This window comes from Setaria italica, chromosome II (genome assembly GCF_000263155.2).
Source record: "Setaria italica strain Yugu1 chromosome II, Setaria_italica_v2.0, whole genome shotgun sequence".
NCBI lineage: Eukaryota > Viridiplantae > Streptophyta > Magnoliopsida > Poales > Poaceae > Setaria > Setaria italica.
Window position 1 is genome coordinate 36,961,087 of NC_028451.1, and position 71,391 is coordinate 37,032,477.

The 71,391-nt window shown below is 46.1% G+C and overlaps 6 protein-coding genes and 1 pseudogene across 7 annotated transcripts; all 7 read left to right on the plus strand.

The window, feature by feature from the left end:
- Positions 1 to 1,259: 1,259 nt before the first annotated feature.
- On the plus strand, positions 1,260 to 2,721 carry LOC101781817 (ethylene-responsive transcription factor 4). Its single transcript, XM_004957258.2, has 2 exons — positions 1,260 to 1,767; positions 1,946 to 2,721. The coding sequence occupies exons 1-2, from the start codon at positions 1,437 to 1,439 to the stop codon at positions 2,419 to 2,421; spliced, it is 807 nt and encodes a 268-aa protein (XP_004957315.1). The 5' UTR covers positions 1,260 to 1,436; the 3' UTR covers positions 2,422 to 2,721.
- A 453-nt stretch (positions 2,722 to 3,174) lies between these two features.
- On the plus strand, positions 3,175 to 8,234 carry LOC101782219 (lysM domain receptor-like kinase 10). 2 transcript variants are annotated; one of them, XM_012843338.3, is made up of 11 exons: positions 3,283 to 4,050; positions 4,693 to 4,726; positions 4,959 to 5,110; positions 5,434 to 5,585; positions 5,770 to 5,859; positions 6,087 to 6,180; positions 6,272 to 6,423; positions 6,493 to 6,590; positions 6,744 to 6,879; positions 7,522 to 7,620; positions 7,739 to 8,234. In XM_012843338.3, the coding sequence occupies exons 1-11, from the start codon at positions 3,414 to 3,416 to the stop codon at positions 7,889 to 7,891; spliced, it is 1,797 nt and encodes a 598-aa protein (XP_012698792.1). In that variant the 5' UTR covers positions 3,283 to 3,413; the 3' UTR covers positions 7,892 to 8,234. The 2 variants fall into 2 exon arrangements, with proteins under 2 accessions (XP_012698791.1, XP_012698792.1); XM_012843337.3 differs by having other exon boundaries at positions 3,175 to 4,050; positions 6,272 to 6,590.
- Positions 8,235 to 8,439: 205 nt separating this feature from the next.
- On the plus strand, positions 8,440 to 8,919 carry LOC101757914 (probable WRKY transcription factor 14). Its single transcript, XM_004959543.2, has one exon. It carries the CDS (start codon positions 8,440 to 8,442, stop codon positions 8,839 to 8,841), a length of 402 nt encoding a protein of 133 aa, XP_004959600.1. The 3' UTR covers positions 8,842 to 8,919.
- Positions 8,920 to 17,576: 8,657 nt separating this feature from the next.
- LOC105913802 lies at positions 17,577 to 18,212 on the plus strand. The gene has a single exon (XM_012843712.1). It carries the CDS (start codon positions 17,577 to 17,579, stop codon positions 18,210 to 18,212), a length of 636 nt encoding a protein of 211 aa, XP_012699166.1.
- Positions 18,213 to 40,734: 22,522 nt separating this feature from the next.
- Positions 40,735 to 41,310, plus strand: LOC101783302. Its single transcript, XM_004957262.2, has one exon. It carries the CDS (start codon positions 40,735 to 40,737, stop codon positions 41,308 to 41,310), a length of 576 nt encoding a protein of 191 aa, XP_004957319.1.
- Positions 41,311 to 46,286: 4,976 nt separating this feature from the next.
- LOC101783709 lies at positions 46,287 to 46,832 on the plus strand. Its single transcript, XM_004957263.2, has one exon. The coding sequence runs from the start codon at positions 46,287 to 46,289 to the stop codon at positions 46,830 to 46,832; it is 546 nt and encodes a 181-aa protein (XP_004957320.1).
- An 8,149-nt stretch (positions 46,833 to 54,981) lies between these two features.
- Positions 54,982 to 59,866, plus strand: LOC101758335 (annotated as a pseudogene).
- Positions 59,867 to 71,391: the final 11,525 nt, after the last annotated feature.

Here is a 71,391-nt window from a genome sequence, read left to right on the forward strand (position 1 = left end):
TCCTCTCGATGGCCCTCCCTCCTCCGCGGTGGCCTGGCTGGGCTCCGCTATGCCCCTGCACTGCTGCACGATGGCGGACTGGCGGCCCTGTGCCTGGCTAGCCTCTACCTCCTCATCCCCACTCCCTCCCCGCACCGAGCACAGGCCGTCACCGTTCTTGCTCACTCCAGTGGCCGCGCCTCCTCCCGCGAGTCGCAGCCGTCGCAGGAAGCCACGGCACCCCCGCCCCTTACCGCGTCCACGGCGACAAGGTGCAGCCCGTCCTCCACTCCTCCTCGCTGGTGGCCTGGTGCGCTCATCGTCCCGCCTCGTGCTATCGCCGGCACCTCGTCTCGTCTTGCGGCGCTGGTCGTGCCCAGCGGAGGAGTCGAGAGACGGCCAGAACGCAAGATCGTGGTGGGGAGATGACCGAAAGAGAGAGGATGGAACTGATTACTAAGCACCTGGTGGGGCCTGCTTAGCACGGAGACGTGTGCTAGCGGCCCTCACCAGCTTTAGTGGCCCTCACCAGTTTTAGTGGCAGCACCTTCTCTCCTCGCTTCTATTTCCTACGTAGCTCCCTTGTAGAGAGCTTAACGGCACCATTGCGGATGCCCTTACATTTTATTTCAGGATGGCATGCATCACTGCATGAATGATCCACATCCACTAGTATATTTTTGGAGAGACATCGATATGCTCCTGTGTGATCCTCACCAGCTCTAGCCGCAGCACCTTGTCTCCTCGCTTCTCTTTCCTACGTGGCTCCCTTGTAGAGAGCTTAACGGCACCATTGCGGGTGCCCTTACATTTCAGTTCAGGATGGCATGCATCACTGCATGAATGATCCGCATCCACTTGTATATATTGTATATATTTGGAGAGACATCGATCTGCTCCCGTGTGAACGTCCATGGCGTCGCGCCCTTGACTTCCCCGAGACGAAGCTTCACCGAAAGTTCCTCCCTGGGCTTGTCCACGTCCCGTTTCCCACTTGCATCGTGACGACTGACGACGAGTAGTTGTTTCCCCGTGCGGTTGGAGTCACTTCGCTGCCAATCAACTTGGATTATCCTCCTTTCACTCGCATCAAGAAAACGAGACCAACCTCTAAGGTTTTTTCTTTCCATGTGTTGTTGGTAATGTTTGTACGCAACAATAACGACGGTGTCCTGGTGCTGCATCACGGGATGAGGTAGCAGGTAGGACGTAGGAGCAGGTCCTGTTGCTGTTGTACCATATGCCATCATCATGTCCTTGCAGATTAATGGCGCAGTGTTAGTTGGCTATTGCTGCTTAATCCTCTGTGTTATTCAGTTAATCTAGCAGAGAGCTTGCCTATATAATGCGGGGGTGACCACCAGACCAGCAGTCTTCGGTTCGCATCGTTGTCTTATCACCTTTTCTAGGTTAGCGGCGTGGCTGCCGAACGAAGGGAACTTGCCATTGCCAAGCGCATGGGAGTTGGGGTGGTGGTGACCGGCGAGGAAGTGGACGAGCGACGGGCGTGGTTCATCCAGGTCCAAGCAGGCGCGGCACGCCCGGGAGGCATGCACGGCGACAGAGGTCTCGTTGCTCCTTGGTGGGGTGAGGAGGAGCAGGAGGAGCGAGTAGCCGCCGTTGGGGGCGGCTTCGTCGGCCACTGCTACTCCGCGGCCCGCGCCGAGTACGACGCCGCCGCCGTGGCCGCGGCGCTCACGTACGTCGTCTGCGCCACCGAGCCGCCGCCGCCGACGACGCGCGGGGGCGGCGTGGCGGCCTCGGCACTGCCGCCGGCGCCGTGGCAAGGTACGGCGCGGCCTCTCGATATCTTTAATTTGCTTGCGCGCTCACCTGCATTTCCTTCGCGAATGCACGGTGTTTCCACGTTCAATATTGTCGCGTTCCACGTCATCGTCCCGTGCCGTACGTTACTGAGATAGCTGTTGTCAACGACGGTCATGACTCGTGACGTGCGCGTGTGCAGGTAGACGACATGGAGGCGGCGGAGCGCAGCAGCATTACAGGGGCGTGAGGCGGCGGCCGTGGGGGAAGTGGGCGGCGGAGATCCGCGACCCGGCGAAGGCGGCGCGGGTGTGGCTCGGCACGTACGCCACGCCCGAGGAGGCCGCGCGCGCCTACGACGCCGCCGCGCGCAGGTTCAAGGGCGCCAAGGCCAAGCTCAACTTCCCCGCAACGGCGGCGCCGTCGCAACGACCCCAGCAGCAGGCAACGGCCGCGCACCTCCCCATCATATCGCCGTCGCCGCCGTCGTCTCCCACCTTCGCCGCCGCCGCGACGGTCGTGGAGTTCCCCGGCCTCTGGCAGTACGCGCACATACTCCAGAGCAGCGACGCGGGCCACGTCCGGGCCGTCGCGTCCGGGCTGCCGCCGCCGCCGCCGGTGGGTAGCGGTCACGGCCGTGATGGCATTGGCGGCGGCAGCGTCGGCGACAGAAGGTGAGCATGGGTCGCACGGTGTACGGTGCGCCGTGTGGTCGTGCGGTTGGACGATCGGTCGAGCAGTTTGCTGTGTAGCGTGTGCCACAGCCACAGGGGTTGCGTGACGCCCGATGAGAGCTTGCTCGTGCCCGTGGCATCGCGTACAACGGTACAATGTACGTGCACTGAGCACATGTGGAACAGTGGAAGCTCGCGCACCGTGTCGTGTGCGGGGATGTACGACGGTGAAGACGTGGTAGGGTTGAATGAACAAGTGATTAACACTGGTACACGGAGCCTGAGGCCGCCGGAGTTTCTTCCAGATTTATGTGCTCGTGACCTGCAGACGTGGATGACACGTTTATCATATCATTTCTGCGTAGTACATGCACGTAGTATTGCTTCCGATTGCGAATGCACGTACACGTACTTGCTCTTCTGATACGAATTGAAAAAAATGACCGATGACCACACTTGCGTGAAAATTACAAAATTTTTAAAGAGGCACTAAGTAGTGTATCAAATCTTTTTTAATCATTTCCATTTAGGTTTGTAGCAACGGAAATTTCAAGTGCACAGTGAAAGATAGAGGGATGAGCGAACCAACTTGACTCCTAGCCTGATTCAATCTAGATCCCTAGGTAAAAAGTCTCGACCGACATGCACAAAAAATAGAGTTTAGAAGGTAGTTTGACTAGAAACGAGATGTATAAAAATTTAAAACATTACAAAGAGTGTATATAAAAACAAAAAAATGTGATAGTGTTTTCCCGTGTGCACAAATGAACTAGGCCTTGGCGTGTGATTTTCGGCCCGAGACAACCGAGACGAGACCAACCCATCATCATCCATCAGTCCACCACACACACCACCAAAGCGGCAAAGCCCACGGGAGTCACGGGCCACACACACAACTGTAGCGCGTCAAACTGCGGTGTCACTTTCGTCTTCCCCAGTCAACTCCACCCATTCCCTGCCACTGCCACGGCTCCGCACCGCCCCGCAGTCCCCACCATGCTCCCTCTCCTCCTCCTGGTCGCCGGCGCAGCCTCTACGGCGGCAGCGTCCGGTGACGGTTGCCGCGTCGGCTGCCCGCTGGCCCTCGCCGCGTACTACTTCACGGCGGAGTCCAACCTCACCTTCATCGCCTCCCTCTTCAACTTCCCCGACTACACCGCGCTGCTCCCTTACAACCCCAACATCACGGACCCGAACTACATCGTCACCGGCGCCCGGATCAGCGTCCCGTTCACCTGCTCGTGCCTCGCCCTCCCCGCCGACCCTACCTCCACCTACCTCGCCGGGTCGATCCCCAGCAATCTCTCCCGCGGCGAGTCGTACGGCGACGTCGCCGCGGAATTCGCCAACCTCACCACGGCCGCGTGGCTGAAGGCCACCAACAGGTACCCGGCGGATAAGTTACCGGCATCTGGGACGATTGATGCCACCATTAACTGCTCGTGCGGCGACAAGAGTGTGTCGCCGCGGTACGGGCTGTTCCTCACCTACCCGCTCTGGGACGGGGAGACGCTCGCCTCGGCGGCGGAGCAGTACGGGTTCTCGTCGCCGGCGCAAATGGACCTGCTCAGGAGGTATAATCCCGGGATGGGTGGGGTCTCCGGGAAGGGAATTGTGTTTATCCCGGTGAAAGGTGAGGGCTAGATTCCAATTTGGTTTGGTTATGTGATAAAATTATGAATTAAGAAGGGGTTTCGGCATTGAACAATTGATCGTGTAGCCTGTATGCAGCTGATTAATGCTTGAATTTTAATTTGGTTTCATAGGTTATTTTAATTTTGAACAGCTCAAAAATGGCTAATCTTAGGTGGCAAAATAATTGTTCTCCCCTAGGTATACCATTTTGTTGGTATGGTACTATTTTACTGTATGGTAAATTTAGTTATCTTGAGTCTTGACTGCTATTTTTTGATGTGTAGGGCCAGGCTACTAGATAGTAAATCAATAATAAGATATATAAAAAATGAATGGGTTCATTTGTTTATTATAGTCAATGAGCTGTGCATAACACCATATGTCATTCAACTCGAATTGTATACCTTATTTGTTGATACTATATAGTTATTTAGTCAATAACAGTAATAGGTCAACTCAATTTACTGTGGTCATTTCTATGTATTTTTTCATTCAGTTGGTCAACTCAACTTACTGTGGTCGTTTATGTGTTTTTCATTCAATTAACTTGTTATTTTTTGTGAGGAATTTAAAAGTTAGTGTTAACAATCTAATCATATAGCTTCGACTTGATCATTTTATACACTTTACTTTTTTTCAGATACAAATGGTAGTTACCGCCCTCTGGAATCAGGGTTAGTATTCTTGCACTATCTGTTCAATTATCATCTATTATTTCGATTATAACTTAACTAGTTCTGAATTCTGATATGTACATCAGCTTGTGCAGTGCTGGCACACTTCTACACTTTTGTGAGCTATTATGCTTCTATATCGAGGCTATCAAACATCAGCAAGCAAAACTGGATGGTTTGTTCAGTTGACAGAAACAAAGGCGATTAACTCATATATACTACATGGAACAGGAAATACTCTTTCTGGAGGAGCAGTAGCAGGAATTGTGATAGCCTGTATTGTTATTTTGATTGTGGGGATCTGGCTGGTTGTCATTTATTATAGGCGGCAAAAAATGAGAAAGGCCAAATCACTCCCCTGTCCAGAGGATTCGGTCCAACTTGGTAATGAAAATTCATTATATAAGTTTACACACATCCAAACAAGCTGTTTCATTTGTCATTTTGTTGTCATACTCCAACTTTGCCTTTTAACACAGATTACATGCACCCATACATGCATGCATGCAAGCTTATTCTCTTATTACTACTATAATGTGATATGTGGACAACTGGACATTTAATGCTTCTTTTGAGGTTATTGATATCTGCTTTTGTTTGTGAGGGAAATATTATCTTTTTCCTTGTACCACTTGCATTATAATTGCAAACACAATAGTGTGTTTTTGCCAACTTCTCATCCCTTTTTAATTAAATGCCTTTTCCAGGCAGTGCTTCACAAGCTGAGGGCATTAAGGTTAACAGATCCATACAGTTCTCATATGAAGAACTTTGCGATGCTACACACAACTTTAGTATGGAGCATAAAATTGGGCAAGGTGGTTTTGGCTCTGTTTATTATGCTGAGCTTAGAGGCGAGGTCAGTTCAACATTTTCTCAGTGTGTAACATGAATAAGCAATTTAGCATGTGCGTTGGACAATTTGTTAGACAACTAAAGTATGTGACCACTTATGGACTTGAATATAAAAGTAAGAAAGGAGCAAATCCATATGTGATATGCTTGAGATTTGAAATGATTTTCCCTTTCTTTCTGGTATCCAGAAAGCTGCCATAAAGAAAATGGATGCAAAGGCAACTCAAGAATTCCTCGCTGAACTGAAGGTTTTGACGCATGTCCATCACTTGAATCTGGTTGGTGATCATTTGATATTTTTCTGAGATAGGGCAACATTTGAAACTAATCTTTGTTACCCACCTACTATTTTGTTTTTCCTGTACTTCCCTAAGAAAATCGACAATAAAATTGATTAGAGTTCACACAAGATTAGATTTCTTCAATATGTAACATACAGTCATACATCACTATATCAGATTGTTTCCCGTCAGTTTTTTTTTAAATTATGCTTTGGTATCCACAGGTGCACTTAATTGGTTATTGTGTCGAGAATTGCTTGTTCCTTGTTTATGAATTTATTGAGAATGGAAACCTAAGCCAGCATCTCCATGGGACTGGTAAAGTGTTTCTATTTGAATGCATTACATTGCTGTACTTGTACTGTATTAATATTTCCCTGAAGTATTCAGCACATATATTTCTATGTAGGATATGAACCTCTTTCATGGACCAGTAGAGAGCGAATAGCCCTTGATTCAGCAAGAGGTCTCGAGTATATTCATGAACACACTGTTCCAGTGTATGTTCATCGGGATATCAAGTCTGCAAATATCCTGATTGACAAAGACCTTCGAGCAAAGGTTGAAACCTTTCATGAAAACCGTCCATGTCTTAGTCATCTTATGTGCAATATCAATGGTACCTTGCAGGTAGCAGATTTTGGACTGACAAAGCTTACAGAAATTGGAACTGCATCACGGTCACTTCCAACACGAGTTGTTGGTACATTTGGTTACATGCCTCCAGAGTAAGTTCTCAGAGTATCACGTATCTTTGTTCTTTTATTCAGTTCGCATGAATGTGCACACTATGAAAATATCAGAGCATAGCTTCGTAGACTACTATTTGCTATCTGACTTCTACATTTTAGTACTATACCAAAGAGTCATCTGATTTACAGGTATGCTCGATATGGAGAGGTTTCTCCTAAAGTGGATGTCTATGCTTTTGGTATCGTCTTGTATGAACTTATTTCAGCCAAAGAAGCTATTGTGAGATCAACAGAATTCACAGATACAACAAGCCTGGTTTGTCTGGTAATTTTTTCCCGCGATCAATTCTCGATTCACAATATTGCACTTCAAGATATTCAAAACATACAGAGCACGAGCATGCTTTGCACTTAGTGTCAATTAGAATGTGTGCGTGACTAGAATTCTCCAAGATGTTAATGAATTTGTTTGCAACATATAGAGTTAAGGGATTATGAATGTTTGTTGATATGTCGCATGAATGAACTTGTCAGCGACATGTATGGTGATCTGAATATAGTTAATATGTTCGGGTGATCTGAACTCTGTAACTAATTTCTTAACATGTATGTTAACCACTTGGATCCAGGAATTATGAATAAGTTTGCTAATATGTTCTGGTGATCTGAACTCTGCAACAATTTTTTCCTGTATTCTTCTAATCTAGACTGCCATTCAATTACCTTGGTGACTGCAGGTGTCACCATTATTGTTGTAGAAAATCTAGACTGCACCATGATAAGTGCGCTCACACTAATGATGACTTTGTGACATTTAAATCGTGGATTCCTATGACCACAGAATTTGCCAGGAATGCAATGAAATCCTGACAACAAAAAATAGAGTTACATTTTCATGTTTGGATGTTAATGCACAAAATGAAAAGCGTGTGTTTGATCTCTCTAATCTACTTGTTGCTTTCCTCAGTTTGAGGAGACTCTGAGCATGCCAAACCCCACGGAAGCTCTTGAGGAACTGATTGATCCAAGGCTAGCAGGTGACTATCCCGTTGACTCGGTTCTGAAGGTCAGTGACACAGGCAAACCGAGCTCCACAATCAGTTTTCCTTCACTTCTTCCACAAACTGCTAAACGTCTGAGTGTTAAGCTGCGTGCTCACCTGTGTCGTGTGTCCTCTGCACCAGATGGCGAACCTTGCGAAGTCATGCACGCATGAAGAGCCCAGCATGAGGCCCACGATGAGATCTGTGGTGGTTGCTCTCATGGCGCTCTCATCCAAGGACAATGAGCTAACTCGGGGACTGGAACTCTCTCCCAGAGAACTAAGATCTGGTTAGCATCGCCCCTCGGGGTATATCTGGCCTTGATTGTTACATGGCGGTGGCGGATCGGGCTTTTAGTTACGCATAAGCGTGTGGTGTACATGTTGCCTTTTAGAGTATTTAGAGAGCTGCTTTTCCATATGAAAATAGTATAAGCGAGCGTGCAGTTTCTTTGCTTGTTTGCATCGCTTAATAAAAATTAGGCCTGTTCAGGCTTTTAACACCTTTTTAACACATTGGCTGCCAAACAGGTGTGTTAAAAGGATTGTGTTAAAGTTTAACACCTCATTTTTTATAAACACATGGAGGGGTGTTAAAACTTGCTAAAGGTGATAAAAGTGGTCCTCTATTTCACATATCCCCTGGTTGCCCCCCTCCTCCTCTGCTGCCCCCATCTTCCTCCCGCGATCCGTCGGTCCGCCTGTGACGGATCCGCCTGTTGTCCGCTGCCGCCGGTTCGCCCGTCGTGCGCCGCCGTTGTGCCCGCCACCGTCGGTCCGCGCCGCTCCGGCGCCGGGATGCCTCGTGCGGGCGGCGGGCGGCTCTGAGCGGCGTGTCTCCCAATGCTGGTGGAGCGCAGACCGGCCAAGCCCGGGGTGCTCGTCGTCACCTACATCGCGGAGCACTGCCACGCCGTGCCGACGATGCTCAACGCGCTGGCCGGGACCACGCGGCACAGGTCGGCGTCGTCCGACGGCGACGGCCACCAGGCGTCCCACGGCGCGTCGGACGAGGCGTCCGCCGGCAGGCGCAAGGAGGACAGCGCCGACGCGTCCTCCATGACCGTGGACGGAGGCGGCGGCGCGGAGATGGCCGACGACGAGAACGAGCCGTGGCAGCAGGCGGATATGGCGCTGGACGACTATCCGTTGGATTTGGACGATTTCCTGGGGCCGTTTGAGGACGGCTTCGATCGGTTCTTCGAGGACGACGACGGTGTTCTTGAACGCCGGGTGTCACTGTAGTTGGGAACAGGGCAACTGATTATTGACTGCAAACTGCTAAACTGTCTCTTTGATTCTTTCTTCTCTCGTCGATTCAGAGAGGTCCTGGTGTCGATTCAGCAGCACGGGAAAGGGTAGCGTGCAAGAGGAAGGAGGGGCAATATTGTCATTTCTCATGTAATGTGTTAAAATTTAACAAACTATTCAAACACCTCAAGATACTAAAGTTTAACATCTCGTTTGAGGGTTTAACATCTGTTAAACTTTAACACCCCTCCCAAACAGGCCCTTAATTAGTAAATCAAAAACTTGGAGCATTGAATAAAAAAGTGGAGATGGCTTAGCGGTCTAAGGCACCAGATTAAGGGTCTGGTCTGAAAGGGCGTGGGTTCAAATCCCATTGTCCACATGAAACTTTTTTTTTTTGCTTTTCCTTCGCTCTAAAATCCGTTTTTTTATATATTTCCTCGTGTTGAATTAAATCCCCAGCGTGAAAAGGGGCCGGCCGGCGGGGGTCGGCGGGAGAGATGACAACGTTAGCGTAAACTGGGCCCAAAGAAACTCTTCGACCCAATTTGTAGCTTCAGCCCATATGGCCTTCCTCTAATAAAAAAAATAGGTCGGCCGTCGACTCATCCGAATCGTCCACTCATCCGTCTAGCGCCTATTCCCAGAACTTCCTCAATCCTCTTGTTTTCGCCCGCCGGTCCGCCGCCTGGCTCGGGTTCTCACCGGCAGCCGCACAACTCAGGCTCGTTACCATCCGCGGTGCCCGTGCAGGACCCTAGGCGTCGAGACCAGCACGCCACGTACCTGGCGTCCACGGGCGCGCGTGCTACACTGCCAGTCTGCTACCAACCACGGAACCACTCACTCAACCATCGACGCCCACGCGCGCCCTCTGCCCGCACCTGCATTCTGTCTCATTGCATAACCCTCTCCGCGCCCTTGCGCGCATATGCCCAGGCGGTGCTCGTCTGTTCCGCCGCCTGCTTGTGTCGGGGCGCACCGCGCGGTGTCAGCAAGGAGAAGCCTGTCATGAAGCGGAAGCTGCATCGGGATAAATAAATTCGGAAGGTGCAGGAGTCAACTGAGGAAGCAGAGGGAATACAACAACCTGAACTAACTGAAGAAGCTAGTGGCGCCAGAAGAACCACACGAGTGATGAGGCCTGACTCGAAGTATTTCGGCTCAGATCGGCAACCCAAGTAATATCAGACCCTGAGAATTGGAGGCGTATGGAGATAAAAGAGTAGCTGGATTAGGAGATGAGGAGAAGGAAGGAAGATGTTACAGGCAGGCTGCGTCCGAAGGCAGCGGCGGTGATATGAGGATCTCGCTTGTATCTCGGGTGTTTTTGAGAGGATTTAGCGACTAAACTGGAGTGTGTTCGTAAGAATCGTGTGACTAAGTATTACATATCGGGTTGGTTCATTACAATTGGTATTCAGAGCTATCGATCTCGGGCATGAAGCTTGCGGCGTTCCCCAACTCCGCCTCAAGATCCTGGCGGCGCTCCCCGATTACCTGCTCAGGCCGCAGTACCTGATGCGGGAGCAGAAGAAGGCTAAAGAGATGGAGCAGGCGGTCGCCGATCTTGCTGATTTGGTCAAGCAGATGCAGGCCGAAGCGAAGCGGATGCAAGTCGATCGAGCTGCAGATTGTGTTGCAGATCGTGAGACTCTTCAAACTTTGAAGAAATCCCTCGATGCCAACACTGGCGGTGATGAAGGATGTTGCGGGTTGGCGGCCCCAAATCGATTCCAAGGTTGACGAACTCAAGGTATCCCTGACTGATCTCCAAGCTAAGGTAGACAAAATCGCTTTCCGTCAAGATGAGATAGAGAACCTCCAAGCTAAGGTAGACAAAATCGATGTCCGTCAAGATGAGATAGAGAACCCCACGTACAGGGTGTTCGACACTGAGCACCTCGACTTCACCAAATCAAAGCTGACGGCCGCCCATCTGGCTGCGACCTCCTTGGAAGCGGCTTCAGGGCCTGAACGCCACTACTTTGCACACGCTCATCGGGGACCTGGCCATGGGGTGGTCACCACCCTTGTGCCTTCCCCGGTCATAGGTGCAAAAATGCTACCAAATCTCACCCCAATTCCATTTTCTCTCGCTGGAGCTAGCAATATGGATACTAGTTATGGTAGTCCAAACTTGAATGCTTTGTTGCCTCAGCTAGATTTCTCTTCCTTTGATGGTAGTAGTCCTAAGATTTGGATAAAGAAGTGTGAGAATTTCTTTGAGGTTTATGCTATCCCTCCTCACTTATGGATGAAATTTTCTACTATGTATTTCACTGGTTCTGTTGCTTTTTGGTTACAAGCTATGAAAGCTACTGCCATAAATAGTTCTTGGGCAGAGCTTTGGCAAGCTATTTGCTGTAGGTTTGAGGAGGAGCAACACAATCAGCTTATCAGACATTTTTTCCACATTAGACAGTTTGGTAATGTGGTAGATTATGTTGAGAAGTTTGATTTGTCTAGTCCATCAGTTACTTGCTCATGATTCTTCTATTAAACTTGCTATGATTACCAATAGATTCATAGATGTCTTGCGTGATGATATAAGAGCTGTAGTCTTGATGCAAAGGCCTATTTGGATCTGCTTGTTCGCTCACCATTTTGCAGGAAAGAACATAGGAAGGTTGATTTTGTCACTCCTATTAGATCTTCTAGGAAGATAAGCAATGCTGGTACACTCTCTGGAAGTAAAGGCTTCAGTCCCAGCCCTACTGATGATGAGAAAAGAAGTCTAGAATCTTATAAGGCTTCTAGTAGTCAAGCTCTTGAAAACAAGTTAACAACATTGATGGCCTACAGAAAAGCTAAGGGCTTATGCTTTAAGTGTGGTTTAAGGTGGAATCCAAGCCATAAATGTGCTCCAACATTTGCTCTGAATGTTGTTGAAGAACTATGGCAACTCATTCAAGATCCAAATGTGGAATTGTCTGTCTCCTCTCCTCACTCCTCTGGGTCTGATTTTGGAGAAGATTACGTGTAATATCTCTAGCTGTTGTTAATGGAGTGGAAGCACCTAGGACCATCAGGTTTTCAGGGAAAATGATGGATTTAAGTGCTGTTATTCTTGCTTATTCAGGCAGTTCTGGCAACTTCATTAGTGAAGGTATGGCATTAAAAAAACCCAATTGGAAGAAACTGCTAGTGCCGATACAAGTGAGAGTAGCGAATGGTAATTGGCTCACTTGCACCCATGAACTACCAGATTGCAAGGTTTGGATAAATGGCTAGTGTTTCACTATATCTCTGAAGATATTGCCTCTCAGTTGTTATATTGGGCATGGACTAGTTTGAACTACATAGTCCAATAGAAGTACACTAGAAGCTTAAGTGGATGTCTTTTGAGTACAAGGGTTCCAAAGTTAAATTGCAAGGCATAAAACCAGACTTGACTGAATGTCATCTTATTTTTGATACTGAAGTGGAACATCTTCTAAAGAAGGATGAGCTTTGGTGTATACTTGAATTATACTTAGTGAACCCAAGTGAAACCTCAAATGATTGGCCTCAAGAAGTTTTTGAGGACTTGCTCAAGGAGCCTACAATTTTACCTCCTGAAAGGCCATACGATCATTCAATCCTCGAGCTCAACATTTCAAGCTTAGAACTTATAGATATAATCCAGCACAAAAAGATGAAATTGAGGCACAAGTAAATGAGTTGCTGAAGAATGGTATGATCCAAGCTAGTACCAGCCCTTTTACCTCACCTGTGCTACTAGTCAAGAAGAAAACTGGTGACTGTGTGTAGATTATCAAAGATCGAATGCACTGGCAGTTAAGGACAAGTTTCCACTAGCTGTCATAGATGAGTTTATGGATGAATTAGCTAGAGCACAATGGTTCACATCCTTAGACATGAGATCAGGGTTCCATCAAATCAAGATGAAAAAGACAGATCAATTCAAAACTGCTTTTCAAACTCACCATGGGCACTTTGAATATAGAGTAATGTCATATGGGGTTACTGGAGAGCCTACTATATTTCATAGAATAATGAATGGCATTCTTGCTCCCCTGTTTAGAAACTGTGTTATAGTTTTCATTGATGACATACTAATTTATAACAGAACTTGGCAGCAACACTTGGAACATATATCAGCTGTATTCAAGATATTACAAGAACATCGGTTCAAGGTGAAGCTATCTAAATGTTCATTTGCAAGACAAGAACTTCCTTACTTAGGCCACATTATCAATGCTAAAGGAGTAGCTACTGATCCAACCAAAGTACAAATTGTACAACACTGGCCAATCCCAACTTTTGTTAAAGAATTGAGAAGTTTTCTGGGTTTGGCAGGATATTACAGGAAGTTTGTGAGGAATTTTGGTATTATCTTCAAACCCCTCACTAATCTTCTCAAGAAAAATGAGTTATTCTTATGGACCTCTGTTCATGATGAAGCATTCAACACTTTGAAAGAAGCTCTCATCACAGCTACAGTTTTAGCACTGCCTGATTTTTCCAAGCAATTTATTGTGGAAACTGATGCTTCTGATAAAGGAGTGAAGGCAGTTTTACAACAAAATGGACATCCTGTTGCTTTTGTCAGCAAGGCTTTGGGACCCAGAAATTAGACTCTCTCTATATATGAAAAAGGAGCAACTAGCTATATTAATAGCCATTGATCTCTGGAGGCTATACTTATTGCAAGGTGAATTTCTCATTATCACATATCAGAAGAGTTTAATACACCTTGATGATTAGAGATTTTCAACCCCTTGGCAACACAAAGCTATGACCAAAATGTTGGTACTACAATATAAAATTTGTTACAAGAAAGGCTTCGATAACAAAGTGGCTGATGCTTTATCAAGAGTCACTTCACCTAATCATCAAGAAATACTAGCAGTTTTCTCAATTGCAACCAATCTGGATGCAGAGTGTTGTTGAAGGGTATTCTACTCATGCTGAACTCAGTAAGTTGTTGGCATCTTTATCAGTATCAGGTTCTGCTGGTCATTTTTCTCTGAACAATCGTGTTATGAAGTACAAGAACAGAATATGGCTAGCTCATAATGTGGAAGCACAACACAAACTACTCCAAGCTCTCCATGCAAGTCCAATTGGAGGTCATTCTGGCATTCATGTAACTTATACAAGAGTCAAAAACTTGTTTGCTTGGCCCGGATTAAAGAAAATGGTTCAAGAATTTGTTAGCAATTCGTGAATATGCATGGCAAGTTGTTTCATCAGATTTCATCGAAAGATTGCCAACTTCCAAGCATTACAACTGCATTTTGGTGGTAGTAGATAAATTCTTGAAATATTCACACTTTATCCCTTTGGCCCATCCATTTACAGCCATGAAAGTTGCACTATGGTATATGGATAATGTCTATAAGCTCCATGGACTTCCTCAGGTGATCATCTCTGATAGGGATAGAATTTTCATGGTAATATGTGGCAAGAATTGTTCAAAATATCTGGAACTGAGTTGAAACTAAGCTCAGCATATCACCCACAAACAGATGGGCAAACTAAGAGAGTTAATCAATGTCTGGAAGCATACTTGAGATGTTTTGTGCATAACTATCCCACTAAATGGAAAGAGTGGCTTGCTCTTGCTGAATTCTGGTACAATACATTATACCATTGATCCCTTAACAAAACTCCATTTGAAGTACTCTATGGTCATGAACTGAGACAGTTGGGGATTGGCAGAGTAGAAGCATGTGCTGTTTCAGATCTAAAAGAATGGCTGTCCAACAGAAAATTTGGAGTCAACTCTTGCCTGATTCAAGCTCAACAAAGGCAGAAATATCAGGCTGACAAGAACAGAACATAAAGAGTGTTCCAAGTTGGGGATCAAGTTTATTTGAAACTTCAACCTTACACAGAAGTCAGTAATGCCTCAAGCCAATTACAAGTTATCCTTTCAATATTTTGGTCCATTCATGGTGTTGGAAAAGATTGGAGCTGTGGCATATCGTCTACAACTTCCACCATCTTCGACTATTCATTCAATATTTCATGTTTCGCAGCTAAAACGTGCTGTGGGCACTAACCAACTAGTCAGTCCCACTCTGCCCCCTGTTGACACACAATTTCAAGTTCCAATGCACATGCTTCAGCGAAGAGCAATTCAAAGAGGCATTCATGTTGTTGATGATGGACTGATACATTGGTCTTCTTGGCTAGTCTCACTGTCAACATGGGAAAATGAGGTGGTGCTACAACAACAATTCCCGGCTGCTCCAGCTTGGGGACAAGCCGATATTGATGGAGGGAGGAATGTCATGAAGTGGAAGATGTAACACCCCGCCCTCCAAAGCCGCACCACCCAGCCCTTCCAAGGGGCGGGTACGCATACACATAGCACCCTGCTTACACTTTCATTCTCGCTTCGTGTAAAAGGATTAACCCGAAGGTGCTATAGCTGGAAGACAAATGCTTATAAGTTGGCTCCACCCTTGCTCAACTAGCAAGGTGGTACTAATCATGCACACCTGCGCTCATGGGCCACAACCAAATTGGGCCGAGTGTCACATACACCCCTCCTAAAAGAACCCGACGTCCTCATCGGTCCAACTCACCCACACTTGGGCAAATGTCCAGGAATGTTTCCTCTTAGCGCACGACCGCACATCCAGAGCGGCGCCATATGCCATGCCGTGTGTCCCATCCAGATCTCACACGCGCCATGCGCCATATACCGTCACAATGATCCGTACGCGCAACCGCGAGGGTCGACTCTGATACCATTAGTAACACCCCGTCCTTCTAAGCCGCACCGCCCAACCCTTTCGAGGGACGGACATGCGTACACATAGCACCCTGCTTACACTTTCATCCTCACTTCGTGTAAAAGGGTTTAACCCGAAGGTGCTATGGCTGGAAGACAAAGGCTTATAAGTTGTCTCCACCCTTGCTCAACTAGCAAGGTAGTACGAAACATACGCACCTACGCTCATGGGCCACTACTTGGCCACAACCAAATTGGACCGGGCGTCACAGAAGTTGCATAAGGAGAAATATATTCAGAAGGTGCAGGAGTCAACTGAGGAAGCGGAGGGAATACAACAACCTGAACCAACTGAAAAAGTTGGCGGTGCCACAAGAACCACACGAGTGACGAGGCCCAACTCAAAGTATTTCGGCTTAGATTGGTGCCCCAAGTAATATCAAACTCATGAGAGTTGGAGGCGTATGAAGATAAAAGAGTAGCTGGCTTAGGAGAGGAGAAGGAAGGAAGACGTTACAGGCTGGCTGCATCCGGAGGCGGCGGCGGTGATATGAGGATCTCGCTGGTATCTCGAGTGTTTTTGAGAGGATTTAGCAACTAAACTGGAGTGTACTCGTGAGAATTGTGTGACTAAGTACCAAATATCGGATTGGTTCATTACGAAGTCGCCCGTCAGTGATCTGTACGTTCCTGCCTACGCCATGGATGCATGGATCTATTCCGGCGAGAAGCGGACACCCCACACGGTGGCAAACGGGCGTTTTCTCGCTCGGTGAAGGATCGAACGCCAGGCTCATAATAAAGTTGGACCGACCGAAAAACAGCGGGTGTTACTCGTGTCACCCGAAAACTACGCACTCGAAACCCCATCATCATCACGAGCGTGTTCGCACACGCGCATCAGAGTGCCAAGCAGATCAGCCGCAAATATCTCGTTACTCTCCGTAGCCGTGAATGAAACTCGTGCCTCACGCCGCCGGCACATCGGTCCGTAACGGCCGACTGCCTTTTCTTTTCTTTTCTTTTTCCACCCCGTCCAATAATGGAGTTTTCCACCAGAGATTACAACTTTTGTTTACTCGTCGGGGCATGATTCACCAATGATCACGAAGAACAGCAACTCTGAAAGCCTGGCCGTGTTGTCGTCAGTTGCCACAGCAACGCGCACGGGGGCCACGTGCGGTTCTTGGTGGCGGCGGACCTCCACAGCAGCAGCGCACGCAAGCGCAAGGCCACGAAGGAAGCAACGGGGTGGGTCGGCGTACGTGAGTGAGTGACCACCTCCGGGCAACGGAAAGGACGACGAGATCACGCGATCCCCGGCGGCTTTTTCCGTGTTGACGAGCAGCGCAAAGCGAGGACGGCATTGCGCGCCGTGGGGACGCACGATCTGGCGTGCTGGAACAACTTTCAGGATCCAGCCCGGCCCCTTTGGGCATGTATCGCTCGGAAACGGCCAAGAAAAGCGCCCCCAACTCGCCGCCTTCGTGCGTTTTTTGCAAGAGGAGAGATTGACCTCTTTGGCTCGGAAATGGTTCATGCTATCACGGCTACTAAGGCATCGTAGTTAACGAGAAAGATATAGGGATCCGCAGGAGGCAGCCTTCATCTTCTTTAATTTGTATGCCTAATTGCAATTCTTTCAAATATAACCAACCTTCTCCCCAGCCCCTTTGCTTCCTTTTCTTGCTTCCATTCCCAACACTACTCCGTTCTTAATTGTAGTGGTTGCTCCACATGCCAATAAGCCTATTGTTTTTCTTCGAACGTCTCTTTCAAGCTTTGAGCTAACCAAAGACGGAAAGGCACTTTCGTTTTTCTATAACTAAAGCTACCATGCAAAAAAAAAAAAGCTTGATCTTGACGTACACAAGCAAAATTGGAACTTGTTGGACAGTTTAGTAGTCATTAGTGCTCCTGGTGGTTCTTGGCTATAAGTACCCTCATGGGGCTTCAGGACCTGGCCCATGCCTCTCAAACCTTCTAGCAGCTATCTCATCCCTGGAGTTCACTGGCCTACAATCTCATCATGCCTGGCCTGATGAGGAACAGCAGGTCCTTAGTAAATCTGCTTGACAAGAAGTTTCATCAGCTCCCCACATCGAAGATGATGAAGATCAGCAAGAGCGCCCCCAACCTCGTGAAGAAGGCCGTGACGTCGTTCAAGAGCAAGACGGATGCTCTGAGGACGAAGCTCATGATCCTGGCCTCGCTGCGTCGCAGGATGGCGATGGTCTGTGCGATGTCTCGCCAGATCCACGCGCTCGTCGCATCGGGTGGTCAGGAGAAGAAGGCTAGGGTGGAGCACAGCAGCAAGGCTCTCGCTCTGGGCATGGCGACGGCGACGAGCGAAGAGCCAGCTGGTGACGATGGTGGCAGGGCTCATCTCGGTATGTTTGAGGTGGCAATGTACGAGGAGGGTTATCATGGCTACCCTGAATGGACCAACTCCCTCTTCGACGATGACAATATTTACAGTGATGATGAGGATGTCCAGGACGACGACGAGCACGACGATCTTGATGTTGTTGATGCGTTCGACGATGAGCCCTCGGTCATTGAGATCATCAGGAGCAACCGGGAGGCCGAAGGTCTGGAGTTCATGGAAGATGATATCGATGGGGCTTGTGATATGTTCATTAGGAGATGTCGCAGCCGCATGAACCTTAGCTTCTAGTGATCTCCTTTTTGCAGTCTTTACATGAATGATGTAAGGTTGAAGAGACTAGTGCTGACGAATCGAGTGACAATAGAACTATATAAGGTCGATCGTGAGATGCTAAGACATGGTAGCAGCTAGGTTTTAGAGGCCGTGAACTAATTTGATGAACGCGTAATAAAAACACTTTATGTGGTGCGGCGAAGCGTTCTGCTCATTATTGCTTGACACTGCACTGCATTTATTTTGCAAACGTACCACGGCATTGCTGCGATCTAACATGACTCAGCCGACAAGAGGGTGGTGCATCCATTGGAGCCAGTTTGTTTAATTCTGGATCTGTTTTACGTGCCAATTTTTTTTTACCGTATGCTCCTAACCAATCAGAGACGGCCCGCAGCACACGAAGTATGAGGTTTTATGCTCTTGGAGAAGTTAATACGATACAGGGCCGAGTTGTCTATAGAAGGCATTACAAGAAGATTTGTTCCGGTCAAAAAAGCATCACCGGTGGAAAACGGAGCATTAGTTCCGGTTGGATAGCCTCATATCTCTCGAAAATCCAATCGGGACTAATCTTTCGAGACTAAAGATCCCCCTCTTTAGTCCCAGGTATTTCACTGGGGACTAAAGACATCCTTTTGCCCCGGTTGGTAATACCAACTGGGACTAAAAATGTTAAGAAAAATAAAAAAAGTGGGCTGCCCCATCCTGCCTGCTCGCGCCGCCGCCCCGTGCAGCTCCGCCTCGTCCACCGTACCACCTCCTTGATCTCCAACTCCACAAGACAATCAAATCAAGAGTAAGAAACAATTGAAGCAAGAAACATGTTCATCTCACATGACCATCACACAACCAATCAATTCGCACAATATCTGATTCACAACACATGAGTTTGATTTGATTCACAACACACGGAGGATTCAATAACACAATCACAAATGAATCATTCACAAACAAATCATGCACTACCAGATCACTCACAAACGAAATATTCACCGGCTTCTCGTATCCACAAGCTCCCCCGCTCGCCATCTCGCCCGCACACACGCTGGCGGTCGCCAGCTGGGGAGGGCTCGTGCGCCCCATGCGCCGGCGGCTAGGGGCCGGCCGGGAAGGGCCTGTGCGTTGGCGGCGGCCAGCGGCCAGGGGGCCGGCCGGGGAGGCCCTGGCAGCAGCCAGTGGAGGGAGGAGGGAGGAGAAGAGGGAGGAGAGGGAGGAGAGGAAGTGGTGGAGGGAAAGAGAGGTTGGTGGTGGGTTGGGAAAGGATAAGGTATTAGTGGGGGGGGGGGAGAGGCCGGTGGGGTGGCGATAAGTTAAGGCTGGTGCGGAGAGAGAGTAGATCGGGAGGAATAAAAAAAAGAGTAGTTCCGGTTGTTGGTTCCAACCGGGATTAAAAGTTCCACTTTTATCGCAGTTGGAACCACCAACCGGGACTAAAAGGGTTCTGAGGGACTACGAAATTTAGACCCGGGACTAATACCTCTTTAGTCCTGGATCCGATTTGTTCCAAGATTTTTATTAAGGATCGAAAATCGTTTCTCTACTGCTACCGGTGCATCTCTCTCTGCCTGCCGCTGGCCTCGGCGGCGGCTCACGCAGGAAGCGGGCAGGCGAGCGTCCGCCCTCCTTGCGCCGCAGACCCGAGACGAATGGATTTTGGGAGAGAGCGAGCGACAAGCGTCCACCCCCATGCGATCCTCTTCGTGCCAAGATGCCCAAGAACCCCTAGCAATATCTTACCATACCTTTCTTTTTTGCAAAGTTGCCGTGATACTTGTGCGTGTGTATCCCATTCTTTTGTAAAATGGATATTCTTACCAATTTTGGAACGCGCAAGCTATTTTTTAAAAATCACCGTGAAATCTTTTGACAATTTTTTGCGAACTTTCTTAGAAGAAATGTTCTAGAAAGATTGCATAGAATTTGCAAAAGAGAATTTTGACCTTGAAAGGTTTTTTCAATCTTGATAGAAAATATTTTTCTAATAGCTCCTCCAAAAACATTTTGGGAAAATGTTCATGATAATTGATACATTCATTTAAATTCTTTCAACGATCTTTTCCAAAACAATATTTTTTACCAAGCTCCGGTGAAAACTATTTTTTTTAAAACATCACACGTTCCTACTATGAACTCGTTTACCGTGGATATCTCTCGTAAGAGAAGCTGTCGATATCATGTATTGACCGAGCGATTTCATCAAATGTAAGTTCAAAAATTCCACCAACCAAGAAATGGTGAGAGTTACATCTACTAAAGAAGAGCTAAAGTCCCATTATGAGCATGTTACACGCAGGGGTGGGGGCTTAGGCCCCTGTAAGGAAAATAGCCCTAGGCTATATTGATTTTGGTGATTAATGATAATATAATCATTGGGACTAATGTGTTTGCAAGATGTACCTTTGTAGGTGTTTTATAGGTCCTAAGGATGAATTATAAAACCATCAAAATGAGAAGAAAAAGAAAGACTTAGAAGAATTCTACGACATCCAAATGATAGTAAAAAATGCAGAGATAGTCTTATTTTAAGCCTTACGAATGATGGTGATGAAGCCGGGATAAAGACATGTGAAGATTTGAAGCGAATCGTGCTGAAAATATGCATCAACACATTCCACCGACTCATACTCTGGTAACAGTAACCATCACCGATTCAGTCGATGACCACAGGCAGGGCCAAGGTAGGCGCGTGCACTATTACCACCGATTCATAATCTGTAACAGCAACCGTCACCGATTCAGTTTGTGACCACATGCAGGGCCAAGGTAGGCACTTGACTGTTACCATCAATTCATAATCTGGTAACAGTAACCGTCACCAATTCAGTTTGTGACTATATGCAGAGCCAAGGTAGGCGCGTGCACTGTTTACCACCGATTCATACTTTGGTAACAGTAACCATCACCAAATCAGTCGGTGATCGTCGGCTTGGCTCAGTATCGTCTTAAAATCGGCTCTGGAAGGTTTGGAGTATAATTTGGGCCTCACCGATTCATACAATGGCTACAATAACCTTGGCAGCGAATGAGTCGGTGATATGTAGAAAGTTACAACGGCTATGTAACGGCTAATTTCTTGGCTTTGCCCAGCCATTTCACGTGTGTTAGAGCTTGGAGAAGCTATAAGCTTAGTTCTCACATACACACAAGTGCTCTATCCACCAAACAACCTTTCGTCCACTCTTTAGTACCGGTCACATTTTGACCCGGTACTAATATTAGCATTAGTATCGGGTCCAAATTTGGGACCCCCGGAGGTTTTTTAGTACCGGCTGGTAACACCACCCGGTACTAAAGGGGCACTTTTTAGTACCGAGTGGTGTTATGACCCGGAACTAAAGGCCCTCCACGGGTTACTTCAAAAGGAAAGCATATCTACCTCCATCACATGCACTGCGTAGGTAGGATGGCAAGGAAGGCTTGTGCGAGGCTTGAGGTTGTGGGTTCAAATCCCACGGACCGCGCACAACGTGAGGCTTTATTTTTTAGCGCAAAACAAGTTAGTACCACTTGGTGTTACCAACCAGCACTAAAGGGATCCCCCTTTTAGTACCGACATAGCAATACCGGTTGTATAACTGGTACTAAAGGGGGGTTTAGAACCGGTACTGAAAGTTGAATCCCCAGTAGTGGCAATTAGCATAAGGCTTAGGTCTTGATTAGTGCTAGTTTAGGTCTATTAGCGTATTGCTTTGGTGTTTAACCTAGAGTTAGGCGAGGTTTGTACACCTCCTTTGTATCGGTGCTTGCACGCACCAAGAGTTGTAAATCCGGAGCTTGTAAGTCTTGCGAGACTCTCCAACCGCATTTGTGGAGCGGCCGTCGGTGCTTGTGAGAGGGAGGAGAGGCCCTTGATGTTTTGATGAAGCCCTACCAAGTGAAAGCGGCAAGGAGCATCCGGGAAAGGCTAGACGGAGACCCACTTGTGTGTGGGGAATGCCCGTCGGCTATCCACGGAGTTAGTTGACCGGGGAGTTTATACCTTTACGTGGGCATTCCCGGGCTCCAACAATAAGGACTAGTGGAAAGCTTTGCTTTCCGATACCTCGGTAAAAATCGCCATATCACCACGCCAGGAGTTTGCCTTCTCTACCTCATTTACCTTCCGTATTTCTTATTGCACTTACAATTCTGCGTTTACCTTTCCTAGAATTGCCATGTGTAGTTTATAAGATTGGAACCTAAAGTGCAAAACTCTTTTGCGGTAGAGATAGCAACACATAGAAAAATCTAGTGCACATCTAGATAGAAATCGATATAGATTTTTATATATGCTTGGAGCCTTAGTTTTTAGAACACCCAATTCATCCCCCTTTTAGTGTGTCACGATCCCTTCAGCCCCCACTAAGGTTCTGCTTGGATCCCATCAACTGGCTGAATTTTAGCTATGTATCTGTTTGGATCCTTAATTAAACTTTAGCTATGAACCACATTGGTGGTGGTTTATCTGTGGTGAGTACATTGGCATGTGGGAGCGTCTGTCGGAGTGGAGCTTGCAAGAAGGCAGGGAGGATGGCGATGGACCATTGATGGGAAGTACACGAGGGTAGGGTCCGGCTCCAAGGCACGTCAAGAATTTGGAAAAATTGGGCTCCTCCTAGAGTCAAATTCTTCACTTGGCTGGGGAAAAAAAAAGAAAAAAAGGTCGCATCTGGACAGCTGACCGATGTCGACGACATGGTCTGGATGCCCGCGATCAATTGTTGGCTCTGCAGGAAGATGAGACCTGCAACCATATCCTTGTGGGTGCGCGTTTGCCAAGGAAATTTGGTGGGACACCCTGTCATGGATGGGCGGCTGTCAATGCCACTTTGCACCTGGAAGCTATTCTATGCAAGGCTGAGACGGCAACAGCCAAAGGAGCGACGGAAAGGCTTGGACACCCTATTCATGCTGGTCATCTGGAGTTTATGGAAGGAACACAACGCGGGGGTGTTCAACCAGTGCTCCTCCTCGACTCAGGAGCTTCTACAACGCATCAAGCAAGAGTCTGAGCACTGGGTACTGGCGGGGGCTCGTCAACTAGGTCGTCTGTTCATTGAGTAATAGCTAGTAGATCCATGCCGGTCTTATGCCGGAGTGGTTGTCTGGTTGTCATCCAGTCGTCTATTTTCATGCTTGCATGCGTGTGCGGGCAGGCGTGCGTGAACTGTTCACTGCCGGAGTTTTCATCTCCGCTATTTCTCCTTTTCCTACTTATAATACAATAAAATACAATAATGATGTGAGCTCTCCTATGTAATCGAGAAAATAAGTTTAGCTAGTGTCTTACCTACCGCCCAGCTAAAGGTTTAGCTTGCTCGCAGCTAACCACCAAACAAGATCTAAGCTAGATGCACCATATAATTCTCCGAAAATTTAAGCTCTTAACCCTTCCAGTATTCAATCAACTACAAACTGGCCTCCCTCCTAGATGTTTTCTTTCTTGTTCCTGTACACGCAACGTACAGTGAGAAAATAATTAACAACTGCAAATACCTTCTAACTTCTCCATGTCCATGAAACTCGAGCTAGCTCCACGCTCCCTTCGTTCTTTGGCGGCCTAGCTAGCTGCTTACATACTGTAGTCTTGTGCCTTTTCTTTTTGGCCAATAATGGAGTCATTCACCAGCAACCATACTTTCGTTTACTTGTCCAGGCACGATTAATCACGAACAAACAACTTAGAAAGCCACACCGTGTTGTGGTCAATTCTCTCAGACTCCGTTTGGATGTCGATATTGAAGGTCTTGACATTGAATTGGGTCAAATACCAAATCAGACTAGTATTGGTATTGAGTTACAATACTAAAGCTATTGTTTGGATGTAGATGAAATTGCTAAATGGAATCCAAGAAGCTAGCAAATACTAATTCGTGTTTGGATGTCCATACCGTGGCATTTAACAATTGACCATTTTCTCCTCCTCCTCTCCACCTCGGCCATGCTGGCGGCGGCACTCGCCCGCGCCACCAATGCCTTGCCAGAGAAGACAGCTGTCATCATCCGGGACGGAGCTCCCCGCGCTGCCCACACCTCGCCCGGGGGGGGGGGGGGGGAGGGGGGGGCACTGGAGCAGCGCCTGAGAGGCACTGCATCTTCTCCTCCTCCTCTCCGCCACACCCACGGGTCATGACCCAGCAGCCACGAGAGAAGGATGCACGCGCTCCGGCTGCTGCTAACGCCTGCTTCCTTGCTGCTGCACCGCCACGAGGACTGAATGAAGGGGAGGAAATGAGGGGAAAGCCAGCCATGGGTGTAGGCGGAGGTGCTCAGGCTCTATTGGAGAGGCAGACTGGGCGGGGAGATAGCTAAGGCCGGAAGAACGGACCTGTGCACCGCCATTGAGCTGCTGCTTTGCTTCAAGGGCGCAGAACTTCAGATCTAGCCAAGGAAGCGCCAGGCGTGAGGAAGAAAGAGGCAGCGGGGAGCTCCAACGCGGCGGCCGAGAACCAGCGGAGGGAGCTCCTGGTGGTAGGACTTTGCTGAGGGTCGGCCGCCGGCGGGGAGGTGATCGTCGGAGAGGGAACTAGCCATGGCCCATGGGGCTCTTGTTTTGTTTCGAGGGGCAGGCGAAGGGAAGATTGCGGGATGAATTCAGTGCAACACGGAGGGTGTGAGCTCTGAATTGTTCACGAGCGCATACAGGAGAAACGAATACCACGCGGTATTCCGCAGCGTTTCCGTTTCCTAATTCACGTGACATCCAAACAGCAGCATTCGCGACTGCAAATTTCAATGCCCGATTCTACGCCTCAATGCTGACATCCAAACAGGGTGTCAGTTGTTCATGATCAGTTGCCACAGCTCACGCACGGGGGCACGTGTGGTTCTAGACACCTCCGATCCCACTCCACACCACAGCAGTGCAAACGCATGGCATGGGCATGAAGCAACGGCGTTGGCGGTGATGCCATGAAAAAAGAAGATGAAATCGCGCGATTGCCTTTTTGTGTTGACGAGCGGCAAAGAAGCGATCGCGTCAATAGAGAAAAGCATCGGTAGAATGTAAGGAACCACCCAAATTATCTCAACTAAATCGGGTTATCATCCATTGATCGACTCCACTTAATCAAAATAATCCCGGTAGTTCTCGGTATGCGCCTCAAGCATCCCCTAGGAACAACACGCATACCATTTTTACATCATGGCAACCATCACAAGAATACATATGAGAGCAAATTTTAAACCTTGTTTACAAGTTTTGATCATCTTACAAAAAATCAGAGATTATAATTACAACATATAGCAACTAGAACATGAGAGTTTTCATTGACTAAAAGGGAGGTTCTTATTGAACTTAGATTTAGCCTAGGTCTAGTGGCTATCCTATCATGTTATTTTTAGATTGAGAGTTAAATTGCAGCGGGAAAATAATAAATAATAAGATGCAATAATGATGTCCTTGCCCATAAGACACCACCTGCACAAGCTTAGAGCAACCTCCACCATCCATCCACTTTGCCGGCTCTGGTGGGATGAATGTGGCCATCGCTCACAACAAGGAAACCTGCCAAACAACTTAATGGCAACACCGTAAGTACATTGCGTACTTGTAGTGCTTATCCATAATACAATATATTTGGTGGATGCACGAGGCTTGTCAAGTTTTATCATTAAACCATAAATTGTGAGCATGTTTTGTTAAGTGAATAAGCAAAAGACACAGCATCTATAATTCTACATCAAGCATCAATACAATTGCATAAGTAAAGTGATCATATGTCATGAGCTCAATCTTCCATAAACCCCATTCGGTAACTCTACTTTGAAATTCAAAACTAGGGAGCATGTTCTGTGACCTGGAGCGAGGCTATTGCAAGAAATTAGTACCCTGTAGGGGTGTACAACTTTTCCCACACGAGACATAAGACCAACAACCATACCCTTGGTCTAGGATAAGTGTTGATTCATGCGCCCAGCCGTTCACATACCTACACCTGACTATAAATGAACGGTCCGAAATGTATAGATGCACCGGACACAGCCGATCACACCTCATCCCATCCCACGCCGAATCCGGTCAAGACAAGGTGCGACTTATGCTACTTGGCTTACCATTCCCATATTAAGTATGTGGTTTGTATGGAATAGTGCTCAAGAGTCTAGCTACAAAGATCGGTCCTTAACCAACTCAAACAAGTCTAAGTCAAGTGAGCTCCAATCTCAACATGACTCTACCATTCTTGCTCAAGTCCGAATCATCATTCGTAGTTGCTCAGTTTTAATCCATTCATGGCTACTCAAGTATTAATTAAGCAAGAATCCTACAACTCGCGAGTGGGGGTGACCTTGCCACTCCTCGACTTCTACCGAGAACTAAGCATGGATAAGAAATTATATCGAGATTTCTAGCATTCATACTTTTACTAAATAAGTTGGGCTAACACCTAGAGTTGACATGTCTAATAGGTTCTACTCATGCATATGTCTAGATAGAGCTAAGCCCATGCACAACCATTAATAAATAATAGCATTTCACATTTAGAAAATAGAGTTGAGATACATAGGTGCCTGCCTGAGATTGGTGCTCCAAGAATGCAACACTCCGGAACGTCATCCTCTACGAGATTAGATGAATGCATGAATTAGAAAGGATGACATAAATGTATATGCATATGAGATGCAATGACTTATGAGAAGTAAAGGCTAAGATGATTTCAGGTCATCAAGCAAGTTATTAAAGATTAGAAGTAGAGCACACAAGCGTAACATAGAGAGAATGCGTCAAAATAATAACTCATACATGTGCACATACATTCTAAGACAAGTTGTAGTATGAAAAGTTTATTAACACTAGTTGTGCTATTTTTAGTTGTCATATAAACTATCACATAATTAAATTATCACAACATAAAGCATCAACCATAGAAATTATCTCATGATTGTTACCAACATTAATAAATGAACATGCTCAAGTAAGCTAGTTAGTTACACTAGTTAACCAACCTTAGACAATTCATGAATTAATGGGGTACTAGCACATCACATCTTAGCTAAGAGTAGTAAAGTTATTCCCTAAATTAGAGGTTACCTAAACTTGTCATACTTGATAAGTTATGGCAAGCATCATCATTCTATGTTGTATCATGAAGGTTTCTAATCATAAAGCTATAGCACATTTATCCTTAGCTAACAAAGGTGGTTTTATAGCCCACATGAGCACAATTGATTAAAAATGCATTTTGCAAGCAAGCTAGTTTTAGAATAAGCATATAATTACGGTTGTATCCTTATACAATGGTCTCATGAGGGTCAACAATTAAAAACAGTATATCATGATCATAGGTAACTAACAAGATTGGTTTCATGATTTTAGAAGCATCTCTATATAATTGATCATCTATTTAACAAGCTAAGAAATATTATAATTAAATACTTCATAAACTATGTAAGTGTATGATCAATTCATAAGACATATTAATTTAAAACAGTAGTTGATAGTTAAAGGAAGTTATCAAAGTTGGATCCATAATTTTAGAAGCACATATGAAATTATTATGCATTTTACTAATCAACTAGGTTCAAATATATCTAAAACTGGATCAATCTGCACACAAATAATGCAAACAAGTACTTCCATTGGATTATACATACCATAAGTGAACTAGAAAAATTTGGTTCATAATTTTTGGACTAATAGAGAATTAATCATACAATTAACAAGATAAACACTCATCTAATTAATCAGATAACTAATTAATTATTTTGTGAGCAAAAATATTTTTAACAGATACTAGATATCATTATTAAATCAAAAAAATTTGTTTCACATCTTTCTGAGCTAATCCAATTTTATATGGATTATACAAGATGGTACATGCTTATGCATTCAAACAAACAAGGTTGGCTGGGTTGGTACCGTGTACATGCAGATCGTCCGCTCATAGGGGGTGGACCGTTGGCCGGTACAGCGGAGGGCGGGCTCCAGAAACATATTGATTCTGTGTAAACTTGGGAATTGAACCGTGGACCGTCCGCCATACAAAGATGTGCCGAGTAGCAGAAATGAACCGGTTCTGTGTGAATTTTGGGGGTGAACCACGGACAATCCGTGGGTGGGTGGCGGACCATGCACCATACAAATTTCTAGGGACGCATTTTTGTGCAGAGGCTTGATGTGTTGGGTCACGATTCACGGACCGTCCGCCCCTAGGTTACGGACCGTACGATGCCGGTTGAGGCTCACCGGCAAGATCATCGGCGGGAGTTCCGACCACGGTTTTGGGTGCCGTTTGTTTCTACAACTTCCTATGGATATGGGGAACTCGTTTTGGGTGAGGGATTTGACATGCATGAGGTATTTGGAGCTCTAGACCAACAATGGTGATGAAGCCATGGATGGGATTTGGGGCTTGATTGAGGGCAAAAGGAAGATAATGAGCAGTGAGGGGAGCTCACCGGCAATGAGTAGAGCACGAGCAAGGGACCTCTTGTTGGAGTAGGGCGGCATTGGAGTAGATCAGGTCGAGTTGATCCTAGAGAGCTTGAGGATGAGGAAGAAGAAGCTTGGGGATGTCCTTCTCCTTGGTCTTCGACGAGGAAGAGGTGGACAAGGTGATGGGGAAGCTCGTCGACGATGTCCTCTGGCAAACTCCAGCGAGGGTGGTGGTGGATTTGGTGGGGGAGAGGAGTTCTCTCTTCATGGTTTGGTTGGGGAAGAAGGAAGGGAGGGAAAGAGCTTCCGTGTGAGAGAGGGTAGCAGGGAGAGGGGGGGCACTGGTGGGGTGGAGTGGACGGTGGGGCCACGCGGGGGCACGTGGCACAGCTTCTCTGTGCACGTGACACGCACACTGTTGGAATATATGGGCTTGGCCCATTTATTTATTCAATTAAAAGCCCACTAATAAATGCTAGAGAGTTAAGTGTTTAGTCCCACATGGAGATTTGAAGAGAATCATAATTGACTAAGTGCCGAGCAAACACGAAGTGCCGTCGGATTTCATCCAATTTAACCACTTGAACAGGACCGAATAGCAAACCCACACGAATGTGAGCGGTTCTAGAGAATACAGCAAGTCCACTAAGTTAACAAATTACCCATTTAGTTTGTCCATAAAACACATCAGAGTTTACAAGGTTCAGAAGAAAACAACAGAAGGTAAAACACTAGCAGAAGCGAACTCGTCGGGGTCGGACATCCCTGGTGAGGCCAACCGGGACGTCAATGATCCCTCTCCTCGCCGTCCGAGGAGGGATCCCACTCGACCGTCCAATCCGGAGGGAGTTGGGGCGGCCAAGTGCCAGCAGAAGGGAGCTCAGAAGTAGCAACTTCACCTGAAAAAGAGGAGCCACAACAAGGCTGAGCTACTAAGCTCAACAAGACCTAACTGACAGGGAGCGCTAAACTACCTCTTCTAGACATGCAAGGCTTTTGGCTGAGGGGTTTGTTTGCCAAAGCGCTAGATGTATCCTTACTTTCAAGTTTTAGCTCCGATTCTAAGTTCATTATCCGGTCTAAGTTTGCAACCTATTCTAAGCAACCATAGAACCAACCAAAAGGTATATATATCATCAACAAAACCATGTCATCATCAAATTCCTTGTTTACTCAGGGTGACATAGCGATCAAGCAGTCTCAAACTGTGAGAGGCAGACGAATCGATTCGAGTTTCTTAACCATGCATGGCGAACCTAATCTCACAACATCCGCGCACCACAAGGGCCGCTTCCTGTGTCGGCCGTCCCCATCAATTCCCAGGCGCGTCTCAGGTCCAAACTTCCCTTGGCATGCAATGCTCCACAGTCCCGGCCTCTGCCGTACTGTGACCGCACTTGCACCCACATGATGCACCATGGGAACCTTGTTCCAGGGACAGCAGGGGTATAAGCCACGCCCTAGTTCAATCAGGTACTAGGCTTCCCCATCCCATACTAGGTATGAGATTAGTACCTTCAAACACTTGATCACGAACACCACCACTGTCGGGCCTTAGCAAGTTTCATAGACAGACGGGACGATCATCCGACCACTAAAGAGTTACCCAAAACCCTGCCCCGTCCATCGTCCTTATAGTTGTAACAGAAGGTAAACATCCAACTCCTACAACTCGCGAGTGACAGGGAATCACTCGGCTTTTACCATTTCCTATTTAAGCAAGCATCTACTCGGTCCAACAGCTAGTGTTCAGATCAGGGGAGCTAAGTTATGCATCTAGGGTTCCAAACAACTCCTATACGTAAATGCACAAGCATGTTAAAGAAGGCATGCGCAATTTTGGTAAAACATAGGGGATTCATGCATCTGGGGCTTGCCTTCGAGCAAGGAGGAAGGGAACTGCTCGACTTCTGGGGCAGCTTCGGCTTCTGGGGGCAGGAGCTCAGCTACACCGTCGTCTTCTGGCGCCGGGTGCAGCTCATAGTAGCCGTCGGCGAGACGCAGCTCTACACGAATGCAATGCATTAGTTAGTATAGACGGTTATTTCAACAGCAACACTTGCAAGTTTGAGCCCAGAAACTTGCGACAAGTTACAGGAGGGTGGGGAGGTTCAAAGGAGTTGATGGAGATCAAGAGGTAAGGGTCGGAGGGAAGGAACTTATGATCTGACCCTTAATCTAGAGGGTTTGATGTACTAGGCGTCCTCAGACTCAACGCTGAAAGGTCCCCAAGTTTTACACATACACCCTCGGTTCAAAGAAAAAGATACAGCCGAGCCCTCAGGCGAGGCGGAGAAGGGTTGGCGGAACAGACAGGGTCGGGCGAGACGGAACCGGGGTCGGGCGGATAAGAGGGGTCGGGCGAAGCGAACAAGGGTCAGGCGGATAAGAGGGGTCGGGCGAAGCGAACAAGGGTCGGCAGCCTACCTTCGTCTTACAAAGGAGGCTTGGGCGGAAGAACTAAGGGCTTGGGACGGCGGCGAGAATGTCTGGCGGCGGCGGTGCTTCTTGTGGATCACAAGCAAGCTCTTGGCGGCCTTGAGAGCAGTGGCTGGCGGATCGGGGAAAGTGGTGGTGCTTGAGCAGAGAGGAGAGTTCCTCAAACTTAAGTGGTGGCGCTGTGGGCTCGAACAGGGAGCAAGAGAGATGGTAGCTAGGGCAAGGGAAGATCCGGCGGGGCTTCTGCATTCCCTTTTATAGCGGCGCAGGAGTGAGAAGGGGGGGGGGAGCGGCGCGAAGGCCGGGGAAGAAGCGATGGAGTGCTCTGCCCGGGCGGCGATTGAGCGACGAGGGTGGTGGAGCAGGACTTCGGGGATGACGCCGGCGGTCATTGGGCACTGACGTCAGGGCGGCGCAGGCGCGGGTTTGCCGGTGGTTGAGATTTGGCAGAGGCGGGCGTCGTTGTGCGGTGGATCTAATGGAAGTGACCGGGAAAATGACGCTAGGAACGAGGGCGCACAGGTGAGAAGACAGGCGGCTGCGGGCGCGCGGGCGAGCGTGGAGCAACAGATTGTCGGGGCAGCTTCTGACAGGGCGGAAAAAGGAGCTGTCGCTGCCGCGGTGTGGGTTGGCAGAGGAGGAATCGTCGTGTAGCGAAGACCGGGGCGGCGCGACTGTGGCGAGGTGACGGAAAAGACGGGCGGCATCAGCTCTGCGGCCGGGATCTAGCGATGTGATGATGGGCGCGGGCGGCGAGGTGCTGCAGAAAGGGTTGCAGAGGGGCTTCCGCTGCGATTGGGGAAGAGGCGGTGAGAATCCATCCGGTCGCGGGCCGAAGACGAGGCGGAGCGGCGGGCGTCGGAGGAGTTGAGCCACGCAGCGGGTAAAAACTGAAGCAGGCATGCAACTCGAGTGCTCCTTTCGCGGGAGATCTGGGGGAAAAGATCTCGTGGGCCCACCGGTCAGTCTCAGTGGTCCACTGCTCGAACTGGAGGGCGATACTGCGGGATGGCTTAGGAAGATCCGACGGTGGGTTGGGGGTCAGCGGGGTCGGAACTGGGGAGACCACAGCGAGGGGTCGGATCGCAGGGGTCGAAGGATCTGGAGGTTGAACACTTAGGCTTGGAGAAACTAAGGCAGGTGATCAGGGGCTCGGATTAAGATTGACGCGAAGGATTTTTGTCCGAGGCCGTTACACTGAACTATATCAACCTCTTCCAACGTCTATTTTGTACGATTACATCGACTGAGGCCATCCCACGATTAGTATGACTAATTCAGATAGTAACGGCGCATCCGGTGCCTCTAGCACCAGCCCCGCCGCAGAGTACATCCTAAATCATTTGTGCCTATATCTGTTCTTGTTTATTAGATGTTTAAACTTGAACACTGGCACATATTATTTTGTCATTAAATCACTCAACATATTCATGATAATATTTTATAAATTTTGAAATTAAAATATACCAAAATATGCCTAGAATTCTAACACATGCAGGGGCTTCTCGCGGATAGTCCGCGTGGGAGGCGCGGACGGTCCGGAGAACAAAATCACTTAACATCCATGTTCTGTACAAAAACATCTGTTTTCCTCCATACTCCAAACTTGATCTTCAAAGGCTCCAAAAATTCCACCAAAAATTATGTTGATACAAGAAATCAAGAGCAACCCATTTTGCTTGAATTGGGAAGAAAATCTATGGTAGATTTGAAAGGAAAATTCTTCCTGGAATGCTATTTTTGAATTTTTGGCTGAATTGTTTGGCTTCAAGATGGATTTCTAAAATCCATAAAAAATCACCTAAATTCATATTTGATGAAGAAGTATTTTTTAATTTATGTCTGAATATATGTTCTATTGGAAAAAATAAAGTTTCTTCACAAGCCATGCATTTTCACTTTATTTAATAAATTCAAGTAAAAATGCAGATGCACTCAAACAAGCACAAAAATTTTATAGTAGCAAGCAATGATGCTCATGATGCAATCTTACTATTACTAATTGGAGGCTCCTTTTGAAGCCTCCAGGTGAAGCCACCTAGGATTCCTAGGTGGATACTCTAGAAAAAAAGAGAAATCCTAGAAATTCTCACAAAAAAGCAAAACATCCGACCATCAATCGATATATTCAAATCATCATAGCCATTGAATCTATTATGTTTTCTAAAAAATTACCCACCTATGCCATTATGAAAATAGTCTAAAGTAACCCCCTAAATCTATATATAAATTACCCACCTCTGCCATTATATAAAATAAACTAAAGTAACCCCTAATCTTCATCAAAATTACCCACTTTATGCCATTATAAACAATATTTAAAATAACTCCCTAATTTGCAACTGAATTGCCTACCACTATTACTTAAAAAATTTAAACCCCTTAAAATTTGCATCTATATTACCCACATATGCCATTATTAAAAATAACATGAGGTAACTCTACATTTGAATAAATAACCTTAATTAAAAATATACAGCAATATATGATTCTAAATCGTCTATATCTTGCACTATTGGTATACGATATAATAATTAAGGTCTATACGCATGATGTGTGTCACCATTTATAAGGATATAAAGTGATGAGAATATAGATTTCTATGCTAAAATTGTATCTCAAACTTAAGGTTCATTAAACAAATTCAAGCGCATACCTGCGATGCAAAGTGAAAAGTTAAAGATTATAAATGTGGATGAAAATATTATAGAGTAGTTGCTAACTAAAATCTATCACAATTGGATGAAGATATTAAGTATATATCTACATAAGCATTGTGTATTCGAATATTTAACAAACGAGAGCTAGCTTATGGTAATAGTTTTTTAGCAATGTAGTCTCATTTTTTCCATTGGAGGCTTCGCATTAGTTCCCACGAGACAAGCTAGAAAAAAGAGACAAATTCTCATAAAAATTAAAAACGTCAAATATCAATCCTGTAAACTCTAATAATCATAGCCATTGATCTATTATATTTTCTAAAAAGTTACCCACCACTATTATCGTGAAAATATTCAAAAATGAGCTCTAAACCTATATTTCAATTACCGAGCTCAGCTATTATAAAAAATAATCTAAATTAACCCCATAACCTTCATCCAATTTACTAATACACATCATTATAAAGCATAACTTAAAATGTCATTCTAAAATTTTATCTATGTTATCCACGTATGTCGTTATTAAAAATAACCTAAAGTAAACATTTAAATCTTAATCTAATTATCTTCATGTGCATCATACAGAAATGTTAAAAGGTAAATTAATATATGATTTTAAATTACGTATTTATGTCATTGTTAATAAAAAATACTAAGTTAAAGTATATGCACATGATGAGTGCCACCCTTTAGACCATTTATATATGTATGTGAGAAATCGATGAAAAATATTGATTTGTATGCTAAACATAATGTATGGAGGATTGGAGGTGTGATACAAAATGGAAAAAATATGAATATGGATGAAAAAGTGCATTGAGTAATTATTAATTAAAAATCAATCACAACTGGATAGATACATATCTATATAAGTATTATGTTGAAGTATTGAAAAATAAGAGAGTAGTAGGTAAACAATTTTGATTATTAGCTAGAAGTTTAATTTCTAAATAATTTTTAAATACAATAGCTTTAAAAAAATATTAGCCCGTGCGGGAGCACGGGTTGATGGACTAGTGCTAAACAATGTGATTTCATTTAGGTCGTTACAAAGAACACGGTAGAGAGAAAAGCACGGCACTGCAAATCGTGAAAAGCATCGGAAAGGCAAGGGCACTGCAGCGAGCCAAGCGAGATCACGATTGGCTACCCTGAGCTCCATTGTGCCTGCGTGATCGCATGAATCACGCGGTACTACGCAAGCGGCAAAGGAAAGCGTCGCTGGCCCGGCGCCTCTATGCGTTTTGGTTACGAAATCGACAAGGAGAAGAGATGGTGGGAAATCGGCAAGGAGAAGAGCTGGTGGGAAACTGGGAACAGCCATCATCGGCAACGAAGATAACGGGGGCGGAGGAGCCAATCTTCACCCTAGGACAGGTGCCGCGTTTTCTACTTAAATTGGGATTCTTTTACCATATCATTTTCTCCCACTTTTCTACGGCCTTTCCTTGCCATAACTTTTAGTAGTTTTGCTTCCACTCTCAAAGTTCGGTTCTATTAATTGTGTGGTGCTTCTTTCGAAAAAAAAATGGTGCTGCTTACTCCACATGCCAATTCTTTTTCTTCAATGTTTTTTTTCATGCTTTGAGGTACCAAAAGATTTTCAATTTTTTTAACAAAGCTGCCAAAAGCTTGATCTTGACATGCCTACAGAATAAATAAAGCTGCAAGGGCGGACCGACCAGTTTAGTGCAAAGCTAAGCTCTACGTACCCTGGCTATAAGTACCCCCATGGTGCTTCAAGACAAGGCCCATGCCTCTCAAACCTACAAAGTCATCCCATCTCTGGAGTGGAGCTCACTGACATACTACTCACTCGTGCCAAGCTTGAGGCACAACAACTTCTTAGTAAATCTTCTCGATCGACAAGCAGCTTCATAAGCTCTCCACATCAAAGATGAGGATCAGCAAGAGCGCCCCCAACCTCCTGAAGAAGGCGGCGACGTCTGTCAAGAGCACGGCCGACGCTCTAAGAACAAAGCTCATCTTCGTGGCCTCGCTGCGCCGAAGGTTGGCGATGGTCTGTGCGATGTCTCGCCAGATCCGTGCACTCATCACGTCAAATGGCCGGGAGAAGCAGGCTAGGGTGGATCACGGCAGCAAGGCTCTCATGATGCACAAGGCGATGGCGACGAGCAAGGAGCCCGCTGGTGATCATGGTGGCAAGATTCATCTGGGTCTGTTTGAGGTGGCAATGTTTGAGGAAGGTTATCATGGCTACCCTGACTCGCCCAACTCCCTCTTCGACGATGACAGTTGTTACAACGATGAGGAGGATTTCCAAGATGACGACCACGATGATCTTGATGTTGATGCTTTTGATGAGACCTCTGTCATTGAGATCATCAGGGGTGACCGGGAGGGTCAAGGTTTGGAGTTCAACATGGAAGATGATATTGATGAGGCATGTGAAATGTTCATTAGGAGATGTCGCGGCCGGATGAACCTTAGTTTCTAGTCTCGTTTTTATACTTTACGTGAGTAGAGACTAGTACTACTACATACTGACGAACTGATGCGAGATAATAGAAGGTGGGCGAGATAATAAGATGTAGCAGCCAGGGGTAGGACGTGAATTTGTTTTGATGAACGCATAATAAGAATCACTTTATGCAATGCGGCAAAGTGTTCTACACATTGCTTGAAACTGCACTGCGCAGTAATTTTGCAAACATATAAAAGTAAAGTACATGTATGGTTCTTGAACTTGTCCCGGTGTCATCGAGGTTACTGAACTTTCAATATACATTTTTATGTTCCAAAATTTGACCTCAGGTGTCATTCAGATCACTAAATCTTCAAAATACGCTTTTATATTATTGAACTTGTCGTTCTCAGGTTCCTAAACTCTTAAAATACAGTTTCAAATCCTCGAACTCATCATGAACATTATCACAAGTGGCCGCAACGAGCATTGGCAAACACCGCAACAAGCCGCTTCTTCTGGCCGGAGACTTGTGCCTACGCTTATTGGCGGTTTATGACGTCGGGGGATTCTAATCCCATATTCATTGCTGCCAGCTTGCCATTCTGTTCCGCCTTCCTTATCCTTCATTCGTGATCACGGGCACAAGGTGGTTGTGAAGGCGGCGAACAGGGGAAAGTAACGCCACCAGTAGCATATATGTGATAATAAGTACGTGATCTAAAAATACGTCGGAGACTGTCTAACCTGGTTTCGGTCTTGGGAGCCGTTGGATTCGATTCCAACGGAAGGTGGTTCCCTGAATTAGGGAAGTGGATTACTGTTTCCTTAATTACCAGCATTTATTCCATCTCCACGAAGCGTCCAGAGTCCAGACCCCGCTCCTTTCCCCGCTTCGGGCCCCACCCGTCCTCTCTCCTTTTCATTTCTCTCTCATCTATCTGTTTCTTCTGACCTCCCATGGCGGCCGATGCTCTCCCGATCCCGATCCCTCCATCACCCAGCGCTCGAGCTTGGCATTGGAGAGGTAAGAGACGGCCCTTCTTCATCGCCGCTGCCATGGAAAGGTCGGATCTGAGGTGCTCTGCCAACGTTCCCCTCGCGGATCCATGAAAGACGAATCGAGATCCAAGCTCCACCACCGACGCCATAAAGAAGGCGGCAACGGGATCTCTGGTCCCCGCCACGGGCTTCCTCGACTACGGCGCATGATGTTTGGATGAGTCCCCTTCCTCGGTTCCTCTTGTCCCCATCTTCATGCGAGATCAGTGTTCTTGACGCCCGAGTCCATGGCGGCTTCAAGTTCGTCACTGCCCCTGCTTCGTGCCAGCTGCTGCTGCGGAGTTCAAATCAGGATGCGCACGAGATTGCGAGATCCTCAATCATCCCCACCACAGCCGATGAGATACCGGCAAAATCTGTGCATGTATAGCTTGAGAAAAAGCATGAACGGAACATTAGATCTCATATGTATATTCTTTTGGTTGGTACGGGATGTTTATTTTTTATTTTTCATTTCATTTTCTGAAAGTAAAGATAGTTTCCCAACATTTTATTGAGTGAGATACGGTTTTCATTTTTTTTTCATTTTCTGAATGATCCCACCATTAATCGAGTGAGATAGCAATTTGCCTTTTCTTTTTCTTCTGTTTTTTTGTTTTATTTTCTGAATGTAAAGATTCTTTCCCCAACATTTTGCTAAGTGAGATAGCAATTTTTATTTTAGTTTGTATTTTTGAATCCATTCTTGTAGAAAATAAAAAGTTAATAGAAAAGCGGACCAGAGACCAGCGGATTTTGGGAGCGAGAGCCAGCGACAAGTGTGTCCATGGATCTCCAAACGATCCTCTCCGTGCCAAGAGCACAATAGCAAGCAAAGGCGATTTCTCGGTGGAGGCTAGAACACAAGGGTTGAGAGTTGGGCCAGCCAACAAAATGAAGAAGATATCAACTGTGTTACATGAAAGCTACCCTTACTAGACCCCATTTCGGGCATGCATATATTAGACGAGAAAAAAAACGTTCTGTACCTTTTCATAGGTTACAAGCATTTTTTTACGTGCACATGCCTTTAGTTTAGAGCTTTAGATACAGGTATATAAATTTTTTGGGCATGTTTCACCCTCTATCTATATACAGAACTATAGATATAGGAGTTGTTTGGTTGCCCACTAATAAAAAAAAAACTGATCACTGCTTGGTGGTTGTGAAACTTTAGGTGCGCCACACGGAACACAACAGTTTTTCACACATTTTCTCACCCGGGTGTGATGCCGATCTTCTTCGACGCCATAGCTTAGGCGCCACCCAACCTGCCGGTGTGGCAGGATGAGGCCAGCAACCAAGCAAGATCATATACATATTCGATATTCCTACCGTGCGCAGCAGCGTATCTCTGATATTTCCCTGCTGGTAGTTTCCATTTACTCGTCCAATACTATAATGGATGATGCATGCTAATTATCATGTGCCTAAGCATGCTCACATCCCTCTCCAACAATCGTCTTTTTTTTTTTGGCAAAGTTTACCTTGGTCCCAGTGCATCTGGAACCCATTCTTTTGAAAAGGTATATTCTTACCAATTTCTGAAGATAAAAAGCTATTTTTCAAAAGTTACCATTGAATTTTTTGGCAACTTTTTTACAAACTTAGGAAAAATATTTTTTAATGTTAAAATTGGTTTTAGAATTATTTCAGAAAACAATTTTTGTACTTCTCTACAAACGTTTTGTGTAAAATATTCATGGTAAGATATGTTTTTTCTTAATCCCTTCTATAAGATATTTTCCAAAAAATATTTTTCGTTATTTTTATGCAAAATTTTATTTTCAAGAATGATCACATATTCCAGTGGATAGTGGAGATCTCTTGTAATGATTGATGTCCACTTGACCAATTCCCACCGTGTTGATGATGGAACAACTTCATTAAACATTGAATTTAAAACTTTGACCAACCAAAACGGTGAGAGTTGCAGGTGTTAACAAAGAATGGTCGCATTATGAGCACATTCGTACACGCTCGGGGAGGTGGGAAGGAGTGAGAGACACGTATTTAGAGGTGGTAATAGATTATGGTTCTTGTACCTCCTTCATAATGCAATTCAGTCCTATCTATTTTTAACTTAAAATCATATGGTATTTTAACCTGATACTTAAATTTACTAGGCTAAATTGAAGGGCTCTTTACCACCCTGCACATACCCCCACTCCCATGATGCTAGATGCAGTACTAAGGATTTTTGGTGATCTTACCCTACTTTGAAGTGCAATTGTATTTTTACTCTCATTTTTCTAACTTTGTGATATTACCCTCAACTATTCACAGGTTCTTGTGATTTTGCGCTTGGGCTTGCGTATTTGCCCCTATTTTAATCGTTGACTAGGGGCAAGATCGTATTGACTTATGAATAGGCGAGGCAAAATCACAAAGTTAAAAAAATAAGAGTAAAATCACAATTATATTACACAACAGGAGCAAGAATACAAATGCCCCAAGTACTAATGATCAATCAACTAGACGCTGGCCCTCGACATGGATGTTTTCTTGCTCCGTCCCTGTACTCGCAGCAGTGCAAAAAGCAACTACTACAAATATCTTCTGACTTCTCCGTGGCCATGAAACTCATGCTAATTCTACCTCATATATTTTAGGCCCCTAGCTGCCTTTTTCTTTTCGGCTAATAATGGAGTTCTCCACATCAGAGAGATCATATTTTTTCGTATTACTCGCTGGGCCATGATTGATCAGGAACAACTATTTTTAAAAGCCACATGCCCACACCGTGTTGTGGTCAGTTCAGTTGCCACAGCTCGCGCACGGGGGGCACGTGCTGTTCTGGACAGCTCCCACCCCACAGCAGGGCAAATGCATGGGCACGAAGCAACAGGTGTGACCGGCCAATGCCATGGAAAAACAAAAAAGACGAAATCACGCGATCGTCTTTTCATGTGTTGACGAGCTGCAAAGAAGCGAAATCAGTAGGAAAATCACGGCACCGCAAAGTGTAAAAAGCATCAGAAAGCTGAGGGCACTGCGAGCCAAGCAAGATCACGATTGGGCACCGTACCCTGAGTCCCATTGGGCCGGGCATGAGCATGACAATTGGCCACGAGAAGAGATGGTGGAACAGCCACCATCGGCGACGAAGATGATGGGATCCGGAGGAGCCAATCTTCACCATAGGACAGGTGTCGTTTCCTACCTAGTTGGGATTCTTTTACCATATCGTTTTCTCCCACTTTGCTACGACCTTCCCTTGCCATAACTTTTAGTAGTTTTGCTTTCACTCTCAACGTTCGGTTCTTAATTGTGGTGCTTACTCCACATGCTAATTCTTTTTTCTTCAATGTTTCTTTCGTGCTTTGAGGCACCAAAAGATTTTCATTTTTTTTCTAAAGCTTCCAAAAGCATGATCTTGACATGATCACAAAAAAAAAAGTTGCAAAACTTCTACAGGTCAGTGCAAAGGCTTGCCCCACCCTGGCTATAAGTACCCCCACGGGGCTTCAATACAAAGCCCATGCCTCTAAAACTTACAAGCTATCTCATCTCAGGAATTCACTGACATACTACTCACTTGTGCCAAGCTTGAGGCACAACAACTCCTTAGTAAATCTTCTTGACAAGCAGCCTCATAAGCCCTCCACATCAAAGATGAGGATCAGCAAGAGCGCCCCCAACCTCCTGAAGAAGGCGGCGACGTCCGTTAAGAGCAAGTCCGACGCTCTAAGAACAAAGCTCATCTTCTTGGCATCCCTGCGCCGAAGGTTGGCGATGATCAGTGCGATGTCTCGCCAGATACATGGGCTCGCCAAGTTGAAGGGCCAGGAGAAGCAGGCTAGGGTGGAGCACGGCAGCAAGGCTCTCACGGTGCACAAGGCGATGGCGACGAGCAAGGAGCCAGTTGGAGATCATGGTGGAAGGGATGGTAATGTTGGTATGTTTGAGGTGGCAATGTTTGAGGAAGGTTACCATGGTTACCCTGACTGGACCAATTCCCTTTTCGACGATGACAATTGTTACAAGGATGAGGAGGACGGTCATGACAACGAAAACGACAACGAGGAACTTGATGTTCTTGGTGCGCTAGATGAGCCCTCGGTCATCGAGATCATCAGGAGCAACCGGGAGGCTCAAGGTCTCGAGTTCAACATGGACGATGAGATTGATGAAGCTTGTGATATGTTCATTAGGAGATGTCGCAGTCAGATGAACCTTAGCCTTTTGTGATCTTGCATCTCTAGTTTACGTTAATGGTGTAAGGGATGAACTATGATGAGACTAGTACACTGACAACCTGATGAGCGACAATAGAGAAGTGGGCGTGGGATACTTGAATATGGTAGAACCTATGAGAGGGCGTTAACTTTTTTCGCTGAACACATAAGACATAATAATCACTCATTTTGTTACATGACAAAGCGTTGTGCAGATAGACTGCTAGATACATTATTCTTCGTATTTTATGCCTGAATCTAACTGAACATTACATAGTGGATGAGTGCCAGTTTGTTTTCTCCATTTCAATACGTGCTAAAATCTGTGATGGGTGGTGCCTTACACTCCTTACAAATACATGAGGTAGAGATTGTACATCGCAAAAGTGAAAAACTTCCTCTGTCACCCCAATCCTCACTGATGGCCACAGCACCTTAACATTGGACCCACTACTACAAGATTAAATAGAAATCCTCTCTCAACTCGATGGCCGCAGCACCACAGAAAAATTAAAGCAAGAGTGATGGGCGAGAAAGATGTGTTTCAGTCTTTAGCTTTAGGTGCTCAACTTGCACCGGGGACCATAGCACCGTACCTGCTCCTGCTGGAAGTTTAGCTCCAAAAGTCCAACGTATTGTATCCTTCCCATCACACTCTCTATCCTCCTAGCACCGTACCGCCTCCAAAAGTTTTGCTACCGTGCCCACACGCGTGCCGGCCCGTCGCGTCAACCTGCCTCATCACACCACGCACTCTCCGCTTCGAGCGTCGTCAAGCGGATGGCCTCGTTCGGCGCACGCAACAACGCACGGCGGCACGGTGCCGCGCCCGCGCTCGCGCTCACGCTCACGCCGGGGGTTATCATCAGCAGGGTTAGCACAAGCCGCCCACCTGTTCGTGCCAAGGAGCTGAGGCCAGTCAACAGGCAACCAGACAGTGGTCCTCAGATCCCCGCGCTTCAATTATGTGCAACTGAACAATTTCTAATGTGAGCCCAATGCAAGAAGCTTTGACCAGACAACAGGGGTGGAGATAGAAACTCAAATTTTTCTTTATTTTGTTAGGGGAAGGGGCGTAGTGTTATTTTTTTTTTCAAAATTTAGTCAAATTTTTAGTGCAAAGTTGCATGGCATGGGGTTTAAACCTCACCTTCAATCACGCAGGTGAGATCACGAACTATACCTTCAATCAATTGCCACAATGCTAAATTGTAGTATGAACTAAAAATCACACTGCATAGAAGTCGTACAACTTCCTGTTGCCATTTTTTAGTACCAACGACCTCCAGAGTGCAAGACAAATTGACCTGAATTGTCACACAAAATTACCACTTTGTTAAGAGATGAGAGACTGGATTTGCCACTTTGTCACACAAAATTACCTACATCTTTTCTTTCCCCAATTCAGTTCCAAAGAGCAATATGACAATGGCATCCCCCCTGCTTCCATAAGACATGAGAGACAAGCGGCCAGAGTTAACGTGCATGCGGTCCCCTTGGTTTTCTGACTGGTACAAAGGCTTGTAGCTCGCAAGCCAACGGGAATTCCATGGCAGCCGCCTTGCGCGGGCCCTCGACGCCACCCAGAACGAGGTCTCTCCCGTTGCCTCGTGGAGGAGAGAGGAGGTGGCCTTAGTGGAGGGTGGAAGGGAGGAGGCAGCCTTTGGGAAAGGATGTGTTCAAGATGCGAGCTGAACGGATGCCCTGTGATTTGCTAAATGTGAATTACCGCAGCGCGCCAAGCTGAGACGTTCCCTACGAGCCAAGCTGAGCCGTTGGACAAATACGCACTATGGCTGGGTTTGGACCGTACATGTACCAAACTGTCAAGCTCTTGCACTGATGTAATAAGCAAATTACAAGCTGTTGGATCATTCTGCACCTAGTTGAGTAGTTCTTGTATTACGGATGTAATTTACTTGATATTAAATGTAATAATATTTAATAAGCATTCATTTTTATAAAAAAATCATGATAAGTTGATCTAAATACTTTTACGAAGCTCTCTCTTTCGTGGAAAAGAGAATTCATGTGTGAGGATCAACCACCTTGCTGTTTACTTGCTTCATTTCTAAGCTCTAGTCCACATACCCGATAGTTACATGAATGGGGCCGCTAGCTGGCGAAGTTGGAGGCCCTAACAAGCCTCGGCTTCAAAATCTGCCCAGTCGGTATTTTGGTGTTAGGTCCAACTCGAGCTTGAAAAGGTTGAACAGCCAAAGAAGGGTCATTGCTTGTTTCTCTGAAAGCTAGTACACATCAATCCCATTTAATTTCAAGAACGGTCATACTCACCATTCACCCGACAGAGGCAGGAATAAGTATTTTCTGCATCTTTACAGCCGTCAAACACATACTCACTCTAAACGTGCGAATGTATTTGAGAAGCTTCATTTTTTGGTTATAAGTGCACAAAAATATGAGTTCAGATATGAACAATTCCGCGTGAAACGTATCCCCCGACATGGCGACATATACAGATCGTCCTTCCATTTTGAAACCCCTGCTTTCCAGCCAAGAAAAGGGAGCTCCACAATAACGATCGTCTCCGCCTATTCCCTTCGACAGACCATGATCGATCGGAGGCTGCAGACAAGATCTCCCAGTGTCAAATAGAAGAAATCAGGAACTCTCGAAGGCACGCCGTGTTGTCGTCAGTTGCCGCAACAGCACGGGGAGAACGTGTGATTCGGTGGACCTCATGCTCCGCGTCTAAAAAACTGGAAATGCAAAGTGTTATTGAGGAAAGATTCAAAGCGCAAACTAAGTAGTTGGAAAGTCAAACACTTATCTTAAACGCAAACTAAGTAGTTGGAAAGTCAAACACTTATTTTATGGGGATGATTGATTTTATTAAATTCGGTCCTAAGTAGTCTCCCTATGTTTATGATGTCCTTCTTTGGAATTCTTAAAAGGTTTCCTAAAAAGATTGAATTTTTATCGTTCTAGATTCTTTTGGTAAGGCAACAATGATAAAAGAAAATATCGTCTAGCCAAATAGGATATCTTGTGTCATCCTAAAGATAAGGGGTCTAGGAATAACTGACCTCTGGATAAAAAACAAATGTTTGCCCAGTAGATGGTTATTTAAATTGCTGAACGAAGATGGCACATGGCAGACCGTACTTAGAAATAAATATTTCAGTTCTAAATGTTTTTCTCAGGTTAAGATTAAACTTGGAGACACTTCTGGAAAGGTTTGCTGAAGGTTAAGGAAAATTTTCTTAGTTGTGGGACCTTTAAAATAAAATTAAAGATAGGTCGCAAACTAGATTCTGGGAGGATGCTTGGGTTGACTCTAAACCACTGAAAGTGAAATTTCCTAACATGTATAATCTAGTCTACTACCCTCATGCTATAGTGGCAAGTGTCATGAACCATATGCCATTAAATATCTCTTTTAGAATAGTTTTAGCTGGGATAACCTGATTGCTGGCATAACCTGGTAGCCAAATTAGCCACTTTTCAGCTCTCTGTTGGGAGGGACAACTCACCTGGGACTTATATAGACATGGTAATTTTACTGTACGGTCTATGTATTAATATTTCATAAATCAGGATACCCCTTCACAAATAACTTTATATGGAAGCTGAAGATCCCTCTAAAAATAAAGATATTCCTTTGGTACCTCCTACGAGGTGTTATTTTAACAAAGGATAACTTACCTACGAGGAATTGGCATTGGAGTAAAAAATGTTGTTTCTGTGATTATAATGAAACAATTAGGTATCTGATTGTCAACATGCAAAGACCATCTGAAAGTTGTTAATATTGCTACCGGGTTAACCCAACCAAAATCAATAACGCATATACTTGGAAATTGGTTAACGGGTATAAGAAAGAAGGATAGAAGCTTTATTTTTGTTTGGGTTGTAGCTATTATGTGGGCAATTTGGTGTACGCGGATCGATTTGGTTTTTGAGAAAAAATAGTTTACCTCTTCTATGCGGTTGTCGTCTTGAATATCTTTGCCAAGAATAGATGGAGAAGCAAATTTGAGATTTCCGGTAGTGGATGGAGAAGCAATAATAGATACTTGGTAAATTTGAGGTTTCCGGTAGTGGATGGTGAAGCAATAATAAACTTGATTTTTGATTTTCTCCTATCGAACTATATATTTTTTCATTATTATCTGTGATCAGCCTGCGAGCTGAGAATATTAAGAAAATAGGCCGGAAACGATTCTTTTTTCTAAAAAACGAACCAACGGTGTTCCTGACGACCAGCTGCATTCCAATTAATCTGCCACAGATAGAAGAAAGCTCCCCTCTCGCACGCGATCCGATTCGCTCTCCCCGCTGACGAGACGATCCACAAAGCGCACGCACACAGAGAAGCAAAACCTACCAGTCCAAGGCTACAGGGCAACACTGCAAAGCAATATAAAGCAGCCAACGGCACCGCGATTTACACGATCGAGCCCACAGGATTGGGCATGAATCACACGGAAGTAGCCAAGAAAACAAAAGCGACGCCGGTTTTGGCCGCTCTGGTTAACGGTGGCCAATTAGCCATCATCAGCTACTAGCGCATAATTTAACGGAGGATTTGGAATTTGGGATCTGGGGGAGCCAATCTTCACCCTGGGGCAGGTGCCCTTTGTTGCCTCATTGGAGCATTACTCAGAGAAACTACCTAACTGGAATGCTTTCCGTGCATGGAAAGCTTTTACTTTGCTTCCACTCTCAAAGTTCTGTTCTTAATTGGAGTGCTTACTCGACATACCAATTGATTTCTCCAAGTGTTATTTTCGTGCTTTGAGCTGTCAAAAGCTTGATCATGACATGAACAAAGCTGTAGCTGCACAGCCCAGTGTTTAGTGCCCACCTAACTCCTCCCTATATATACCATCATGGGACATCAAGACAATTAAGGCCCATGCCTCCGAAAACCTAGCTACTCTCTCACCAGTACTCTCGCTGCAACTTGCAATCTACTCATGCCAAGATTGAAGCACTGCAGATCATTAGAAACAATCCTTCTCTAAGATGAGGATGTGCAAGGCCCCCGAGCTTCTCAAGAAGGCGGTGACTGTGTTCAAGAGCAAGACTGACGCCCTAAGAACAAAGCTCCTCGTCCTGGCCCGGCTCCGCCGCAAGATGGCGATGGTCCGTGCAATTTCTGACAGGATCCATGCGCTCGTGTCGTCAGACCGAGAGAAGCAGGCAAGGTTGGAGTACGGAGGCAAGACACTCGTCTTGCACGAGGTGGTGACAGGGATCCAGGGGCCAGCTGATCATGAACTTGATGGTGTCATTGATCTATCAGAGGTGGCGATGTTTGAGGAAGATGAGCATGACTACCCTGACTGGACGCACTCACTGTTCAACGACGACGACAACTATATTAACGATGATGAGGGTGATGAAGGCCATGATGGTGTTCTTGATGTGCTCGACGAGCCCTCTGTGATCGATGTCATCAGGAGCAACCGGGAGGTGGAAGGTTTGGAGTTCAATATGGATGATGAGATTGATCAGGCTTGTGACATGTTCATAAGGAGGTTCCGGACACGGATGAATAGGAGCTTTTAGTGATCTTGTTTTCTGTATGGATGAAAAGTGTTCTATTGACAAACTGAGTGACAATAGAAGGTGGTTGAACTATATATTTTTTGTTATAGTAACCAGCTATACATGAGAGAACATGAAGTTGTTCGATGATTGCAAGCATCACCATTTGGTGTAACACAGAGTGTTTCTCTGTAACAAAAATATGAAATAAACTCATGCTTCTTCCACTGAAATTATTATGGTCACTAGCAGTTGTACTAACAGAAAAATAAAACGTATAAATTAAGATGTATAGGTCTCCTCCCTGACTAAGGATAAGTTCATGTTTATAGCTATTTTTATTAAGGACTAAGGACGTATTTTTAATTTACATAACTTATGTGCCAGTCAATCTAGCTTCTTTCTCCACATATTAATGCTTCAGTATTTTATGACGCCTAGCGGTGGATGTTTCATATTTGTGGATTTCCACATGATCTTTTTAATTGCATGAGAAAACTACCTTCAGTCCTAAGAGATACATTATGCTTCGGTGAAATATGCGGCTCATTTTCATTCAGCCATTGTTGATAAAACATAATTCTGCGCTTCTTTTTGCTGTACTGCAATGTAGTACTTTAACAAGGATGATTTGATTACTTGGCTAGCTTTAAACTTCCAGAGACCCCATGATGGTACTGCAGATCAGCCCAAGCAGGAAGTGCTTGACACACTACTTATGTAGTGATAGGTAAGTTGTTCCAATCATCCACTTATTTAGTTCAAAAGGGCTTATAAAGTTTGATATTGAAGAAATGGAGCATCACACCGACGATTAGCACTAAATGGGACAGTTTCGAAAAAGATTAGTACTATATGATAACCGAAAGTTCTTCAACTAATGAAGTGCAGTAACCCCGGGGACCATAGTGCACTTAACATCCCCCCGGAATCATAAACAAATTAAACACACAACTTTCGAATTTTCCAGAACAGTTTTTGGAGATGGAGACTTCTTCATTTATTTGCTGGCACTTCATCTTTCAAATATTAGACTGAAATATATAGGAATTATAAAATCAAAGTAGCACAGTACTATTTTCAAGCAAAAGCAAACTCTAGGCAGAGTACTATTTTCCTCAAGAAATCTAAGTTGTTATTGTCAAATAAACGTTCCGGACTTAGAAATACTGCGGCATCACATCTTTTGGTTACCCAAAAGCACGGTGTCCCATGCATGATCCCATCAGCTTTTTGTGCCTTTGTGGAAGCCCACAGTCTTGCAGGGTAATGGTGTACACATTCAAAGTTGAATACATCAAACTCGATCTGCAGTTAGCTGTCAGTTTTCTGTGCTAAAGTCCGTGGCTACAGTTACACAAACAGCTTTGATACACTGGCCAGCAGGGATATCCATGCACTCTTCCACCAAAGTTTCCCACGTATGTTTGCATGGCGAATCCAATGCGAGGTCGCTGGCGAGAGACTGTGATGCTTACTGACGTATATCCACTTATAGAAAACTCATCATTCGTCTCGAGACTCAGTACCGGTTGCATTTTGACTCGGTCACATTAGTACCGAGCCTAACGGCCAGTTCCTGAGGAGCTCCCTGTGACCCCCTTTAGTACCGGGTGGAGGCTTCATCCGGTACTCCCTCGTTAGTATCGGGTGCAGCCTCCACCCGGTACCCGGTACTAATGGGGGTACCTCCCCTCACACGTCAGCTCCCCTTCTCTCTCTCACCCCACGCTTACCCCCTCCCCACACGTACTTATCCGCTTGTCCCCCTCATCCAGCCTCTCACCCGCACCTCTCTCGCTTCTTCTTCCCATTGAATCCCTTCTCTCTCCCCAGCTGAATCCCCTCCCTCTCTCCTCCACACAGATCGATCCCCTCGCCACCCCTTCCCTCCCCCCTCCGCTCACCCCTCACCTCTTACATGTGGTGAGGAGCGATGGAGGCAAGAAGGAAGGGTGCGGCGAGGCAGCGAAGCGTCGACAGGGCGTGGTGGAGCAAGGAGCGGCGGCGGGGCAAGGAACGGCAGAGCTCCAACGGGAGGGTGCAGCGGCAGAGCATTAGCAGCCGTGGCGGAGCAAGGAGCGCGTGGATCTTGGAGTAGCGGACACCTCTCCCTCAGATCCGGTGGCGGCAGCAACCGGCAGCGGTGGTTGAGCAGCGTAAGTACGCCATCTCCCTCCCTCTCTGGTGCGGGGCTCAGGTGCTGTGCGGCCGGGGCTCCGACGCTCGACCGGGCGGTGGGGGGTGCGGTCGGACTCCGATCGGTGGATTTCTTTTTTTTTTATTTTTTAATACCCCTTTAGTACTGGTTATTTGACCCGGTACTAAAGTCCCCCCCCATTTATACTGAAGTAGCAATACCGGTTGCACAACCGGTACTAAAGGGGGTTAGGAACCGATACTGAAGGCACTTTCCCCAGCAGTGATACGAGACCTCCTATAGTGCAACTGCTTAGAGCATGGCTAATAATTTAGCCTGCTGCTGCTGGCTGCAAACAAGTCATGCCATATAGAGTTAATAATGTAGCCAGCTCATATAATAGCTTGACTATTACTCTACATTGGCTAAGGGGTTCTTTGTAACAGAGATGCTTGTATGTGCATACCATCGATCTGATGTGGTATATCTTTGTGCCCATTCATCAAGCATACAAATATGCTCATCCAGCAATTAGGTCTACTGAAACAGATCAAATTTACGCAACATAGTTCATTTTGATATCTAGAGAAGGCAACATTGCACGCAACTTGATGGCACAAATATCACCATCACTACAACAATTAAGCATTACAGAAGTCTTATGAAAAAATATTAATCCACATTGTCGGGGATAGATCCCCAGTATCTGCAAGGAAGGAAGAAGGTGGATTCCTACCAGAATTCCTCTGTAATCTTACTAGGAATCATACCATCTAATCCTACTAGGACTCCTCTTTGTAACCGACTAGTTATCCTACCCTCTAAAGTATATAAAGGAGGGTAAGGGTACCTAGATCGAGGGGGCAGAGACAACAGAGAACCCATCTGAACCACCAAGAGGTTCAACACCAAACAACATCCAAGCGCAGGACACAATATACAATACCCCAAACAGGATGTAGGGTATTACGCTACTCTGGTGGCTCAAACTTGTATAAATCTGTGTCTTGTGTCCTCACTTTTACCTTCAAATTTTAGATCTGATGATTCCCCACCAACCAATCTATTACCTCGGGTACCCTCTCGGTAGGTTGCTGGTATAAAACACCAACATCTGGCGCGCTAGGTAGGGGAATTCGCCAAGATTTCCATTATGAGTTCGATGGCACAAGTCATCATCAAACCCGCAGTCACATTTGAAGTGGGTGCGACGTTCATCTTCGGCTCTTGGGTCTGCGTTGCAGACGGTGCTGGAAGCTTCCACCGCCACATCGTGGAGGCCCCGGAGGAGAAGCTTTACGACATCAACCTTCATCGCCAAGCTTTGGAGGAATTCGTTGAGAGATTCAATGAAATTTTGGACCTATTCCAAGGATCAAGAAGCAAGTTCAAGTACTACTCGGGCTCTACATCTACTCGGATTGGTTCTCACGAGCCGATCCAGCTATCATGCGAATCGATTCAAGTTCCGAGCCAATTCTCGTTCGGACTCCATAACGTGGCTTCCATCTATCAAGTAGCTTTTTCCGAATTGCAATCCAACTCGGGTGTGATCGAGGACCACAATTACGATCATTACTCGGATTCCGACGATAAGACACCATTATCAGGTCCGCAGCAGGGCCTAGTGATCACTTCAACCCCCCAAGGCAGATTCGTCCATTGGCCTGGCACAAGGCCACCCGCCCTTGCCCAGGACAACGAGTCACGCTTCATCGCCCCCCTCGACATTCTCCCATATTAGGAAGGGATGCCCCTATCCCCTATCCCTGAAGGTGACGGCTTTGCAAAAGTCATCACCTCAAGTTCTGGAAGCTACTCTCCAGACAGAGAACTCTTCGCCCTCATCACAGGGTAAGATATGGAGAATGGCAATCCACCGGAGAGGAATCCTCGACACAAGCGTCACCCAGATGATGTCTCGCAGGATGAGCTAACTGCTAACGTTGTCGGGGAGGAGACCGAAGATCAAAGAACACAACAACAAGCAAGGTACGCAACGAGAGTGGATCGTCATCGCCGGCTGGCAAAGAGGCTCCCGATCATGAATTTGGACAAAGCCTTTGAAGCAGTCCAAACGTGGCAACACCGTACGCTTCTCGCCACCATTGCTTCCATCGACCTTATTATCCGTGCCATGCCACAGGACAGATATACCGGGCAGTTGGCAGCGCTGGCGGAACATGCCTATGAACAACTCGATAGGCAAAATCCGATAGCCTTGGTATCATGTACTCCATCCCAGCGAAGTCAACACGGCAGTAACCACAGAGGCCCTTTAGCTTGACAATCCATAGGCGCAAGACAAAACAGGGATATACCCGAGGGTAATCATACACCTTCTGTGGGAGGCCGCCGCCACCTCAGAGCCGATCCTGAGCCCACACATCCCATGGTGGATCTTCGAGAGGTGATAAACAACAACCGCGACGCTCGTGACATCATCGAAGGACTGCATCGTGAGCGCAAACTCGAAGTTGACTACAGGAGCGACGTCAACGATAGCTTCCCAGCTTTCACAAGTTAGGTCAAGAAGACTATTTTGCCTGAGAAATTCAAACCTCTTGGCATCTCCAAATATGATGGTAAGCAGGACCTAGTTCAGTAGCTCCGATGCTACTCATTATCAATTCAAGCTGCAGGAGGGAATGATGACACAAAAGTCATCTATTTCCCCATATGTGTGGAATCAGCGCCACTCACTTGGCTTGAATCATTGAAGTAAAACTCGATTGACTCATGGCAAGATATCAAGAAGGCATTTACCAACAATTACGTGGGAGCAATGCAGTGTCCAGGTAATAGGCTTGACTTGGCACAAGTCAAGCAACGGTGAGACGAGACCCTGCGAAGCTACCTGCCTTGTTTCTTCGATAAGAAGGCCACCATTGTAGACATCTTGGAGTAAGACGTGATCGACTGTTTCCAAAACGGTCTCTACGATCATCGTATGTTCCAAGACTTTGGCAGATGGCGCCCCCAAGATGTCAAGTCACTCAAAATTATGGCACAAGCATGGGCAGACGAAGAAGACAAAGAGCTTGAAAGGTTCGAGTCAAATCGCAATCGAGGTCAGCACAACAACAATCAGATCAATGGCAAAGACAACAACAAGAACCGCAATGGCGATCACTGAAATAACTACTTGGGAGGTCACAGCCGCAAGTGCAAGCTAGATAATATTGTCACAGTGATATCTCAATTGTCCAAGAAAGGAGGCAGCAGAAGCCAAGACAAACCTGCTTTCAATGAGCTCTTGAAAAAACAGTGCCTGTGGCATCCTCACCACAAACATGCTGCGATAGATTGGTACAGCCTACGCAGAGTAATTAAGGACTTGCCAGAGCCATCGGGTACCAATGACAAAGGAAAAGCCAAGGAAGACGAAGACGAGGATGGCAATGAAAAGTTCTAGACCCCGTCCAAGATTGTCAACACCATTTTTAGCAGGAGTCCAAGATTGTCAACACCATTTTTAGCAGGAGTCCGGGTACCGCCTTGAAGCGGTCCCAGAAGCCCTTAAGTGGTCTGAGGTACCAATTACCTTCTCTCGAAAAGATCAGTCGACTAATTTCACAGAACCAGGACAATTTTGTTGGGATACGAGGTAGGCTACACTAGCGCAATTCAAAAATTCTACCGCGTATAACCAGGAAGAACTGCCGTATAAGGATCACGGGATTACCACTCGACGCACTAATGGTGCGGAAGATGTAGATATGCGTCGATGCAGTGAAGACGATCACGTAGTCGTACGTAGTCGATCAACGTAGTCGTACGTAGTCGATCACGTCCAGCAGCTCCTCAGCAGCTCGTCCACGTGCAACAAGATCGCCTCCGGTGCCGCGGCTCGTCGTCGGCTCGTCGTGGCTCGTCGGTGGCTCGTCCAAGTGCTGCAGGCGCAACACCTCCAAGGTATCCACACGTGCAGGGAGGAAGCGTCGCAAGCCGGACTGCTAGATCCGCGAGTTGCAACAGGCGAGGGCGTGGGAGGCGCGGCAGGTGTGTTTCGCCAGAAAGGTGTGAACCCTAGGGCGCCCCCACCCCTCTATTTATAGAGGTTCCTGACGGGCCTCTGGATCCGAGGCCCATTAGTACTTCTAAACCTAATCCAACTCGGATTAGATCCGAATTGGGCTTCCAGCCCCTTAAGTGTGTGACCCTATGTGTTCGGATACGTATAGACATGGCCCGAGTACTCCTACTCGGCCCAATAGTCGGTAGCGGCCTCTAGCAAGACGTGCCAACTCCTATACGCACACGAAGATCATATCAGACAAACCATCACAACATAATATACATGCTATTCCCTTTGTCTCACGATATTTGGTCTAGCTTCAAGCCGACCGCTCTTTCTCGATCCTGTGATTCGGAATCCCTTTGTAGGTTAACTCTTAACCGTACGTAGCATGGCCATGCATTTTCGGATCCGATCACTCGAGGGGCCCAGAGATGTCACTCTCAATCAGAGAGGGGCAAATCCCATCTTGATTGACCATGTCTCATAGCATGCTTCTTGACAAACCCGAAAACTACCTTTATAACTACCCTGTTACGGCGTAGCGTTTGATAGCCCCTAAGTAGGTCGATCCACATCTAGAATACATGCGACAATCTCAGGTCTAAGGACAAAGCGTATATGTTGTTTAAAGAGAGAACTACTTCTCATGTTGGGTCAGTCCTAGCACATGTCTCCACATGTGTCCACATTATTAGTTCAACATCTCCATGTCCATGACTTGTGAAACATAGTCATCAACTAATACATGTGCTAGTCTAATATTCATGTGTGTCCTCACATGAACTCCGACTAGGGACAACTTTAGAATAACCATACAAGTAAAGAGTTTCATATACAATTCACATAATTGCAAATCAATTCAAGTAGCCTTCAATGAACACAACATACAAATCATGGATACAAATGGAATATCATCATCTCTATGATTGCCTCTAGGGCATACCTCCAACAAATTTCCTCTCATCTTGGACCCGGTTGTTGCTGGCTCCAAGCTCACCGAGGTACTCATCGACGGCGGCAGCGGCCTCAACATTCTGTTCACCAAGTCTTTGAATAAGATGGGCCTCAACATCACGGAGATGCTCACCCCGACGAGCTCTCCCTTCTATGGGATCGTCCAAGGCAACGCGGCTATACCTCTTGGACAGTTAGTCCTACCAGTTACATTTGGGACCAAGGAGCACTACCGGACAGAGTACACCCAGTTCGAGGTGGCGGATTTTGAGACTTCTTATCACACCATCCTCAGAAGATCAGCATTAGCTAAGTTCATGATCATCCTGCATTATGTGTACGTAGTACTATGCCGGGACCCAAGGGAGTGGTAGTCGAGCCAGAAGACACAGTATGGCGGTGGAGGAGTGCCAGCTATGGCACAAGGTGCGGAAGTTCATGTAGTAGTCGAGGTCGTCGTCGGCAAGGAGGTTGTCGGCGACGCTGTTGACGAGGTCCGCCGGGAGCGACGACCAGCCTGCCATTGCCGCAGTTCTGTGTGCAGGGCTCGCTTTGAGGAATTGGATTCTGAGGATTATTCAGAGCGTCGTCGAGGGTTGAAGACTTGAAGTAGGGATGAATGGTTTGGTTGGTGCGTGGAGGTCTCGGCGTGCATTAACCCATCGTCTGCAGCGTGATCGAGCTGGAACTCCAAACGGCGACGAGGTGGGCGGCGGCCATTCCTGCTCCAGCTCATGAGAAAATGAGCTCGCCGTTCCGATCGTCGGACTTCCGGCGACGACCGACGGTCTGCCAGGTCCGCATGCAATTAGGCCCAGCTCTGTTTTCGTATCGAGTCCGTGGCATTTGTGGCCCCTTGATAATAAAAAAAATGGGCCTAATCACTGGGTAGTCGAGCCCATGCAAGTAAACCGTGGGCGGCGTGCCGATCCGGCGATCCCCTCCTTATCTCACTCACTGACCTGACGGCTCCACCAGTCCACCTACCACTGAAGCCAGGCGTGCACAAATCGTCCTCCTCGGGCAGCCTAGGGCTTGGCAGAGAGGCGACGAACATGGACCTGGACGCCACGCCGCCGGAGCCGCCGACGTGCACGATCTGCCTGGACCCGGTGGTGGCGCACGAGCACGACGGCGCGAGGTCCGTCGCGTTGCTGCTGTGCGGCCACAAGTTCCACCTAGGTCAGCCAGGCGCCCTTCTCTCTCGATCCCTTCTCGCTCCCATTTCGACTTCCTGATTGGATCCTCGCATCGATCGTCCGCGGGCTTGATCTGATCTGCGAGCCAAATCGGGAGCTTTTTTATGGTCGATTAGTCCGTGCTTCTGCTGGGAATTTTGAGTTCCCGCGGCCGGGCAACCTGCGTGCAGGTGCAGCTACGGGTGGATCTGAGCTCCTTGGGGTAGCTGTAGCTACGGGTGCTGATTGCTAGTATATCGTATGCCTTTTAGGTCAGGTTTCTGTGGGCACTGCTGCTTAGTGTTAGCATCATGGTTTTAGGTTGGATAGATGATAGATCTCGATTGGATGATCACAATCCTAAAAAACTTTAAACGACTGCTGTTTAGTTCGTATTTCAGGTAAAGCTTGCACACAGCGCTAGTTTTTTTGTGTGTGTGTGGAAGAATTTTGCTACACATCGGACGACAGATTTTTGAGATGTGAATTTATTGAATTTTCATACTTTAAGCAGGAGGCTATTTCCAGCAAGTTCCTTCATCTCTGGCAACAACCATGTTAGCAGGGGCGGACCCACACTATTGGAAAACTGAACATTTATCTCGAGGCTCAATACCGGTTGCATTTTGGACGGCTATCGGCCACTTGTACTAATGTGCAACCTTTAGTACCGGGTGAAGCCTCCACCCGGTACTAATTTGGACTTCATTGGATTGAAGTCCACCGCACGCGTCCACTCCTCACCGTCTTATCCACACGCCTCCCTCTCTCTCCCGAACGGTCCTCCTCTCTCCCTTCTCCCCTCACGGCGACCTCGCTTCTCTTCCTCCATTCCTCCAGATGCGCCCCTCCACTTCCCTCATGGCTGCCCCTCCCCTCTCCCCTCCGCGCGACCCTCACTGCGACGCCGGTGAGGAGTGGTGGCGGGGCGAGGTGAGGTGACAGCACGGTGGTGGAGGAGCGCAGAGGCAGAGTGATGGGCAATGGTGCATGGAGCAGTGGGATCTGCAGGCCGGCATGGTGGGAGAGCGTGGAGGCGCGGCGGGGGCAGCAGGATCTAAGGGGTGGCGGCGTGGCAGGATGAGGTGCGTGGCCTCACCTCTTTCTCTTTGGGCAAGGGGGCTTGTGGAGCGCGTCGCAAGGGCAGCCAGCCGGGCAAGGGGCCAGCAAGGGGTCACGGGGGAGGCGAGGTGGCGGGGACGAGGGCCGGGACTAAGCTCGGCCGATGAGTCGGAAGGGCAGCTGGCGGTGACGAGTCGGAAGGGTGGCTCTCTCTCTTCGGTGCGGGGCTTAGGTGCTGTGCGGCCAGGACTTCGGCGCTCGAGCAGACGGTGGCGGGGTGCGACCGGGGCTTCGGTCGGCGGATTTCTTTTTTTAATTTTTTAATACTCCATTAGTACCGATTATTTGACCTGGTACTAAAGGATCCCCTTTAGTACCGATATAGCAGTATCGGTTGTGCAACTGATACTAAAGAAGGGTTTGGAACCGAAGGTGGATTCCCCAGCAGTGCCAGGGCCCGACGAGCCCTGGCGCATGCCTGGGATTTTAGAAATATCACAAAGGAGAGACTATGTTTTGCCGCCCGTCCAAATCATCCTTTTGTAGTCACAACCTCAGAGCACCCTGAGCTTTCCCCAGGCTCCATCCGACGCCTAGGTCCGCCACTGCATGTTAGTAGTAGTATTCGGGTTAGTGTTTGGGGTTGTGTGGTTTGGGATTTGGTGGCTGCTAGCTGTAGAGGGAGGGTCTCAGCGGTCAACAGGCAGAACAGCAGCGGTGGGGGCGCTGCCCGCTGCAATGGTGGTGGACGTACGGCAGTTGCTCGCAGCAGACAGTGGTCAGATTAGTGCGGGTGTGGTCACGGGGGGTGGTCATGCTGCCAAAGCTGGTCAGGGTGGTGGTGGAGATAGCGGAGGAGCTCGTGGGCATGCCATAGGCGATAAAGGAGAGGTGGAGTATATGCGCCATGCGCACTGGTGAGAAGACAGAGTGAGGAGGTAACGATGGAGGAGTGAAGAGGAGAAGGATTAGGGTTAGGCAGGGATGAAACCAGAACGGGTTCAAAGTGGGGCATGCAGTTCCTATTCTAGACGCACCCACCATGTGGGCACATTTTTTTGCCATACAAATCACTCGAAAAAAAATTCAAGTTTAGCCCCTCTAATGATTCATATACTTCTGGCTTGGCCCTTGTTGGTCAGGTTCATTATATATAACATAGATCGATGTGGACTGTCGATTGGAGATTTAATTGTTGGAAATCAGAAAGATTTGGTTGACTCTTTTTTTTGAAAGACCGAGCCCTAGCTTGCTGGTTCATTTTCACTGTCACCTGGCACAGCGTACATCATTCAATTCCTCATAGATATCTTCGAATGAGAGGTGGAAACTTAAGAACGAGTTATGACTGAATATAAAATATTTTTATGATAATATGGATCTACAGTAGGTTGTAGGAGTACTGTCTATGCAATACTTTTAGCAACCCAAATATATGAACCCGTAAATTTCACTTGTGCATGACATGTAGACTTCTTGTGCACATATACATGCAAGCTTCGGTTACATGCAGTTTTGCTAATCTAATGTGGACCTGTCTATCTTTATGTTTACTAGACTGCATTGGATCGGCATTTAATGCAAGAGGGTTAATGCAATGCCCAAATTGTCGGAATATTGAGGACGGCAACTGGTTGAATCCAAATGTACTCCAGCCATCTACTGATTCTCCTTGGGCAAGAATTGCTCTCGCTGACTTTGTAAGTGAGTGCTTGGTAATTAATTCTTGTCTATGACGACACAATGGAATTTATCTGTCAATTTATTTTCTCCTCAGATTAGCCTGTTAATGTAATGAATATTTGCACGGCAAAGTTTAACCTTCTGCCCTGTAGCTAGCCCCGCCAGAACCTAAATAGGAAAGCGTCAGTCTATTATTATTTAGGCCACTGTTATTCAAAGTTTGGGGATGAAGTTCATAATTGTTGTGTAAAAAAGTTTGGTAGATCATTTTTTTTGCTACTGCAAGTCAGATGCACACATTCACCGGGATTAAAATTGGTTGAGATGGGTGTTTATGTCGAAAAGGCAAATATATTTAATTCTTCTTATGTTCTTATGAACACAATATCCACTATTTGAGTTGTCATATATACATATCTCCGTCTTATATTATGGGAAAGGGACATGGATTTAGCACACAGTTAAAGAAAATACATTTTCACAATTTTAGATTTTTAAATTCAGCATATTAAAAAAACCAGCTGTTATCTGATTCTATGTTTTTGACATATGTTCCCTCACTTGATTTAGTTGGGGGCAATCTCCCTTTGATGGGTCTGCACCACTGGATTATTTGTTTCAGTAAGGATTTCTTCTATACCTTTGTAATCATAAGTAATTTCTTACCTTAATGTTTCATTCAAGTATCACATTTAAGGATATATACAGCTTTGAATAATTTAGGTTTAAAGTCACCAGTTTTTAAATTTGAATCTCTTTCTTGTTGCAGGAACCGGCGGCTAGAACCAATTTCCTGTAAGTGTATTAGTATTACCCCTTGACTGATCAATTTTTTTACAATAATAATATTTCGCTCATATGAAAAACTAAATGGTTGAAAACTAATTAAATTCTGAAACCAAGCCATTTTATCATTGTACAGCTGGTCTGGAAGGTGATCAAACTGCTGAGTTAAGCAATGTTCAAGTTTTTGATGGAACAGAGCCAAGAAACTCTGAGATAGAGCAGCACAACATAGGTATTCTTCCAATGGTGGATCCTGCCAATCGTCTCACAACCCCATTTGGCTTTGATGTACCAAGATATGATGGTAACAATCAGCGACGTTCGACACAGTATGCACTCTCATTATTATCTAATCCATCATTTAATATTTACTTCTATTAGAATTTTTTAACTTAGTGGCGTGTTTAATTTCTAGATTTGTTAACTCGCATGGTGTTCTTAAGATTTGTGATATTTTGCACATTGCTATGATAAAAAACTTGAAGGTATTATTAATCAGCATTTATCAATATGCATTTGTTCATGTTGTTGGCTATCAGTCCTAACTAGACAATCACACTGGTTTAGAGGAAACATGGTATAAATCTACTATACTGTGGTGAACTATGCCGAAATTTACTGTTAAGTGTCTTCTCTATCGTTTTTCTTGCTAAGTGTTTCAGTTTACGGATAATGCAGGTCCACGACCCGAAGCAGGAGCAGTTCTGTTGCGCCATTAGGGTCATCACCAGCTGTTACATCTGTAGGCCATGGTCATGGTCTGAGAGGTCAGGTTGTTCAGGAGACAGCCCCTCCCGCCACCCGAAGCAGTCCATTCCCTCCAACAACCAGAAGGGCTTAGCCGAGGGCTTTGTCAATTGCATCTTCCATTGCTGCATCATACACAACTGAGGATGGGGAGCCTCATGACATTTATCATGCTATAGGTGCAAATGTGCAAAACAGTAACATTCCCAATCAGGATGCCCGGCCCGTAGACGTGCTGATCAGCCATAGTATGCCTTTGGGTCCCGGTGGAGACCAAGTGCAGGGCTGGGCACTGTCAGTTCTGTACACAATCAAGCATCATATAGCAGCTTCCCTAGCAGAGAATGATTACCAGCCTCTACCTTCCGACAGGATTCATTCACTCCTGTGATGACTATTATCCGCTGGTCACAACTATGTATTAACAAAATTGGTTTAGATTTATGTTCTTTAAGTGAAAAGTTGAAAAAGAACTCCAGGTTGAGCATTAGGCTGTTGCCATCTTATGTCTATGCAGCTTGTTGTCTTTGGTGTTATTATATCAAGCACCCTGTTCGTTTTTGAATGTACAAGTACTATATACTATATAGAATTACCGTGCTGGTTCAGAGTCGTTTGTTCATGTTGCTCCCAACACTTGCCTTGTAACCATGCATAGTGCTTAAACCCCATGCTAAATGATTCAATGGCGCTTCCGGACACCCGTGCGTTGGTGGTAAAGCATGGCTCCTTCCAATCTCACCCTTTGAGGCAATGGTGGACGGTGTTGTTGTTGATGTTGAATCATATATGACACAAATTTTTTTGCGTTTCTTTGTCCACGTTTTCGTGAAACTATGGTGGATGCTATGATTTAGTGCTTGTGACTGTTGGTCATGATACAACATATTCTTTAAGGAAATGCCTATGCGCCTGACCCTGTGTCTTACACCAACATTAAACTCCATGCAAACCTGACGAAAACTTTTGTTGATTGGGCCCACACGGTGTGATCATTGGAGCGCGCTGACTCTCTGAGTGATCACTGCACTGACCAGTCACCATGTGTCGCACGCATGTAGAATGCCACGGTCGGACGTATAGCCTTACTAATTGCCTGAATAATACACTTCATTATTATAGTCGCTGAACAAGCGGACTAAAAAGGTGAGTTTATTTAATGAGTCAACAACAACATTGTTCTATGTTCTTTGGTGACTTCGTCATCTCAAGTTCAGTCAACGAAAACCTTGTCCTAGGTTTTTTTTTTACTTCATCAATCTCAATATATGCCGGTTCAGTTTCCTGAAAGTACTTGTGCTTCAAAAACAAATTGTAGTCGATAATGCATTCGGTTCAATCCTACTGCAAGAGTTGTTACCTTCCAAAGCGAACGTGCACCACTTGTTAGCCACCTGTGAACAAGGTTACCAAAATTCAAGCTTTTAGTCACCAGAGGGATAGAAGCATGGGGAAATGGGGCATTCAATTTTATGTACACGTATACAAGCAAGCGATGAAATCAATATATCATAGCATCATCGCTTGCAAACCTAACCCTACTTCAGAATGAACTTATTCCACTCATGCCACATTTATGGAGGCAAAAAAAAAAGGAAACATGCTTGATTACTGCTATACCACCCAATTATACCCATGGTTGTTCGTGAACGTTCTCGTTGACATGAATTGTTTTGATCACTGAAAAGTCTTTTCGACCTGATGACCAGCTAGTAGTAGTATGCTCGAGCTGATCACATGGCGTCTTCTTGCTTGATAATTGACAGTATGCCCTGTGTCCAGCAGAACCACTGGCCTGAGTTCACCCTCCATGGAGAAAGCTGAAGTCCTAACCACACTGAAAAAATGCCTAAGGCATAGGTGCCACCTGTTGCAACATAGGCTAGTACTTCATCGATGAAGATGATTGTATGCAATGAACATAATAGAAATTGAGTTCTGAAAGCTCCTGGCAATAGCTGTATACATCTCAAACGGTCTTCATTGTAAAAAAAATGGACTTATGTCATCCATAACAAACATATTTTTAAAACATCATTGATCGGTAACATTAAATCATCATTTTTACAACAATAAACCACAATATATATTTATTCTAAACATGTTTTGTAAACCTTTTTTAGATCCTGCCAACATTGACGCATTATAGCTAATGCTTTTAGGTTTTATATATGATTCCACTTTGATGGATGTTTTTTTATATTGACAGTCATAGTATATAGATGCTTCGCCGTTGATGGTCAGTATATTGCCCCATTAATAAAAAATAATGCCTTGCAGGCTACTGAATATAATTAACGTCATGGTAGTGTCATGTATGAATGTAGTAGTTCTAACAAAACAACCGATAAGACTCCTCTGCAGTAGATGTAGCTGCAGTTGAGTCACTGACATGTGGATCCGAACCCATGCGTTAGTGACTCAACTGCACAGAGCAGTACCGCAGAGGATATGCTTCCAAAACAACGTGCAACTGGGCAACGACCGGAGCGCTGCGGCCGTGTCCTGCATGCCGCAGCGGTGGTGACGTAGAGTGTAACGGTATGAGAAACCGTTGAGCTAGGGATGTTGCCATGTTGGGTTTGGAGGAGGGCAGGAGGCTATGGCTAAAGAAACGAACCCAACGGCCCGTTCTCACGGGCGGACGACGAGGGGTATGTAGTATCTCTCCACCGTCATCATGAAGAAGCTTTCGCCGTCCGGAACTCCGAATCAGTTTAAGTTAGCCGCAGATAAGGACGACGAGCGTCTGTGGTGAGGAGCCGATGACATGCATGAGCCACATCTCACATCTGTACGTCACCATCTCGGAAGGCAAGGGTACGGGCGCCCCGAACCGGCCGGGTCAGCCGTCAGCGAACCCGTGAAAGGGTTGAGGACCGGAGGCTCACCGTCACCGCTCACGGTGTGCTGGGAGCTCCGGTGCGCTCACGGCGGCGCCGGCGACGAGGAAGTGCCTTCGCGGAGCATCGGCACACGGTCTGCCACTGCGAGGTCTGCAAGCCCAGTTTGTTTTCACATTGAGTCCACGGCATTTGCGGGCCCCTTCTCTTATTGCATTCGGAAAAAAAAATGGGCCTAATCATCACTAGGTAGGTGAGCCCTAAGAAACAACCCTGTGCCGACCGACCTGCTGCTTATCCCACTGACCTCCCGGCTGCACACCACACCAGTACACAAATCGAAATCGTCCTCGTCAGGCAGCCTAAGGCTTGGCAGAGGGGCGATGGACATGGACCTGAACGCCGCGCCGCCGACGGTGCCGGAGGCGGCGGCGTGCACGATCTGCCTGGATCCGGTGGTGGTGGCGCACGACGGCGCCAGGTCCGTCGCGTTGCTGCTGTGCGGCCACAAGTTCCACCTAGGTCAGTCAGGCGCCCTTCTCTCTCGATCCCTTCTCGCGCCCATTTCGACTTCCTGACTGGATTCTCGCATCGTACACGGGCTTGATCTGATCGTGCGAGCCAAATCGGGCGCTTTTTTGGGATCGAGTGTTCCGTGCTTCTGCTGGGAATTTTGAGAGATCCTGCGGCCGGGCAACCTGTGTGCAGCTACGGGTGGATTTGAGCTCAGCTCCTTGGGGTAGCTGCAGCTAGCTACGGGTGCTGCTGATTGCTATATCATATGACTTTTGTTTAGGCCAGATTTCTGTGAGTAGTGTTATCGTCATGGTTTCTTGGATAGATCTCGATTGGATCACAGTCTTGGAAAACTTTAAACGCCTAAATGTTTAGTTCATAGTTCAGGCAAAGCTTGTAACAAGACTAGCTTTTTTTGGGGAACAATTTTGCTACACATCGGACGACAGATTTTGAGCTGTGAATCTGTTGAATTTTCATGCTTATAAGCGGGAGGCTATTTAATTTCCGGCAAGTTACTTCATCTCCGGCAACAGCTATGTTAGTGTTAGTATTTGGGGTTAGGGTTTGGGGTAGTGGGGTTTGGGATTTCGAGGCTGCTGGCTGTAGATGGAGGCCCGGCAGTCGGCGGGCAGAACAGCAGCATCGGAGCTGCTGCCGCCACAGTGGTGGTCTGATGGATGGCGGTTGGGCAGAGCGAAAAGTGGCCAGATTAGAGCGGGTACGGTGTGGTCATGCTTGGGTGGCGGTGAAGATAGAGAAGGATAGGAGCTCATGGGCAAGCTGTAGGTGACTAAGGAGAGGCGGGGTAGAAGCACCATGCACACCGTACGTGAGAAGACTTAGTCAGGAGAGGTAACGACTGAGGAGTGAAGAGGAGAAGGATTAGGGATAGGCACGTGTGAAATCAGGTACCAAACCCGTCCAGTCACCTCCTATGCTAGATGCACCTACCAGGGGGGCACATTTTTCGCCATATAAATCACTCAAAAAAAAATCAAGTTTAGCCCCTCTAATGATTCATATACTTCTTGCTTCACCCTTGTGGTTAGGTTCATCATATAAAACATCGAACGATCTACACCTTTGAGTTGGAGATCTAATTAATTGATGGAAATATGACGGATTTGGTCCCCTAATAATCTTTTTTTGAAAGACCATGCCCTAGCTTGCTGGTTCTTTTTTACAGTTACCTAGCATAGGGTACGTACATTATTCAATTTCTCATAGATATCTTCAATGAGATGGAAACTTAAAACTGAGTTATGACTTAATATGAAATATGAATATGAAAATATGGATCTATTGTATGTTGTAGTGGCTGTGCAATACTTTGCACAGTGCAGATTTATGAACATGTAAATTTTGCTTGTGCATGACAGGTAGACTTCTTGTGCGCATGCAAGCTTTGGTTGCATGCACTTTTGCTGATCTAATGTACTGAATCTATCTTTCTGTTTACTAGACTGCATTGGATCGGCATTTAACGCAAAAGGAATAATGCAATGTCCAAATTGTCGGAATACTGAGAACTGCGACTGGTTGACTGCAAGTAGATTCCAGCCATCTACTGATTTTGGCAACGGGGTATACCTCTCTCTGACTTTGTAAGTGAGCTCTTGGTTATTAATTCTTGTCTATGACACCACGGTATTTATATGTCAATTTATTTTGTCCTAAGCTTAGCCTGAGAACGAATGTAATGAATATTTTCCCACTTCCGCCCTGCAGCTAGCCCTGCCAGAACCTAAATAGGAAAACATCAGTTTATTATAATTTAGCCCACTGATATTCAAAGTTAGGGAATGGAGTTCATAATTGTTGTGTAAAAAAGTTTGGTAGATCATTTTTTTTTCTAGTGCAAGTCAGATGCACACATTGCTCTGTCAACTCGTGCTCGCTACAGTGGCACCATATATATAGTAGACCTGGATTAAAATTGAAGATTGAGATGGGTGTTTATGTTTGAAATTAAAGGCAAATATGTTTAGTTTTTCTTATGTTCTTATATATGAACCACATATCCACTATTTGAGTTGTCATATATATGTACATATCTCAGCTTTATATTATAGGATAGGGACATCATTTAGTACATGTACAGTTAGTAAAAATACAATTTCACAATTTTAGATTTGTTAAAATCAGCATCTAGACTAATTTCAGTTATTATCTGATTCTATGTTTTTAACATATCTTCCCTCACTTTATTTAGGTTATGCAATCTCCCTTTCATGGGCCTGCACTGGATTCTATGTTTCAGTACAGATTTCTTCTATACTTTTGTAATCATAAATAAGTTCTTACCTTAATGTTTCATTCAAGTATCACATTTAAGAATATATACAGCATCGAAAAATTTATGTTTAAAGTAACCAGATTCTGAATTTATATATCTTTCTTGTTGCAGGAACCGTGGACTAGAACCAATTTCATGTAAGTGTGTTAGCATTACCCCTTGACTGATCAAATCTTTTTTTATTGTAATATTATTTCTCTCATACGAAAAACTAAATGGTTGAAGATAATTTAAATTCTGAAACCATGCAATTTTATCATCGTACAGCTGGCATGGAAGGTGATCCAAGTCCTGATTTAAGCAATGTTCAAGTTGTTGATGGAACAGTTCTTCAAATGGTGGATCTTGCCAATCGTTCCACATCCCCATTTGGCTTTGATGTACCAAGATATGATAGTAGCAATCAGCAACGTTCGACACAGTATGCATTCTCATTATTACCTAATCCGTATTTAGGATTTACTTCTATTACAATTTTTCCAACTTAGTAGCATCTTAGATATGTTAATTTCAAGCTGTTCTTAATAAGATTTGTGATATTTTAGCACATTGCTATGCTAAAAAAAAACTTGCAAGGTATTAATCAGCATTTATCAATATGCATTTGGTCATGCTGTTGGGTATCAGTCCTAACTAGACAATCACGCTGGTTTAGAGGAAAGATAGTATAAATCTAGTATATCGTGGTGAACTGTGCTAAAATTTATTACCGTTAAGTGTCTTCTCTACCAAACCAGTTTTCTTGCTAAGTGTTTAAGTTTACTGCCAATGCCGGCGCACACCTCAAAGCAGGAGCAGTTCTGTTGTGCCATTAGGGTCATCACCAGCTGTTACATCTATAGGCCATGGTCATGGTCTGAGAGGTCATGTTGTTCAGCGGACAGTCCCTCCCGCCACTCGAAGCAGTCCATACCCTCAAACAGCTGGAAGGATCATGCTGAGGGCTTTGTCAATGTCATCTTTCATTGCAGCATCATATACAGCTGAGGATAGGGAGCCTCATGACATTTCTCGTGCCAGAGCTGCACATGTGCAAAACAATAACATTTCCAATCAGGATGATGCCTCTAGACGAGCTGATCAGCCATAGTATGCCTTGGGTTGGGATACCCGGGGGACCAAGTGCAGGTTCCCTAGCAGATCAACTAGAGACCTGTTTCAGTATTTGGCTCGGAAAAAGTTTGCCGGCTTCTACCTTCCAACAGGATTCATCCATTCCTGTGTTGACTATTCTCCGTTGGTCATAATTATGTATGTCCCAAAATTGGTTTAGATTATTGATGTTGTTTCAGTGAAAAGTTGAAAATGAACTTCAGGTTGGCTGTTACCATCTTATGTCTATGCAGCTTGTTGTCTTTGGAGTTATTATATCTGGCACCCTATTCGATGTTGAATGTGCAAGTACTATATAGAATTACCGTGCAGCTGGTTCAGATTCATGATTGTTTTGGTTGCTCGACATTGCCTTGTAACTATAGAGCTAAAACTCCTTGATAAATGATTCAATGGCGCTGCGGGGACATCCTTGTGTTGGTGGTAAAGCATGACTACTTCCAATCAACCTCACTTTTTTTAGGCAATGGTGGTGTTGTTGATGTTGAATCATCTATATATGACACTGAATTTTTGCGTTTCTTTGTCCATGTTTTTTTATGAAAATGGTGGATGCTATGATTTGGTGCTTGTGACCGGTTGGTCTTGATACTACATATTCTTTAAGGAAATATCTTCTATGCACCTGACCCTGTGTCTGACCAACATTTGGCTCCATGCGAACCTGAAAAAAACTTATGTTGCTTGGGCCGACATGGTAACCATTGGAGCGCGCTGACTGCTAACCAGTCACCGGTGTCGCACGCGAGTAGAATGCAGTGGTCGGAGTATAGACTTACTAATTGCCTGAAAATACACTTTATTATTATAGTCGATGAACATGCTAAATAAAAGATGAGCTTGTTTAATCAACAGCAACACTGTTCTATGTTATTCGGTGACTTCATCAATCTCAAGTTCAGTCAGTCAGTTTCCTAGGATGATGTGCTTGTGTTTTGAAAACTTGTAGTGGATGATGATTCATTCGGTTCAATCCTACTGCAATAGTTGTTACACCCGAGGGATAGAAAGCATGGGGGGAAACGGGGCATTCAATTTTATGTACAAGTATACAAGCAAGCGATGAAACCAATACATCGAAGCCATCACCGCTTACAAACCAAACATGCTTGATTACTGCTATATATACCACGCCCAATATATCCATGGCTGTTCGTGCACGTTCTTGTTGACTGAAGTGTGCTGATCACTGAGAAAGTCTTCTCGACCATACAACCCGTGCTGATCATATGGACGTCTTTCTCGCTTGATAACTGGCCTGAGCTCGCCTCCATGGAGGAAGCTGTGAAGTGCTAACCACACTGAAAAAAAATGCCTAGCGCATATATAGGCGCCGCATGTTGCAACAGAGGCTAGTACTTCATCGATGAAGATGATTTTATGCAAAGACTCAATACACATTGAGTTTTGAAAGCTGCTGGCAATAGCTATATATTCCATCCGTTGCATAATAATATCTATGAACCTAGAAAAGTCGAAACGAGTTATAATTTGGAATGGAGGGAGTACATCTCAAACGGTCCTTATTATAAAAAAGGGACTTATGTGATCCATAACAAACAAGTTTTTTAAAACAAGTAACATTAGATCATCATTTTGTAACGAACATGGCCCTTTTAGGCCATTACTTTGTGATTTTGGTTATTAATGTGACAACATGGTCATTAGGATTAACAAAACATCGAGAACATGTCTTGAAGGTATTCTAGGTCCTAAGGAAGCAACCACAACCAAAGACAAGGAAAGAAACGAAGAAATCAAGCACCGACGTATTGCACCGATGCAATTCGGGGTGTCACCGAATCAGTCGGTGCCCTGGCAGGCCGTGCGCGGGCATTGGTCACCGACACATTCCATGAGTCCAAGGAAATGCCACCAAATCAGTCGGTGCAAGGGACGCGTGGCAGAGAAGACACCATTAGATGATCTGATGTCTCACTCAGGGAGCATCGGAGCTACCATCGGAGCATTTGGTACACTGCGTTGAGGCCAAGTCAAAGGTAACCACCAGATGATCCAATGGCCTATGCTTTGTACCCATTAGACGAATTGGTGAAGCAGTGAAGCGCAACAACAGGCACCGGATGTTCCGATGGTTTGGGTCGGTGAGGCATCGGACTAAGCATATTTTCTTTGAAATCTTCTAGAGATGTTTTAGCTCTGTAACGATGGTCATCAGAGAGACCATCGGATGATTCGATGGATTAACTCGGGTGACTGGAAAAGTGGATTTTGAGCGTGGGGAGGCCAACGGCTAGTAGCACCGGATGTTCCGATGCTATCCAAAAGTACTCCATCGGAACATCCGATGGTATCTTGTAACTAGCCGTTGGAGCAACGGCTCTTTAAGCTCTTGGGATTTTTATACCCCTTCCACTTGCCTATTTGGAGTAGCTGGATGAAGTTGAAGTGTACAGGAGTCCATTGAAGAGCAAGACACATCAAGAACGCATCCAAGCCACCAAAAGAGCTTAAGTAATCTATCAAAGGCTTAACACAAGCTTAGGAGAGTGATTAGTGCTAGGATAGGCCTAGAGAAGAGAGAGTGCAAGGTGTGCCTACCTTGTGCTCAGGTTTTAGAGTGAACCACCATTGTACAAGGTGTGCCGGTGCCTTGGAGTCTTGGTGGCTCGCCGGCAAGTCATCGACCCTCCGGCTTGGTGCGGAGTGGCGTCGATGACCGTGTGCGGGGATGTGGAGACCCCCTTCCTTCATGGAGAAGCTCCTTAGTGGAGACGGCATCAAGGTGACCGGGGAACTTGGCGTGAGCCTTAGTAGCCAAGCCTTTTTATCAAGTTAAGGGGTGTCCCGGAAGAGACTTGGTGACCGGGAAGCAATACTCTTGTGTGAGTGCTTCAACAACGTGGACTAGTGGTGCCTTAGTGCCTACCGATACCACGTGATAAATCATCGTGTCAAGGGTTTGCTTCCCCTCATCCTCACCTCTTACGTTTCCACATTTTATACTTACAACTTGTATGCCCTTACTTTCTTAGTGTACTATCTTACTAGAATTGGCTCTAGGTTGCAAAACTTGTTTTGGGATGAGAGTTTCACACTAGATCAACCATAGTTGCACATCTTGATAGCATGATTTAGTTTAAGTTTAATGCAAAAGTAGTGGAAGGTATAGGTTAAAGTTTTAGATTGCCTGATTCACCCCCTCCCCATCTTAGACTACGATCCCCATCTTAGGCTACGAGCACCTATTTCTTACACATTTTTCCAACAGACCACCACTGGCCAGCGCGGCACAAGTGCTCCATGCACGGGCATCTGACAAGGACATTAAGCGATTCCGGAAATTTTAACAATGCGAAACTATTATCTCATGCCAACATGCCACAGGTAACTGAAAGTCTGAAACGACACATAATCTGCTTCATAGACAATGCATGTACAACGCGTATGGCGAATCCAGATAAACCAACACAGTACACTACTACAGATATTGATGGAACCATATAGCTTAACTAGACATCGTAAAATAAACTCTCAATCATCTGGTTCAGTCATAGGACGGAGCTCGAAGGTGTAGCTGCAGTCTGCGGAGTAGCTGAACGACAGTGAAAGGAGGGGAAACCTTTGACCCATGGGTTGTGATGGGCAGTTGGGCACGGAGTAGGCTATGGCTCCAGCTCCATATCTTCACTTCTCCTTCTCGTCCTTGAGGTTGTAGACGCAGATCGAAATCGTAGGATGGCTGACCTGACCGGCGACGTGAGGACGAGCAAGCCGCTGGCGGCGCCGGCGACGAGGAAGTGCCTTTGGGGCATCGGCACACGGTCTGCCCTGCCAGGTCGGCAAGCCCAGTTTTATTTTCAGATTGAGTCCACGGCATTTGCGGGCCCCTGTCATCACTTACATACGCATAAAGGAATTGGGCCTAATCACTCTGGGGTAGGTGAGCCCTAGCAAGAAACCGTGTGCCGATCTCCTTATCTCACTGACCTGACGGCTCCACTACACTACCACCCCTCTCCAGGGAAGGTTGGCGTGCACAAATTGTCCTCGTCGAGCAGCCTAGGGCTTGGCGGAGAGGCGATGGAAATGGACCTGGACGCCACGCCGCCGACGGTGCCGGAGGTGACGGCATGCTCAATCTGCCTGGACCCGGTGGTGGCGGCGAGCGACGGCGCGAGGTCCGTCACGTCGCTGCTGTGCGGCCACAAGTTCCATCTAGGTCAGTCAGGCGCCGCCTTTCTCCCTCCCTCGCCCTTCTCGCGCCCCATTTCGACCTCTCCTGATTGGATCTTCGCATCGCACGCGGGCTTGATTCTGAATTTCTGATCTGTGAGTAGTCCGTGCTGCTGCTGTGGGAAGTTTGAGCTCGCGCGGCCTCTGTGCAGGGGATCCAGGTGGAATCTGGTTTCGTGGGGGATTGTGGTTGTAGCTACGGATGCCGATTGCTTTATCGTATTCCTTTTAGGGCAGATTTCTGTGGGCACTGCTTATTAGTGTTATCGTGATGGTTTTAGGATGGGTAGATCTCGATTGGATCACAATCCTGAAAAACTAGACGACTAGTAGTGTTCAGTTCATAGTTCAGGTAAAGGTTCTACGGAGCTAGTATTTTTTTTAATTGTTCTACCCATCGATGACAGATATTGGGGCTGTGAATCTGTCAGAATTTTCGTACTTACCAGCAGGAGGCCGGCTACTTCCAAAGAGTTATGTTAGGGTTAGGATTCGGGTTAAGGTTAATATCATATCGTGAGGTTTGGGGTTTGGGGGCTGCTGGCAGTAGTGGTAGGCCCGGCGGTCGTCAGCCCACGGTGGTGGTGGTATGTGGAGAGGATAGTGGTGGTGGGATCGCTGCCCGTCATGGTGGATGGTGATTCAGCAGAACCGACAACGGGGGCATCGTGCTTTACCCTATTAGTGCAAGAGTGTTCATGGGGCGGTGGTGTTGCCAGTGCTGGTTGGTGCGGTGGTGGAGGTGGAGGAGGAGGAGGAGCTCGCCGTCGAGCCAGTAGGGTTAGGCACGCTGCGGATGACAGGTGAAGAGAAGGATTAGGGTTAGGCAAGGGCAAAGCTAGGTAGAGACTAAGTGGGTAGGCACTAGCTATGCTTAATGAACCCTCTAATGATCACTCACATACTACTATGTAGGCCCCATCAAGATTTTTTCCTTGCTTCGCCCTAGGGTTAGGTTCCATATATATACAATAATCAATCTATGTTATTATTGAAGATCTCATGGATGGAAATCTGACAGATTTATCCTCATCAGATCTT

Bases quoted from the DNA above. Each gene is read 5' to 3' on its own strand.
- LOC101781817 (XM_004957258.2), top strand. From the start codon at position 1,437: ATGGGAGTTGGGGTGGTGGTGACCGGCGAGGAAGTGGACGAGCGACGG. The intron at 1,768-1,945 runs GTACGGCGCGGC...GCGCGTGTGCAG, and splicing joins GCCGCCGGCGCCGTGGCAAG to GTAGACGACATGGAGGCGGC.
- LOC101782219 (XM_012843337.3), top strand. From the start codon at position 3,414: ATGCTCCCTCTCCTCCTCCTGGTCGCCGGCGCAGCCTCTACGGCGGCA. The intron at 5,111-5,433 runs GTAATGAAAATT...TGCCTTTTCCAG, and splicing joins AGAGGATTCGGTCCAACTTG to GCAGTGCTTCACAAGCTGAG. The intron at 7,621-7,738 runs GTCAGTGACACA...CCTCTGCACCAG, and splicing joins CCGTTGACTCGGTTCTGAAG to ATGGCGAACCTTGCGAAGTC.
- LOC101757914 (XM_004959543.2), top strand. From the start codon at position 8,440: ATGCTGGTGGAGCGCAGACCGGCCAAGCCCGGGGTGCTCGTCGTCACC.
- LOC105913802 (XM_012843712.1), top strand. From the start codon at position 17,577: ATGAGGAACAGCAGGTCCTTAGTAAATCTGCTTGACAAGAAGTTTCAT.
- LOC101783302 (XM_004957262.2), top strand. From the start codon at position 40,735: ATGAGGATCAGCAAGAGCGCCCCCAACCTCCTGAAGAAGGCGGCGACG.
- LOC101783709 (XM_004957263.2), top strand. From the start codon at position 46,287: ATGAGGATGTGCAAGGCCCCCGAGCTTCTCAAGAAGGCGGTGACTGTG.